The 72,089-nt window shown below is 37.4% G+C and overlaps 3 protein-coding genes and 1 pseudogene across 3 annotated transcripts; all 4 read left to right on the top strand.

Annotated features, from left to right (window-relative positions):
- Positions 1–21,356: 21,356 nt before the first annotated feature.
- Positions 21,357–44,917, top strand: LOC129268952 (cholinesterase 1-like; annotated as a pseudogene).
- Positions 44,918–48,772: 3,855 nt separating this feature from the next.
- On the top strand, positions 48,773–49,876 carry LOC129269597 (beta-1 adrenergic receptor-like). Its single transcript, XM_054907108.2, has one exon. It carries the CDS (start codon positions 48,773–48,775, stop codon positions 49,874–49,876), a length of 1,104 nt encoding a protein of 367 aa, XP_054763083.2.
- Positions 49,877–57,876: 8,000 nt separating this feature from the next.
- Positions 57,877–58,284, top strand: LOC135155726 (uncharacterized). The gene has a single exon (XM_064105787.1). The coding sequence runs from the start codon at positions 57,877–57,879 to the stop codon at positions 58,282–58,284; it is 408 nt and encodes a 135-aa protein (XP_063961857.1).
- Positions 58,285–70,118: 11,834 nt separating this feature from the next.
- Positions 70,119–71,204, top strand: LOC135155725 (QRFP-like peptide receptor). The gene has a single exon (XM_064105786.1). The coding sequence runs from the start codon at positions 70,119–70,121 to the stop codon at positions 71,202–71,204; it is 1,086 nt and encodes a 361-aa protein (XP_063961856.1).
- Positions 71,205–72,089: the final 885 nt, after the last annotated feature.

Below are 72,089 nucleotides of genomic sequence, written 5' to 3'. Positions count from 1 at the left end.
ACACTACATGTACATGGTGTATATGCGGGTACACAAGTTTAAAATTAACATAATAAATAAGTCATTGTAATCAGTTATGCATATTATAAAACCAACCAATGCCTCCGCGATCGAGCATTTCGATCAAGGATCATAATAGATAGAGATTGATCATGTATGTATACATGGTAGAGCCACACCCTCTCTGACCAGATACTTTGAGAACATACGTGTTTTCATATAAGAATTGAACGCAAAATATTTTTTCTTACAAAGTTTCCATCAGTTATCAATTAAATACCCTGCATACCGGATGAATCAGTAGAATACTAGGATACAGTGCCGGCCGCAGGAAACGTCACGCCCGAGCACGCAAACACCCTAGGGGGCTTTTGCGTCTAACCGAGGGTATTCAAGGGGAGCCCCCTAGGGTGTTTAGCCGCGCCCGCAGTTTCCTGCGTGCTATATAATATTGGCCGTGCCCGCACTTACACTTATCCTCGGGTACCCTAGGGTACGTACATTGCATTATGTTTACATGTGCATTGTACTTTGGTTATGTTGTGATAGACCATTATATTTTTAAACTAGCGTGATCAGAATCTATTCTAGATTTTTTTTTTTATGTTATTTGTTTTCTTTTCTTTCATTTTTTCATTTCTGTTTTCCCTTATTCCCTCTTTCCTTTCTTCCTTCCTTCATGTTTTCTTCTGTCTTTGTTTCTTTCAAATAATGAAGGAATTCTTTTTCTTTCTTTCTTTCTCTTTTCCTCCATTTTTCTTACTTTTCTCTTTTCTCTCCTTATGTTTTTTCTTTCACACATTTATTCATCTTCCCTTCCTTTATTTTAATTCTTTCTTTCTTTATTCATTTCAAGTAATGACGGAAACTGTTATCTGTCTTTTATTATTTCTTTCATCCTTTTATTCAAACTTTTTTCCTTTTAATTTTTCCTTATTTTTTTCTTTCCTCTTAATTCATTTCTTGTTTCCTCATTTTTTTTTCTTTTGTTTCTTCCGCTCACCCTCCCTTCCCCTTTCTTAATATATTTTGTTAACAAGTCTAACATTGTGTAGCCTTTTTGTTGATTTTTTGGCCTGGCTCGGTCGATCCGATGGTACATAGTGCTTTGTCGATTGTCCCGTATTTAATTTTGTGAAATCTGGTCACCCTTGCTGGAACATCGAATTTATTGTTTTTCATTTACCGCAATGAATCTAATCAATTAATCTAATTTGATGCATTAGGTAAACTTATTTTCCTTACGCCTTACGTGGGAGGCATACATGTATCATACAAACTTGTTAAAAAAATAGGACACAATTGTGATTTAATGTCATGGAGATCAATTCTTTATCTTTTGTGATAATTTTTTTTCTCTCCATACGTACCCATTCCTCTCCAGCGTGAACTTTACACCTAATCCCATCTCCTTATTATGAACAGTGTAAGAACTAGAAAACATTTGAAACATTCTTCCTTGAGTTTTAACGGGGTGCACAGGGTGGAATCAGGAAAGAAGAAAGAAAGGCATATCAACAACAAAAAATAATTAAAATAGACAAAAGACATTAATAAGCAGACTTGATTTTTTTTGTAAATCAAAATTGACAAGTTATTAACAGAGTGAATGTTAACAAACATTAATGACAAACTTAAAATAAAACAGAATTATGAATATCAAGGGCATTTGCGAATTCTCATTATGTTAAAACAAACATGCGGTCAATATTGGGATCGTCAATTCGTTGACATGGTTGATAAAACCCTAATAAAGGGAATGAAAGGTACGTGAAAACGAATACTAGTATGACCAAGATCATACAAAGTAGACGTGCAAAAAGCGAACACCAGCAAAACTGGTTGTGCTCATCGATTTGTTATTTGGGTCTTTTGTTATTGTCAACAGTCTGGTAGAGTCTTGCTCCCCGCCCACACCTTTGATCTCTTTTGATCACATCCGCTTCCCAATTTATGACAGGATGTTCATAGAAATGGGGGGGGGGGATTAATTTGTTGATGCGTTAACAACAATAAATGAGGATGTTCTTTTCATTTCGGTTCAAATCGAATCTCTAAAACCCTCGCCCTATAAAAAGTATACATTTACCTAAATGTAACAGACGGAACAGATTTATCTTTTTGCTAAAACATCTGATTACATTACCTGCACTCTATTGCGGTTTTTAAGTTACATTGGTAGATATTCGAATTGGGAAGAGATGAAAGTGGTGGAAATAAGAAATGAGAAGAAGGAAGAAATATACTTTGTTATATGAATTGGAATGATAAAACCAAGTCACAACTTGGTATAATACAGAATTCAGTGTAATATGGCAGCTAAAAATAATAATACATGGCATTTGTAAAGCGCACTTTCCATCTTGATTGGATGCTCAATGCGCTTCAGAGCAAAGCAACAAAAGCTATTTACATAATGTAACTATTTAAAAAATTTCTAGCGCATTTAGCTTCGATGTTTAAACACATACCCTAGTAAAAGTATGTTTTCGAAAGCTACTATGACGTAGTGTGTGGAATGGGTACTTAACGAATTGATTACCACTTGCCGACAAAGCAAGAATGGAGCAGCTATACAAACCATTCTTTTCTTTTGTTACGAGTTTTGGTGGGTGCTCACGCAAACGCTAACTATCAAACCTGACAATTCTTTTGGGGGAACAAAGGAGTCAGTCAAGCCAAGTTAAAGAATGAAAGCCCCGTCCCGGTTCACCTTTATATAGTCGAAAATCCTTTTAATCATCACGCGTGAGCATTACTGAGTAAAACAAGTTTCATAACTAAGTACTGCAGAACTATATGGTATCCATATTACCATGAAACAATAAGCCCCCTCTATTTTCTCTTTCTCCCCTTTCCCCTTCGTTTCTTCGCTCCCTTCTGCTTATCTCACTTTTTCTATTTCCTTCTCATTTTCCCTCCATCCCTTCCTTTCTGCCTTTTTCTTTCATTTTTCTTTCTTCTTTCTTGAATGACGGATGTTAATTCGGGACAAGTTTTTAATTGATGCAACGAGAGCAGGAAATTGTGAGCATGGTGAGAGAAAATAATTACAAGATTGAGCGCAAGAATGTTCAATACTTGTCATCAGCGTAAAAATGGGCAGATGCGAGTTACTAACGTATTTTCTGACATGAAAATCTGGACAAATTCCCAATTTTTTCTTCCTACTTTGTCTCTTTTCCTCTACTTTTTCTTAAGTCCCACTTCTATTGTCCCCTGTACTTCTTACCTTTTCCTGCGCCCTTCCTTCTCTTCCCTTTTTCGCTTTTTTACTCCATTTTATTATGTCTCCCTTCTTCATTTTATTTAATTTCCCCCTCCTTATCATTCTCTCTTTCTCATTCTGTCCTTCCTTTTCTTCCTTTGTCTCTTCTTCTCCCCTTCGATTTTCATTCTATTTTCCTTTTCTCCTTTTCCCTCTTTTCTTTCTGCCTCACCTTCCCTTTTTTATCCCCTCTGTTTTCTTCTCCATTTCACCTTTTCATTATTTATTTTCTTTACCCCCTCTCCCTCTTTCTCCTCTTCGCCCCCCCCCCCTCTATTTTCTCTTTCTCCCCTTTCCCCTATTCTCACTTTTTCTATTTTTCTTATCTCTTTCCTTCTCGTCTTCAATCCATCCCTTCATTTTCGCCTTTTCTTTCATTTTTGCTTTCTTCTTCTCCCTTTTATCTGCATCTCGTAGATCCGCGCCTGAAAGGCATGTCAGGGTATATAAAAAAGGATGACCATGTAGGGAAAGAATAGAGTAAATAGTTCTAGGACTAGGAATGTAGGGTCAACATCGACAAATACCTGCTCCTTCGTCAGAAACTCATTTATCACGACTAACCATGTCAGTGAATGAAATAACGGACACCACGGGAGAATATTCATATACATGTATAGGAAAGGACCCTTTACGCTGGTGCCAGTGTGTAATCGAACACAATAAGTAATTCGGTGAAAAGCCTAAAATCCCAGTTATCAACCCAAAACTTTGTAATTTTCATAACAGATTTTATCCACGATAAATTATCGAAAACTTATGCTTGATATGAGATAAAAATCACATGCAGTCTTGAACGAATGTGTCAAATCAGACCTCCTCTTTCGACCAAGAATGCACGGCCGAACATCCTAGGGAAACACCCTAAGATAGACGCGGGCACTATCCTCGGGCGCTCCCCTAGGGCACTCATGTCCTAGGGGAGCGGACGCGGGCGTCTTCCCTCGTCCGCTCCCCTCAAATGTCCGCAACGGGCTAACGCGTTCGCCCTAGGGGGCACTGTGACGTTTCCCGCGGCCGGCACTGTAGGTATGCGTCTTGTATAATTATCAAGGATAGGAATAGCCACTCCCTCTGATCAGATAGTACGTGTACATGATGTAGGCCAGTGCAGGCATACAAAGTGACAGGATGACTAAACGATACCAAGAAAATTTTGAGGATAAAGCGGTTTCCTAATGACTGAATGCATTCCGCATTATAATCAACATAATAGATCAGTGTGAATTGTGAGAAGTAGATGCATGCCTGTCCTAGCGAACATTTGAGTACGGCGTACACGCACGTGTAGCCACACCCTGTGCACTGCTCACTTACAAGACGTTTTGGCGCATGCGTGTTTTCAATTATAGAGTTTGTGGCAAGGCTCGTACCTATACCATTAAAACATAAATTGACGATAAGCCACACCCCAATCTGATCAGAGAGTGATGTATATGTACATGTAAAGCATGCAAGCGTAAGTTCATGCATGACCAACGGTATCCACAACAAGCATAGCCCAACAGTGATTTTACATTTCAAACGAACCGTTTAAAATACTTGTGTTAATTACAGTCTCATTCATTGCTCGATCAAGCAAATGGGATTACATTTCCAGCGAATTGGTTGAAATAGTTGAGATGGTGAACTATAAATAATGCAATTACCACAAGAATAGGATAATACCTCTGGTCTGCAGTACTAAGGTTTGTAAAGATTATAGAGGTACTTAATGCCTTGGTCACATTTGTTCTACGGCGAGTCGAAAACAGCCGTTTTATTCATTTAAATTCAAACCATGTATGTACTTTGAAAAAAAAAAGTTAAAACAGCTGTTTTCGACTCGCCGTACGGCCGCCGTAGAGCAAATGTGACCAAGGTATAACTGATGCAAAAGAAAACCCTGACAAATTAGAGATAAGTAGTAATCAATCGAGTGAAATTATTCAGCATTGAGAATATTTTTTAACCTAATTGTCATACGAGTCGCTTACACGCATGCGTAGCCACACCCTCACTGACAAGACCTTATGACGCATGCGTGTTTTCAATTATAGAGTTTATGGCAAAGCTCGTATACCATTCAAACATAAATTAGTGTAAGCCACATATCACTCTAAGCAGGCACGCGTCAGTTCACGCATGACCAACGGTATTAACACAACAATCATAGAACGACAATAGGGATTACATTTCAAACGAACCGTTTAAAATACTTGTGTTAATTACAATCTCATTCAATGCTCAATCAAGCAAATGGGATTACATTTAAAGTGAATTGGTTAAAATACCTCTAATTTTAGTATAAGGTTTGCAAAGATTCTAGAGGTATATGATACAAAAGAGACAAATTGAGATAAGTGGTAATCAATTGAGTAAATATATTCCGCATTGAGAATAATTTTTAACCAAATTGGCAAAGTACACGGTTAAATACAAATATACATAAATAGGATATTACTAAACTTCTCATTCAGTTATATTATTTAAGGGCAGGCACTTTATCAGCCTTCAGAATTGAAGTATGCCTAATGAAAACTATGAAGTGTAATTGATAAAAACATGCTTCATCATGTATGAGGATGGTTTGTTATATTAAAAACCCAGAGTCAAAATTTATGTTTTACTCCTCTATACATTTCCTTGTTTCCTTTTTTTCGAATGTATCTAATATGTCAAAAGATATACATGTATTCATTTTTTTTTTTTTTTACATTTGCGAGGAATATAATTTGACATTACAGCGATGCATGATCAGTCCAAGTACAGCTGTGGTTAGTATGGTGGAAAAAAAATCGGTGAATCAGAGAAAAGTAAATACAAATACTGTATGGGAAGCACTTTTGTGGCTTTTTATTTTCTCGTTTACATATACTGTACGTGACTTTTTACAAAGTTATGATCATATGTATCCAAAATATTGAATATCAGGTATTAAAAATGTGTGTTGTACACATTGCATAAATATTTCTTCTTTTTTCCAACATGTTTTGAAGAAAAATAATTATATTTTTCCGCAGGAAACTTCAATAGAAGCAGATTTTGTCAGTGCCGATAACTTTGAAATTACAGAAAGGACTAAAATGGAAAACAATATGATAATAATTTCAAATTTAAGCATAGTACATTTACAAATGGAGATCAGGGGTCGTTCTATCCGAAAGGCATTTGGTATGAACAAAAATAAAACGTCCGTTTTCGGAAAGGGAAAGGGAAAGGCGATGTATCATTCAGTCATTCAGTAAAGTATCGATACATTAGAAAAATGGGGAAGAAAGAGTCATATCACCTGTTGTAACGTTGATGTTGCTCAATCTCTGTAGGGGTTCCATGTAGTCGTACCTTTTTCCTTCCATTGGAGGACGATTTTAGCACCTTGTAACTTTATTCTTGTAGATTGGTTTTTTTCCTTTCGCAACTTGTAAGCAATTTCGGCAAGGTGGCCACGTTGAGCTTTCAGGGTGGGAGGGAGGTCTGTCCTGACCGTTATGCGAGGGGGAGGTGACCCTCTTCTACTATTATGACTAACGAGCCAATATGATTTTTTCATACCATAGGTCATCATTTACCAATTTGAAATCTACACAATCTAGTTTTAAAAAACCAGAACTTTCTCATTCCTTGTCCAATTTCTATTTGATCCTTCTATTTTGCCCAATTTTCCCCTGTCATACACACTATTTTATTATGACGTTTAGATTCCCCTTTTATCTTTTTTTTTAGAAATCAGTAAATATGGGAAGGTTTGAAGGAGAATGAAACCCATTGAACAAGTTAGCTTGTATGAAAACAGAAAAATCAGAGAGGAAGATCAACGAAAGTTGAGAACAATCGAACAAACAATTTTAAGGTTATGAGCATTAAAATGTCGAAATCACTAATGATATGGGAATTCTCCCATTGTAATGCAGCAAAGATTTGTGATGTCACAGAAGTACAAATCGCCCTTTCTTTTACACTGTACTAAAATATATATAATTTTCGCTCATTTTAATGATAGTACAAGCTCTTTGTCCATGAAATATGTTATGAAACATCTCGTAAGATAGTCCTCCCCTGAAAAAAAAAACACTGATATATGGATACTTTATAAAAGTGATAATTCCAGAAAATATTTAGAAAAATCATAGCAGAGTTGTACAAGAGTGACATCACACATTTCGAATGCGTTTTTATTGGGATGATCTCCTTACAATGAGTGATTTCGACATTCCCATTGTCATGTTATTGTCTTAATTTTTTCTCTAACTTTCATTGATTTGTTTCTTTTTTTTGTTTTTCATACAAGCCAATTTATTCCCAGGGTTTCTTTCTCCTATAAGTGTTTTCACCCTTCTGTTTAACATGTAGCTAGAATAACAAAAAATATCGTGAAACAAATTTCCGTTCTTTCCATTTATACGTGCCTCGCTTATCATTTTCAAATTCATAAAAGTAAAAACAAAAAATTATATGTCCTATGTGTATGAGCAATACAAAATATGGTTACTGTTTTTATTGTGTTAATCATCCACTGTCTGCGAAAAGGTTGAAAACGCCCTCGAAAATTAGAAAATAAATATGGTCGTTTAGCAACTACATGCTTCGAATCACAACCAAAACGAAATGAATGAATATTTAAAATGTCCATAAGATTTTTCCTCTTATATTTCTTATCACAAGGGATATCTTGTATAGCACTGTAACATTGATACCCGTGGAATTTTATTAAAAACAATCTTAAAATTTTATTTTAAAAAATCGAAGTGCGTTCACACCTGAGTGGACATTAAATGAATACAAATACCAACAACTATACAGTATCCCTATATCGGAAGTAACTATAAAAAGTTTTAGGTTTGGTCAGATAATTTGTCTCGAGTTCTCTTCGAATAGACGACTTATTGAATGAGCTTCTGAGCTACAAAATGCAAACTATTGTCGTCCTTTAAGTCATTGGCTTTTCCTGTGAGATTCAACCATTAGGTAAATTATTCATATATCAAAATCTACGTACTGATAATGATTATCGCCAGAAAAAATAAAAATGATGAATAAGCTTTTACAAGTTAAGGATTTTAAAAAGTGAACACAAATTTATTTTGTGACATACTCTTTTTTTATTTAATATGTCTTTCAGCTTGTATTTCAATCCTTAAAATGAGTGCTGACTTTATCATACGGAACGTTAAAGGTTCTTCGAAGGAGAAAAGGCTTCTAAACAATCCTTTAGAGTCGTTTTCGTTCTGGACAAGGAACCCTTTTATGTTCTTTATACAACCTATGGATTTATTGATTGTGTGATGAACCCTTCCAACTTTTGCATAAGGTTTTCCATGAATCATCAAGAATAGTGTGCAAAGTAAAGTGTGTGTAAAGTACAATATACTGGATTATAATTATGTACGACAAATATAAAGTTATCCAGAGTACAGGTTTATTTCACCGAGGCCGAAGGCCGAGTTAAAGTAAAATTGTATGAGAGAATGGTCACTATTTACTATAAAAATAGATCACTCGATGGTTGATCAATGATAAATTGACAGACAATGTGTCCAATATTCTCACACACAAAAGGTATCGGTAATCCAAATTTGTCGTCTGCAGCAAGGGTTAAACCACGCAAATTTGTTTTTCTATCTGCGATCGGAAATGAAAAAAAAAGACTACTGTTGGGAATTGATATACAAATATATCGATTAAAAATTAATCGATATTCTCACCATTCATTTAACACGGGGTTCACCCAAAAAAAATACTTTTGAAGGGAGGTCACGTGGTACCAATCAAGCCAATCACAGCTCGTAATTTACTACCACTATTTACTATATACATATATTTCTTCATTTATTGATTTCTCTGAAAATCTGGAGTGCGTGGTCCCTCGCAGCCCTTTGTTACCATTAGAAGATTCCCTGTAAACATGTTTTCCCTCTTTAAAATATCGGCGTGAGGTACGGTAAAGGTTAAGCCAAACAGGGTTTAGATCGGAAGAGGCCCATGGTGCTCTTCTCATGAGACCGATTTTCTCGTACTTTTTTTATCAAGATGTTGAACAGAGGATTAAATACCAACAATGTTTTCTAATTTACAAAATTTGGAATGATTCTGCACCAGAATACTTAAAACCAATATCTGTTATACGACCCAATGTTTATGATACTAGACATTCTGCCACAAATCGTCTACAAATACCATACCCTAAATCTGAATACAAAAAAAGATAATTGTCATTCACTGCAAATTTTCAATAAATTACCATTGTCTGTACAAATATATAACTTCAAAAAACTCTGCAAAACTTTCTTAAACATGCTCTAACTTTACAACCTGGCCCAGTTTGGGAGGAGGGGGGGGGGTATACCACGTGCAGCCACACTTAATTACGTTTATATTTGTGTTTTTGTTTATGTTTTCAATTTTGATTTATGCTTTGTTATCTGTTTCATTATATTAATTTTCTGTTGTTTATTCATTTACCATGTATTTGTTCTGCATTTGTTTTATCATGTTTATGTATCTTTTTATTCGTCGAGGGCTCCGTTGTAAAACAGTTTTTTTTTTTACTGAACCGGACCACCGTCCACTGTTTTTATCGATTATGTTAAATACGTCAGTTATCACTCTCAACTGAAATATACCTCAGACCATAAGAATGCTAAATCGTAACCAGTCATCTAACCAGTTGGTGAAATAAAAGAGCTCATGATCTTTGACGTTTAGTTGGTTTTAATTATATGAGGATCATTTCCAACATGCCATTTAAGTGCTTTTTATGATCCTCCCACCAAAGATTACCGTGATACATTGTTTGCATGGGCGGAAGTCCCATGGGAGACAGGGGGACGCGTACCCCCTACTCAAAATAGTAGAGGGGACACCGTTATCCAATGTCCCCCTACTATTTTCGATCTTTTGTGATGAAAGGAAATACATCATTCAAAATCGAAATAAAACATGGATCTTGGACGAGATGACCTTACTTTGTTTGGGGTGATAACTTTTTTTTTTTGCTTGTCAAATTGATTTTGGTCGAAATGAACTTACATTTTGGGTGATAACCTTTTTTTTTTGCTTGTCAATTTTTCCAGCCCCATGTCCCCCCTACCTTTTGGGAAAGATTTCCGCCCCTGCTTGTTTGTATAATTAGGACTGTTTTTTTAATGAAATAAATGAATTGGATGAATGAAATTGAAGTCGCGCTTAATAATAATCAATTATGAGGGAAAATATGAGAAAATCGACCTCGTGGGAACACCACATATCAAGAGCACCCTGGGCTTCTAAAACCTGTTTGGCTTAACCTTCACGGTCCATCAATCAAGCAAAAAGAAGGGAGACATGTTAACAGCGAATCTTTCAATGTAACAAAGGGTTTGCAATGGACCTATGCGCTCCAGATTCGCAGAGAAATCATGTACTGTGAAATGAAGAGGGGAAAAATATAGATACATATTATATGAACTTCAACACCATTGTTGCTTAAAGTATATTGCGTGTTATACATAACAACTACAAGCAATCATGGCGTCATGTCTGAAAATCGAATTCTTTACTGTTTTAAATTTGATCATACTGGTGGTATTGCCCGAGATACAAGCGCAGGAAACTTTAATAACAGTAGCAGAAGGGACCCTCGAAGGGAAAATAGTTGAGTTTAGCGAAAATCAATTTATCAACGTTAGTAAATACGTGAATGTATTTCTGGTAAGTAATTCCATTTTACACTTTCATAAATTAAACAATAGTTGGGCGGAGAGCAGTCAAACCAAATATACCATGCGGCCCGACAAGCAGGGAAGGCGGAGAAGGTGTGGGCCGTGGATGGACTCATCTACGCGGGGTTAAAGGACTCAGCTGGTGGCCTCAAGAAAAAGCTTATAACTAACACATTAGAGACATTGACAATCTAAAGCAGTGCAGCTCCTTTCCATCAGTGGAGTAAGGTTACCTTATTTTATGACTTTTGGCGATAATCTAATTCTTTTACCATTTGTTTTCATTTTAAATATTTTTCTCACCTCAGAATAGATGTATAGGTAGTATTTTGATATTTTCTATGTTATATTTAGTATGTTATGCTGTATCCTTTCTTTCCTTTCCTTCTTTTTTTCCCCATCTTTGTGAGCACGTCAACTGTTGTAAACGTTTTACCTTGTATGAGGAAGAGAACTATTTTGAAATGTGTATCACGTTTTGTTGACTGCATGGTCGCACATTACTTTGTACATTATTCCTATCAATGTAATGGCTGAAAATGAAGGAAACATAAGTGAATTTTTTGAGTCAAACACAAACACTTTCTTGCATTTTGATGATGAGCATAAAGAGGTATCTTCAAACTGCAAGTATTTTGCTGAAAATTAGTTTTTTACTAGTATCCAGGGTGAACCTGAAAATCAGACACTTACTGTTATCCACATGAATGTGCGTAGCATGTGCAGGAATTTTGATCTCTTTAGTGTCTTTGTCAATCAACTTAATACCTCCCATGTTATATTGAGACCTGGTTTTCTCCAGACACACTCACAAGTCTGTATAATATTCCTGGTTTTAGTTTAGTTACTAATAACAGGGATAAGAAAAGAGGTGGTGGTTTGGCTGTCTATGTCCCATCCAGATTTGATTTTAACATTTGTCCAGATATCACTATTATGAATGAGAGTTTAGAAACTTTATTTGTTGAGCTATTACTTCCAGGCAGGAAAAATGTTATTATAGGAGTTATTTATAGGCATCCTCATAGTAATCTGAAGTCATTTTCCGAACAGATGCAGACAATAATTACTAACAATTTACTGAACAATAAATGTGTGTTTTAATGGGTGATTTTAATATTAATTTGCTTATCTGCGATTCAGATGATAAGGCTAATGAAATTGTGAATATGTTTATTTCATCTTCTTTTGTTCCACTGATTACTAAACCAACAAGAATAACAAACACGTCTGCTACCCTTATCGATAACATTTTCTGCAATGTTCATCCTTTACCAGAATCTGGTATAGTCATTTCCGATCTTTCAGATCATTTTCCTGTATATTGCAGAATGGCCTTGCTCAGGCGTCCATTTATTGATACTACAAATAAACGGTCTCGGGTAAATAGCCCTGAAAACATTGCCAAGTTTAAGAATGCTTTAATGGCAACTACATGTGATGATGTCCTCTCAGATCATGATGTAGATAGTTTTAATACTTTTTTTTTATAAATTCATGCTTTTGTGTAATGATAATGTCCCATTTCGATCTGTGGACCGTCCTAGTCATAAGAAATTGCCTAAAATGCCATGGATTACGCATTCTTTACTGAGATCAATTAATAAGAAAAATAAGACTTTTTCACACATATAAAGTTAGTAAATGTGAAAATTCACGAGGAAAATATTCCAGTATAGAAATATCCTCACTTCGCTTTTGCGCACTGCTAAACGAGAATATTGTGCTAATCGATTGAAGGTTGCGTGTAATGACATTAATGCAACATGGAAGGTCATTAATAGCTTATTCAAAGGAAAGCAAAAAGTATCCAATATAAATGAGTTGGAGGTTGATGGCAACTTGATCAATGATCGAAAGATTATTGTGGAGAAATTTAATACTTATTTTTGTAATATTGACCCTAATTTGTCAAGGGAAATACCAGACTTTCAACAACAATTTCGTCATTATCTTAAGTCACCAAACGAGCAAAGTATTTTCCTCTCGCAGAGAAGGAACTTCTTGATTTAATAGGTGCCTTAAAGAAAGGGAAAAGCCCAGGGTTTGATAGTATTTGAATTAATTAAGGATGTTGTTGATGGTATATTGAAACCTCTTGCTCACATCTTTAACCTGTCTTTGTTAAATGGGGCTGTACCTTTGAGGATGAAAATTGCTAAAGTAGTGCCTGTATTTAAAAAAGGGAACGCAAAATTATTAACAAATTATCGTCCAATTTCTCTATTAACAACCTTTTCTAAGCTTTTAGAAAAGCTAGTATACGTACGAACTGTAAAGTTTTTGAATGAGAGTAATGTGTTCTCTCAATTCCAATTCGGTTTCAGAGAAAAACATACCACAAGCCATGCTGTTTTGCAATTTGTTAATAAGATTGCAAATGCCCTTGATAACCACACCCACACGATTGGAATTTTTCTGGACTACTCTAAGGCATTTGATACTGTAGATCATAATATTCTGTTGAGTTAAATGGAATATTATGGAATGAGAGGCACAGCCCTTCACTGGTTCAGAAGTTGTTTGGCAGAGAGGAAACAGTTTGTTTCTTTAAATGGTGTGGATTCGGAATTAAATAGTGTAACATGTGGTGTCCCACAGGGATCACTTTTAGGACCCCTCTTGTTTATATTGTACATTAATGACTTCCAGTATTCATCTAAACTGTTATATTTTTTACTTTTTGCAGATGATTCCAATATATTTTTTTCCCATAAAGATCCTCAATATCTCCTGAATACCGTCAATATTGAGTTGCAAAAAATAACAACCTGGATTCATGCAAACAAATTGTCCCTCAATCTCAAGAAGACTAATTACATGTTATTTAGCAACACAATCAAAACTCTGCCTGGTGATATCTCTTTCGATGGTGTATTACAACTAAATTTCTGGGTCTTCATATTGATGAGAATCTAAATTGGAAAACTCATATCAACATATTATGTAAGCTGTTGTCAAAGAATATAGGTGTTCTAAACAGGCTTAAATTGTATCTCCCAACACATATTCTGAAAATTCTATATTCAACTTTGATTCTTCCTTGCATAAATTATGGGATCCTTGCATAGGTAACTCTCTTAAGACACAGCTGAATAATTTTTTTCTGGTCCAAAAGAGAGCTATACGAGTGGTTAGTAATGCTGACTTTCTAGCTCACACTTCTCCTTTGTTTTATGAACATCATGTTTTGAAGTTGGAAGATGTTTATCTTCTGCAATTGGGGTCGCTCATGTATAATTTTCATAAAGGTGATTTGCCATTGACGTAAGCATATTTATTTCATAGGAACAACCAATTTCATAATTACCCAACAAGAAATGCTACTGCACTGCGTATTCCTCATGCAAGGACAATATTTGCTCAGAAAACACTGATCTGTACAGGGCCAAAGTTATGGAATTCTTTGAACTCCAAAATTACTGGGTCTGTTAGTATTTCTGTTTTTAAAAGAAAATTAAAACTTTCATTTTTGAATAAGTACATTTATGATGTATAATTGTTTTTCTTTTAAATACATGCAGAACTATGTGATTATCAATGTAAATTCTGTAAAATGTCTCGACCAACTGGTACATGTACATGTACTCCTGACATTAAGTACTAGTAGTCATTTCAATTATAGTTTTTGTTACAAATCTCTTATCTCATTCCATTTTCTATCTTGTAACATCGTGCTCCCCCGTTATTCTATCTATCTATTTGTCTATCTATCTATCTATCTATCTATTTTTTCTTATCTTTTTTATACCTACTTTTTTTTCTTCAACATATCCATTATTCTTCTGTAAATAGTTTTTAACCACATATGTATCCTTGTATAACCTTAGTACAACCTGTTTCTTTTTTTTTTAGTATTATCAACCAGTTTAGCTAGAATCAAGTTTTGCTTTAAACAAACAAATAACGTATTGTTTCAATACTGAGGGACCGTATAACAAGCCTGGCTTCCAAAGGTCTCCTCGTCTTCCTTGTCTTTTTATAACTTTCCTTTAATTATCGATATTTGTTGCTTTTAAACGTTTTCGACATATGCGTTAGCATATAATTGTACATGTATCTTGTTATATGTTACTTTTTCAAGGAGGATCAATAAAGTTCATTCAAGTTCATTCAAATATATTGCCAGCAACAGATCTGTAGACGAAGGCAATATGGTTCTTCATCAGGCAATATATTTGATATTTCATGTTCCTCGAAAGAGGAGCCAGTCAATATTATCATCAGAGGCAGCTGTATATTATTTTTGCTTGTTACTACTTCGGGTTTCAGCTTATTCATGAACTTGATGAGGTAATTGTGATGTAAATTGTTTAACGTGTGTAAATCTTTCCCATGGGATTGAGACATTGGTTTGAAAGATGCTTGAATTACTACATGTTTAGTCTTCAGATTGAGTTGCCTTAGAGTACCTTACTTGTATGATGAAATACATAATCATGGATTAATGTATAATACAAACCCCTCAAAAAAAGTTTGGCCATTATTCCTCCCAACTCCCAATTTTACACAATGCATATTTTATATCATTTAAAAGGTCATTTAATTCTCTTTTAAATGATACCATGCTTGTTATGATCATGCCTTCACGAAAAGAGCAGGATTCAAAAGTGTTGGATGAGGTTTGAACTTAAAAGCTGCAAAACGAGCAGAAATAGTCATGAATGGTCAATACAGAACATGATTCTTTTGTCTGTGTCAATACAGATGAAAATCCATTCAAATCAAGCCCCTGCTTCTGTAGTGATGGTTCTGTGAGATAACATGGTTTGAGTCGTGGTTTGAAATACCCATGCGAGTTTGTATGTTTGTTTGTTTGTTATGTGCTTGCTTGTGCAGAGGTGTGTTTGATTCCATGTTAATGTTGATGTTAAGGTGCATGGGAATAATTAAAAGAAACCGCTGAGAAACTCACTCATCACCACGGAAAACAGAACAGTGGCATTCAATATTGTGTCATTTTGCAACTTTTGAATTTTGACCTTGCCCCACATTTCAAGGCACTGCACCTCCATGTGAACAATAATCACATCATGCAGGGTATCATTTTAAAGAGAATTAAATACTCTATTTATTAATAATGATTACACATTGATATTTACTAAAACCGAGGAGGGATTATTGATCAAAGTCAGATTTCCAAACTTTTTTTGAGGAGTTTATATATATATATTTGTATGCACATATATATTTTTTCCCCCAAACTCACCCAAAATCACACTCCATCCTACAAGGGCTTGTCTCCCAAAGTAGGTAGGATTCAAAGGCGTCTTGTCTCCAGAAAAGTTCGAGTCTTCACTGACGTTGATGTTCACATCAACGGGATAGACGCATCCCAATATTCCGGTACGGGTGTAGGATTGGAGCTGTGATTTTCCTCATTCCTTTCTCTGTCATCTCCCTCCTAAGTTTACTAACATATTTCTAAGCATATTTCCAGTAAAAGCACCGGTTTTAATTTTTGAGACACACCTACTCGACTTTAAATCCAAGTACCTTAATCTAGAAAAAAATATTTGAATGAATACAATTATGTTTCTTTTGATCCGAAGACTCCTGGAGCTCTCAATAATGCACTGGTTAAACTCCAGAATTGTATATCAGATATAAGACAGTGGATGATAGTGAATAAGCTAAAACTAAATGACAAAAAACTGAATTTTTTGTTGCGGCCTCTACTTACAGCTTGCGCAATCTTCCAAATGTTCAACTTGAGGTTGATGGTACACTCATTAGACCATCAGAAAAAATACGAAACCTCGGTGTCATATTTGATTCCCGCATGTCAATGTCGTACCATTTCTCTCATATCTGTAGCACAGTCACTTTCTATTTTTTAAGGAACATTTCTAAAATCAGAAGGTTCATTGACCGGTCTGCCTGTCACAATGCTGTTCGTTCATTGGTTCTGTCTCGTATCGATTATTGCAATGGGCTCCTTTCTATGGTGGCCCTGAAGGGACATCGCAAATAGACCAAATTGCGAATATTCACGACGAAATTGGCTACGAAATTCACGACGTCGCCAATTTCATCGTGAATTTCGTCGCGAATTATTCACGACGAAATTCACGACGTTGTGAATTTCGTCGTGAATTTGTTTTGCTTGCCTGGGCGGTATGCGGGGTTGAAACCAATTCGTCTGCTGCTAATTCCTCCACTCCCAACAGGGTCTACATTCATTTAGTCTAATGCAATTCTGTCCATTAACTTTTCGCCTAACAACCATATGGTCCAATAACCATTTGGTCCAGTCATCACTTCGTCTAATCACCAGTTCGTCTATGACCATTTCGTCTCATAACTAGTAATTGGTCTAATATCAATTTTATTTTCCTTAATTTCGCCCAATTAACACTTAGTTCATTAAGACCAAATGGCATATGGAATAAATGGCAATTGGACCAACTTGGTTATTAGACGAAATGGCAGTTAGACTATGTGGATAGTGGACGAACTGATAGTAGACCAAAATGATAGCAGACGAGTTGGCATCAGACCAATTAAAAATAAACCATTGAAACGACAGAACGATGTCCACTGTTATCCATATGCATAGGAGGATCCAGGGGGAGGGGGGCCGAGGGGCCCGCCCCCCCCCCCCCCTATTGGCGGAGCAAAAAAAAGTAAAAACGGGAAGAAAGAAATAATCAAAAAGGAGGGAAAAGAGAGAAAAAAAAGAAGAGGAGGAAGACGAGTGAAAAAAATAAGATGAGGGGAAGACATGGAAATAAAAATAATCTTTCATGTCACTATATAAAATTTTCGCTCGCGCTTCGCGCTCGCATTGCCTGTTAGGTGTTCCAGGGGCGGATCCAGCCTTCGCCAATAGGGGGGGGGGCGGAATTATTTTTCAGCCATATTTTCCCCGATCGGCCGTTCGAAGAGGATTTTTGGTTTCTGTGAAGGGGTAGTCTTCTTAGCTTTATTCTTATAAATCAACAAAAATATATAATATCATAATCCTTATTTATATTATGTGAGCGCGAAGCGCGAGCTAAATTTTTTCGAAATCTTATGCATTTTTTTCTAAAATTTGAACATTCTGGGCAATGTTTGTTTTCCTAAAAAAGATGTGTATGCAAATAAATAATTACTACGAACGCGAAGCGCGAGCAGAAATAAATTGGTGGAAAAGGTTACTGTTAAAGACTGCATGCAGTTAGTCATGAAGACGTTATATATTTAAAAAATCAAATAATGCGAGCGCGATGCGCGAGCTGAATTTTTTTTACATTTTTACCTAAAGAATGGAAATTCTAAGGACTTTTTGTAACTTAAACAGAATAGGTATATAATGAACAATTGATGAAAGCGCGAAGCGCGAGCTGAAAATTTTTGACATTTCTACATAAAGAATGGAAAATTTTGATCAATTTTTGTAATCGTGAACAGGATAGCTATAAAACTAAACAATTGATGAGAGCGCGAAGCGCGAGCGGAAAAAATCGAGATTAAGACCGAAATACGGGACACTCTATTCTTGTTTTGTAAATTTTGAAAAGAATGAGTTATTCCTCCATTAATGATGCGAGCACAAAGCGCGAGCAGAAAATTGTTTATATTGTTATCTGAAACTGAATAATGATTTAAATAGAGAACAAGTTGAATATCTGAATAAACATGCGCGCGCGTGTTTCATATTTAGACCTAGAATTCTAAATACATCTTTTATCATGAAAATCAAAGCGAGCGCGAAGCGCGAGCTTAAACAATTTGATATTCCGATCTGAAAAAAAAAGAGTCAATTTTAGCTCTATATTTCAAGCACTTTGTAAGAAAATTTCAAGGTGGATAGGGATCGCACAGAGCTGATTTTTTCATACAATTACTATGAGTTTTGACATAGGACCGGTACATCCTTAGGACATGTAGGACATGTCATCATATGAAAATGATGACTGTCTTCCTATTCCTCTTGCTAACAATTAATGCGAGCGCAAATTGCGAGCCTAAATCTTTGTATGCATTTCATGAAAAGGGAATTGTATAATCAATATTGAGACATACAATCAAAATGCGGGCGTGCAGCGCTAGCTTATACGTTTTGACAATCAGACCTGAAAAGGGATATTTTGAAAACTTTATGGAATACACGGAAATAATAGGTACCTGATAAATCGAAATTTGCGAGCGCGCAGCGCGAGCGGAAAATGTTAATATTCAGACCATAAAACTGTCATATTTACAGAGCACTTTAAAAAAATCAATTTGTAAATCACGCAAAATAATGAAAGTTTGAATTTCGAGCTGAAATATGTTTTGTATATTGACTTCCAAACTTGATATTTTAAACACCATATTGAACAAGATATGAAAATCACCTAACAGGCAATTTGAGCGCGAAGCGCGAGCGAAAATTTTATATAGTGACATGAAAGATTCTTTTTATTTCCATGTCTTCCCCTCATCTTACTTTATTCACTCGTCTCCTCCTCTTCTTTTTTCTACTCTCTTTTCCCTCCTTTTTTTTCTTTCCTTTTTTCCTTTTTTTGCTCCGCCAATAGGGGGGGGGGGGCGGGCCCCTCAGCCCCCTCCCCCTGGATCCGCCTATGCATATGGATAGCAGTGGACATCGTTCTGTCGTTTCAATGGTTTATTTTCAAGTGGTCTAATGCCAACTCGTCTGCTATCATTTTGGTCTACTATCAGTTCGTCCACTATCCACATAGTCTAACTGCCATTTCGTCTAATAACCAAGTTGGTCCAATTGCCATTTATTCCATATGCCATTTGGTCTAATTGAACTAAGTATTAATTGGGCGAAATTAAGGAAAATAAAATTGATATTAGACCAATTACTAGTTATGAGACGAAATGGTCATAGACGAACTGGTGATTAGACGAAGTGATGACTGGATCGAATGGTTATTGGACCATATGATTGTTAGGCGAAAAGTTAATGGACAGAATTGCATTAGACTAAATTAATGTAGACCCTGTTGTGAGTGGAGGAATTAGCAGCAGACGAATTGGTTTCAACCCGCATACCGCCCAGGCAAGCAAAACAAATTCACGACGAAATTGGCGACGAAAGTGACGACGTCGTGAAATTTCGTCGTGAATAATTCGCAACGAAATTGGCGACGAAATTTACGATGTCGTGAATTACGTCGCCAATTTCGTCGTGAATATTCAAATTGACGACGAAATTGGCGACGTCGTAAATTTCGTCGCCAATTTCGTCGTGAATATTCGCGATTTGGCCTATTTGCGATGTCCCTTCAGGGCCACCATACCTTTCTACAATTCCCTCTAATCAATTAATCCGTATTCAACTACTACAAAATTGAGCAGCACGATTAATTTTACAGGTTTCCCGAGATCATCCTTCCCAACCACTCTTTAATTATCTTCACTGGCTTCCTTTTAAACAGAGAATTACGTTCAAATTACTCTTGATTGTCTACAAAACACTGAATAAACAGGCTCCACAGTATTTAAGTAACTGCTTGAATCTGTATACACCAACTAGAGCACTTAGGTCGGCCAGTGATCACCTTCGCCTCACATATTCATTAACTCGTACATTAGCTGGTGACAGAACTTTTACGGTGTCGGCTTCAAAATCCTGGAACGACCTAACACTAATAATTAGACAGTCTCCAACATTAGCAATTTTCAAAAAGTCGTTAAAATCTCATCTCTTTCGTACTTTGTAGTTTTTTAAATATTACATTTAATTAATTCATTGTAAGTGCTTTGGGCCCAATGGGAAAAGCGCAGTACAAATAATAAGTAATAATAATAATAATAATGTTCTTTACCCGGTTCTTTATATCAAGAAATAAAATGAAAAATCAGCCTATTGATCAGCATTTCATTTAACATGCAATGCGAGCGCAAAGCCCAAGCGAAAATTTTATATTTGTTTTAAAGCAGTATTTCTGCATTTATTAATAAATCAAAATTACAAATTTATAACAATGATATAAAATCAAACATACATACTGATCAAGTTACAAAGGTGACAATTGTATAGTAGTTAAGTAGATATATAGACATAATATTCATGTAAACAATAACAAATGAATTTAAATGCAGAGGCCAGCTATCGTAAGCTGAAAGCTTGAAATAATAGCAGCCATGAAAGATTTATTTTTAATTTTCAGTCTTCCTTCACCTTATTCTACTCTTCCTCCTCTTATTTTTCCTCTTTTCTTTGTTTTATCCTCTCTTTTCCCTTCTTCCCCCCCCCCCGCCTTTTTTTCTTTTTTTTTGTCCCGCTAATAGGGGGACCCCTGCCCCCTGGATCCGCCTATGCACACACCCTCACAGCCACACAAACACCCACACAGCTACCCAAAATGTTTATTGTGTGGGGCTTTACTGCTGCATTTTAAAAGAATTACTCGTGCCTTTTTCCAATCTTTCGCAAAACAACCTGAACGTAGAGACGTATCGAAAATATGAGCGATTGCATGACAAATAAAGTAAGCACTCTCTTTCAAAAAAAGAGGGACGGTGTAAAGAATCTAAGCATGATGCCTCGCTGTTGAAACAAAAAATAGAAAAACTCTGTTTGTTTTTTGGTTATGTGTAAGTTCCAATGGCATAACTTTGTTTGCCAGAGTATTTGCAAAAGTTTTATGCAACAGGCCCCTTGGGTGCTTTCTTTGTATCTAAATTATTTGGTTGTTTTGGTCAGCCGTGATGGCCTTAAACTTGATTACTTGAAATTTGATTACTTTAAACTTGATTAAAAATTGGAGGTAAATTGATCAACATCTGTATGTGTGTACGTGTCTATATTTTGATTGTTATACTAGTAGCAGTCTCGCGTGAAATGATTATTAAATAAGTTTGCAATTTTTAAAGGATCGTTTTCTAATTTGCCATTAATAGCATCAGGCTTTACAAGTTAATTGGTTTCAGTCAGCAGTAGGGGTGAGACTGAACGTTACATTAAAAGCGAATTTAAAATAAAAACAAAGTTATGGCGTTTCAACATTTGGCTTAATTTCTTGAAACATTTCCGGGACCGTATGCATTGTGGGAACCAGTGACGTCATCCATTCACTCACTATATCTTTTGTATTTTATCATATGAATAATTCAATTATCTCCTCAGTCGTAATAAAGAAGGAACACAGTTTGAGTCCCGGCTTATATGTTTTATGTGCCAAATTAAGTAGTGATCCATTTAATGCATCCTGAATCACTCTACTTAATTTGGTGCATATTCCATTTAATTGTATATTACATTCGTGTTTAGAAAATTAAAATTGTTGGTTTCATTTGTGACATTCACAGGGTGTTCCATATGCGAGCCCGCCAACTCGGTTTGCTGCCCCAGAGCCCATGACGCCATGGGAGGGCGTTAGGAATGCTCAGCAATATACCGCTGCCTGTCGGCAGGCCGGGCACCCCAGGGTCTCAGAAGATTGTTTGTATCTCAACGTTTACGCGCCAAGCCCAAAGGTAACACAAAATCACCAATTCCTAATTCATATTATTCCAAGGATATTTTACTCTTCTTGCGTATTAATAGAAAGCTTATCAACGACAAATCTCCTAGCAGAAATCCTACTACTATAACCTGTTTCAATAGATTAATAATCCCCTAACTTAATCGTGGAATGGACATCAGAATTGGATCTCTAGACTGCAATAATAACTGAATTATATAAATGGCGGCCATTTTTCGACGTTGTCTTGAAATGAACCAATTTCCCTGCCGCTGACTTCTGTAGATATTTAGTACGTTATTCCCGATGTCAAGTACTAGTAGTTCTTAAAAAAAACCGTCGAAAGATCTTGTGTTGCAGTTTCGGGGGTGGTGATATTATTTTTGATTGCATATATTATTGACCCGAATTTCATGAAAAGCCACCTGCGGAATTCCTGCAAGAAAGATGAGGCTTTGCTTTGACTTTTGCCAAGGTGCATGCCCAATGTCTTTCAGAAATTATACTAAATTTCCATTTACAGACTTTTCCATATAAAGCTTAAGATTGTTTCTATATCTATATAATAATAATGATGATAATAATGTTTTTATCTACCCATGGTAGCCACTCCCGTCAGAAAACAGGCTCTTCCAGCAGGCCCTGAATATAGCCTAATAAGTTATTATCCTTCTCTTATCTAAATGCTGACCGCCTATAGCAAGACGGCATGTAGAAGGTCCCATTTTTAGCAATCTAAAACCAACACCCTCAATGATGCATCATGGATCATCGCTGATCTCAGTCGGTGGTGATCCAGGGTACCAAATTGATATTTTCTAGCATTGCCGGAGTAAATACGAATTAAACTGGGTATTTACAGGGAAATGTACGGAAAAGTTGAAGGCTAGACAAGGCTATACTACAGGGATCTGCTTGATAAGATACCGAGAATCAACACAGAATGGATGGTCCTTACAGGTCAGGTGAATGGGTACCCAGTAGGAAGAAGCTTTGTGTCCCAGGCAAAAAAAAAAACGTTTCATAACTCCAGCTATCATTACTATCATAAAAGTGTAAAATTTGCATTTGTATGCGAATATGTCTGTGATGGGAATATGAAAAAAACTGCGATGACACTGTTGACAGTTCGTTTTCCCATGCAGCCAATTAGACATATTTCACCATCTTGTCAGTCTATCGACGCCTTAGAATGGAATAGGGGAATCCCAAAGGTATTTAGGGTCCGCTAGGAAGAAAGTCCATAGTGGAGTAGACTGTAGCTAAACCCTTGGTAAATGAAAATTATTATTATTATTTATTATTATCATTGTTCTTGTTGTTGAAATGAGGCACGAGAGATGGATATTCTGTTTTTATTCTAGAGATCTGGAGTTCCTGTCATGGTGTGGATACACGGTGGATTGTTTCGAACTGGATCGGCCATGAGCTATAATTCATATGGAGTACCTTTGGTTGCCGTCGGTGATGTCATTGTTGTAACTATCAACTTCCGTCTCGGGATTTTCGCTCAATTTTCAACCGGTTTGTTCAAGTAGAGGCATATAAAACAACATTCTATATCAACATCAAAGTCAAAATTAATCTTAAAACCCAAATCACAAACAGCATTGGTATCACTATATGATTTCACTATCATCAGCATTATCACTTATATCATTCAAATAGGACGGATGAGACCCCCCCCCCAAAAAAAAAAAAAATATATATATATATATAGGCGTAAATAAATCAAGCATTAACGCTAGACGTAGCTTCCAAGTATTTCTTTTATTGCGAGCTTTCGGCCAGTGGGGCCTTCATCAGGCCTATAATGCATTGAAACAAACAAAATAGAACAATGTAGTCATAAATTTATGTAGTCATGAATTTTATTCTATTTTGTTATATATATATATATATATAACAAAATAGAATAAAATTTATGACTACATAAATTATGGAGAAAAATTATGTTTCCATAATTGTTTGCAAAATATTTCTTCTTCTTCTTCTTCAAGCTACACTGCCTCCTTCAATCCTGAAGATTCTTGCAGTATTGTAGTACCGGGGACCGGCAGGTGCAATACACCGGGTGAACACCCTACTCTTTGACGAATAGTGTATTGGTTTTAACGTGCATAGGTTGTGACTCTCCTGTACACGGGACCAACATTTGCGTCCTTTCCGATGGACGGAGTGTTTTCCAACTGCATTCACACCCGCACTGAACACAGCGGTGAGGCACGTTAACACACAACGCTAGCATCAGTTTTTTTGTTAGACGTCTTCGGGCATGCTGCGGGACTCGAACCCACGCACGTTGAGATCTACGATCTTATCCGGAACAGGCGCTCTAACCGACTGACATGACTGAGCTACACTGCCCCCCTTTATTTATTAAACTAGACAGTGGTGGATCTATATCCCTTTGAGAGGCACACATATTTTTAGTGGAATATGTAGGCCAGTGAGGACCCTTTTTATCGTGGAACAAATGACCTCGAACTGGTAGTGAAGACGTTGTTTGTTTTTCATTTGGATTGTCAAAATTTTCCTTAAAACTGCCCCCCCCCCCTCCTTTGGAACATGCTGGATCCGCCCCTGAAACTAGATATGAACTATCGTAAAACAATTAATAAAAACGACATTTCTTTTGAACTTTCCAAAGTGAAAAATTAGACTGTCTTTAGGTACAGTCACACACATACGAATCCGGGGGGCGTTTCATGAAAGGACTTGTCGGACGTTTTATCCGACAAGTCCCATTTTATCCGACAGTTACCATAGTAACAGTGCTCCTCAGCCAATGAAAATCAAGGAAAGATGTCAGATCTGACAACTTGTCCGACAAAAATGTTGATGAAACGCCCCCCCAGATATCAAACCAACAGATGGTATGTCATTGGTGATAACGTAATAGCTTTGATCGGTCTGGAGGCGGTTACGTGTGTGTGTATGGAGCATAAGTCATTCTAATATTTCCAGGGGTCAGGTTCACAATAGTTTTGGGAAGGAATATTTTTTTTGTAGAATAGTGATTTAGATCCGCACAGTCACTCCGCATTGTTATATCATAACCTATGTATCATTGTTATCATTTAAATTTATCCACACTGTGCTGCACTCGACCCAGGTGAGGTGAATGGGTACCCGGCAGGAGTAATTCCTTGCATGCACTGAGCGCCGGTGATGGTAGCTCGAGCTAAAGCCGGGGTAATAGTAGCAGCGCTTTGTATCCTCAGGCAAAAAGCGCTTTATAAATCTAGCTATTATTATTATCATTATTATCATTATTATATTATTGGCAAAAAGAAGCTGCTGAAAACTGCTTATCTAATAAAAGAGAGCCAATGGAGTAAATTATAAAGTCAAAAAGGGGCCTAAGCTTTCGATCCTAGCAGAATCTTCGTCGGAGGCAAAATGACAAACATATAAAGTGGAACAACCATAATATAGACCACAAACAAGCTACAGCAACACTAGAAACAAGGAGACAAAAGGGGCATTAGTGAGTAGAGAAGACCAATCAGGTTAGTGAAGGGGATGAAAGAAAAGGAGTAGGCAGACACAAAGGGAAGTTAGTGTAAGTAAGGCCAAGAGGGATTAAGATAATGAGGCAGGCAACATCAAACAGGATCTGGAACAAAACAGTGATAGAGGGATGAATAACTAGAGAATTAGTGAGAGGTGGGTCAAACAGGTTACAAAGAAAGGCTTAATAAACTGGTGCATAAGAGTGGGGGGGAAAAAAGGAAGAAAAAGAATGGGGAACAACTGATAATGTGCAAAAGACATATAAGTATATATGATAAAGCATTAAACAAACTAAGAGAAGAAGGTAAGTGTAAATATGTATTTATAAGTGATATGTATATAAATATATCCAAAAAAGAAATGTATATGAAAAAATATATAAATATATACACATATGGTGTAACTGATATGGTAATCCGCTAGGTGTGACGGGAAAAAACATAAGACTATATAGCAGGAAAGAAAAAAAACCTGTATATGTGAAAAAGAGGAAGCAAATTGCCTAAAAAGGTAAAAGCAAATATAGAAGAGAGGGGGTGTATTATGAAGAAACCATACATGTAGTATACATGTAAATAAGCAAATGTGGTAAATCTAAAAGAGGTGAGTGGAGAAAAAACAAATATATATATATATATATATATATATATATAATAATTATTATATCGCCTGAATAAGGAAGGAAAAATTGGAGCTGAGCTTGTATGAGATATGGGAGGAAAGTAGAGTAAGAAACTATAATGTAACTATTCAAAAGAGCTGAGGGGAAAAATTATATGTATATATAAATTGAAAGTGGATAGGAAAGAAAAATCAGTCGTTCCCCTCTTGGATGTTCAGGCCATGAGGTTGGGTGGTGCGAAGTCGTCTCATCCAGAGCTTCTCCCTGCTAGTACGGACTGAGTCAGGACGGGTACCTAAAGATTCGATGCCCTGTAGCATCATGTCAGTGATGGAGTGGTTGGGGAGGTTAAAATGGCGGCCAACTGGAGTGTCCAGCTTTGCTGTGTTGACGGTGGATCTGTGCCCGTAGAATCGTTTCTTGAGTGTGGTCTTGGTTTCCCCTATGTATTGTACCCTACAAACTCTGCAAGTGATGAGATATACAACATTAGTGGTAGTGCATGTGATGTTGCCCTTGATTTGGTGAGACAGGCTGGTAGAGTTGCTGGTGAAAGTATCGCCCTCGTGAAGGTGTATTTCACATATGATGCACCTGTTGCTGGTGCATTTGAAGGTGCCATGCTGTATGGGAGAAGAATGGTTAGTGAGGGAGGGCACTTCAGCACGAACAATGAGGTCCCTGAGATTCGGTGGGCGTCGGTATGCTAGAAGGGGAGTATCGGGAACGGCCTGTTGGAGACGATCAGAAGTGTGTAAAATGTGGTGGTTATCAAACAGGATTTTGCGGAGAGGGGGTAGATTGGGATGGAAGGTGGTCACAAGCGGTATTCTGTCGGTGGTCTCCTTGTCACTTTTTGGTTTGAGAACTTCAGATCTGGGGAGAGAACGAACTTTGTTAATTGCCAGTTGGACTGCCCTGGCCCCGTGGCCCCTAGCACAGAGATGTTTCTGCAGATTCCTGGCATGGAAGGAAAAATCAGGGTCCTCGGAGCAGATACGGCGAAGTCTGAGGGCTTGACTGTAAGCGATGCCGGTTTTGCAGTGACGGGGGTGGCAGCTGGATGAGTGGAGGTACTGGTGGGTATCTGTGGGTTTAGAGTATAGGGTAGTGGTGATACCATTAGACTTTTTCTGGACTGTAACATCAAGGAAGTGGGTTTCCTGTTGGGAGAAATCAGAAGTGAATTGGATGGTCCTGTGGAAGGAATTGATGTGGTCAATGAATGTATGGAGGCTGTCTTCATCCCTGGTCCAGATGAAGAAAATGTCGTCTATGTAACGCCACCAAATCCATGGGCGACATGGGGCTGAATCTAACATCTGCTGTTCCAGCTTCGTCATGAAGAGACAGGCGAATGAAGGAGCCATCCGGGTGCCCATTGCTGTACCGAATATCTGTAGGTAGTGCTTGCCCATGAATGTGAAGTTGTTTTTTGTTAGTACATGAGACATCAGAGATTTGATATCGGATATGGGGGGACTGGAATGGCCACTAGCGGCCAAGGCTTCACATGATGCTTGGATACCTTCGTCGTGGGGAATGCTGGTGTACAGTGAAGAAACATCGAAAGTGCCGATGATCGCAGTCTCGGGTATCTGGTCCTTGATGTCATTTAGTTTCCTGAGAAAGTCTGGAGTGTCGTGGATGTAAGAGGGTGCACGTGAGACAAGTGGCTTAATGTGGTAATCAACAAAAAGGGAGATGTTCTCTGTTGAGGAACCATTTCCTGAGAGGATGGGTCGACCGGGGTTGCCAGGTTTGTGGATCTTCGGGAGGAGATAGAAGCGGGCAGGTTTAGCATTAGTAGGGGAGAGAAATTTGTGGGCCTTCTCAGAGAGATACTCGCGTTCTTTCATGTCATTCAGTGTCGATTGGATCTGTAGGGAGAAATTACAAGTAGGGTCAGAATCGAGGAGTGCATAGTGAGATCGATTATTGAGATGTTTCATGGCTTCATCGATGTACTGCTGGCGGTCCATAACAACGACGGCTGATCCTTTGTCTGCAGGCTTGATGATGATGTCGGACCTGTTTTTGAGTGATGAGAGAGCCTGGCGTTCTTCTCGAGGAAGGTTGTCATGTGCTCTGGTGTCGAGGGTATCTGTGGAGCGAACTTGGGATGAGACAGCTTGGATGTAAGTTTCAAGGGAAGGAACTCTATTCTTAGGTGGAATCCATGTGCTTTTCTTGTAGAAGGGCTCGGGATCAGAAGGGGGTGCATCTAAAAAGAACTCTTTGAGACGTATCCTGCGATAGAATGTAGAGAGGTCTTGGCTGAGAGCTATCTGTTCAACTTCTGGTGGCGTGGGGCAAAACTTGAGACCTTTAGAGAGAAGAGAGGTTTCTGCTTGGGAGAGAGGGGAGGATGAGAGATTAACAACCAAATGGGGGGATACATCATTGTTGTTGGTATGTCGTCTAAATCTGTTTGACCGTTGTCGCTTCTTTGTGAGGTTGCCTATTTTCTTGTTCCTGCGTTCAGTGAGGAGAGACCTGTGTTTAGAGAGATCAGATTCAATTTCATCATTATACTGAAGCCATTGGGTTTGGGTACAGCAAGAAATATTATATTATTATTAATATTATTATTAATATTATCATTGTTATTATCATTATCATCATCATCATCATTATTATTATTGTATTTCACTACATGGATGAACAGAGCTGTTCCTCCAACAGCTCTGAAATTGGCCTTTCAAAAGTATATTTTAATTGTTATGTATGACTTCTGTCTCACCTGCATAGCAGAGCGAAACAATAGGCGCCGCTTTTCAGACGGCAGTGGCGTCGGCGGCGTCGTCAACATTGAAATCGTAACCAAGGTCAAACTTTTGAAATGTCATCATAACTTAGAAAGTTACCTAGTTCATGAAACTTGAACATAAAGGTAATCAGGTATTTCAAGAATTTGAAATGTCATCATAACTTTAAAAATTTATGGATCTAGTTCAGGAAAGTTAGTTATGAGAGCAATCAAGTATCACTGAACATCATGTGCGAGTTTCAGGTCACACGGTCAAGGTCAAAGTTCATGTAAAGTCAACGAACTTTGAAAATGGTGTTATTTGTTGATTTGCGATCATAACTTTGAAAGTTAATGGATCTAGTTCATGAAACATAGACATGTGAGTAATCAATTATCACTAGTTCTTTTGCAAAAGTTTTAGGTCATATGACTGAGATCAAATGTCATTTAGGTTCAATGAACTTTTGCCATATTGTGGGTATTTGTTGAATTACCATCATAACTTTGAAAGCTTATGGATCCATTATTTTCATGAAACACAGACAAAAGAGTAATTAAGTATCACTGATTCTTTTGCACAAGCCTTAGGTCGCATTATTGAGGTCAAAGGTTATTTTGGGTCAATTAACATATTTTATTATCATATGAAAGTTTTATTTTGTGAATATTTTTTTAATATTGGTTTACAAAGTGAACACTGCTGCTGTATTGAATCGCGTACTGCAGGCGAGACTGACAGAGGCGATCCACTTGTTATTGTTTATGATATTTTTAATGAATTATGAGTATCACTACATAAAATTGAATATTTTTTCCATTACAAAGAGGACGAACATTCTCCAGGGAACTATGGTATGCTGGATCAAGTTGCTGCTCTTGAATGGGTGTATAACAACATAGAAGGTAAAGTTCTTATGATATTCATTTCAGACTAAACACATTGGCCCGTCTCCTGAACTCGGATTTAGTTTAAACTCTTGACGAAAGGAGTGGTTGGCTATGGATAGCTAATAGTGACACAAATCTTTATTGGTGCAGGTTCAATTTATCAGCTCATTTAACAATCAAATCATTCAATAAATCCTTTAAAATAATTCCAGTGTGTTAAAACAAGGAAATTAATTATTCATGGGGTATAATGACCCTAAAATACTTTTTTGAACATGTCTGCAGCTATATCACACTGTAATATTTTTTTTGCTATTGGGAGTATTTTAGATTGTAAGAACAACCAGAGATTGGACAAAATGAATATATTTATAAAATTTGATCGGTTATTCAATATCGAAGACAAATATTGAAGACCGTAAGCTTAAAGATGTTCAATGGGTTTAATCAAATAAAACCCTAAATATTCATAAATTAAAGTATGTGATTCCTGAAATTAAATTGAATCGACTAGGTGTACATACTTTTAAAGAGCGTTAGCATGAAATACATAAAACTTTACTCTTTAATCTATTCTCTATGATATAGTACATGTAATACTAATAAGTTTTATTTGTGTCAATATTATGTTTAGCTTTCGGTGGAGATAAGAATAAAATTACACTATTTGGACAAAGTGCAGGGGCAGCCAGCATTAGTTTTCATCTAATCTCAAAGCTAAGCAGACAGTACTTCAATCAAGCGATATTACAGGTTTGTAAATGGATTCATATCATTTATGATATAAAAAGGGGGATAGTCTTGCGGCATCATGTTTGACCATAAATTTATAAATTTGTTGTTACGCCAGATTTTTATGTAAGTACAATCGGCATTACAAATTATTTGCTAGATTTCATAAAAATTACCTTTTATATAATTCCTATAGTGTATTACAGATTACGTGCTCTGTTTGTAAATTTCAGTTGCAAATTAAAAATTGATTAATCAATTTAACTATCGAAAATCATTTTGAACTCCTTATTTTAAAAATCATACCATATTGGATGTGCAAATCGAATTTATTGCAAGACTTATGATTATTTCGGGGACCCCAAATTGATTTCAATTAATTGTGGATGTCATTTGTGTAATACATTTCTCCAACATTCCAATAAAGTGTATACTTTAATTATTATAACAAAACAACTTTACGCCCTGGGTGAATTCTTGCAGAGTGGAACTGCATTTAGTCCATAGGCCTTCATGTACGATCCAGGATTTGAACTTGAAAGAGCACAAGAAATTGGGAGAAAGATGGGTTGTGACGATGTCATCTCTTCCTCTGCTTTGGTATCATGCCTTCGTGATGTAGACGCTCGGGCACTGCGCATCGCAGGTGACGAGGTATTTATTATTCTATGCGTCAATGCTGTCTTATACATCATTCATGGTCACGGGCGTACAGATGGGGGTGGGGCGGTTGATGGGCTTGGGGCCATGCCCCTAAAAGTTTAATAACTAAGAAGACAAAAAGAGAAAAAGGGTAGAAAGGCAGAGAAAATCAAAGAAAAAAGATATATCTGTATTAGAAAGGTCCCAAATTTTGCTCGCTTGCAAATTTTTAGAATTTTTTCTCCGTCCTCCATATCTGCCCCCTTAAAAATGTTGGCTCATTACGCCACCGTTCATGGTAGTCGGATGGTTTTCGATTCGTAACAATCTTTTAATGATTAGATTGGTACAATCATTATGGTGATACAAAATTTTAAAGTCTAGATGATCCGAATGCCGAATACATATTAAAGCAAAATTGAAGCACCTTGGATTGGTTTTAAGAAAATTAAATTTCAGGAAATTGCGCGTGGATTTAAATGGAAATAATCTAATTTCATAATTGGGAGTACACTTTCCAATTAAGTTTGGTGGTCAAAACACAAGAAAAATCTAAGAAACTCGAAAACGAGGAGCGAAGCATCCGTGCTTGTCACGGGGACGCTTTTGCATTTTCTAAAGTGAAATAAAGATTTTGTGCACACTTTTGGTGGATTTTGTGAAGATATCTAATCAATAACAAAATTCAATTTTTCGTAATTTCTGGAGGGGAGGGGAGGGGGAACTGCCATCCTTTCCCGTTTGTATAAGAAAAACATTCTCAATGTTTCATCGTTATGACGAGGGCCATTTTTTGGGGTTCCTACAGGTTTATGACCAGAGGTATGCAATCACCTTAGACGGCATATTCTTAGACGACACCCCAACCAACCTCTACAAGAAGGGAGATTTTTCGAACGTAACACTGGTGGTTGGTTTCAACAAGGACGAGGGAACCCTGGTCCCCCTCGTTTTTTTTCCACAATACTATGGCAGCCCGACTCCACCACCAACAAATCGCGAATTATTTGAAAACGTGGTAAAGACCATATTGAATACTTACGACTGGGATGACGAGATCGCACACGATGCCGTGTTCCAGGAATACACCGACTGGACTATTGCCGATGACCCAGAAGGAGATTACTTTCAATCGTGGGTGAATTTCGGAACTGATTCTGACTTCGCCTGCCCATCTGACTTTCTGATCCGGAGACATGTCGAAGCTGGCGGTCAGGTCTACGAGTATTACATGACACATGCTCCGTACGGGTGAGTCAAGCGCTAGGAGAATGAAAACCGTGGAATAAGTTAACTTGTAAAAGCAGAAAAATGAAAGAATAATGTCAACGAAAGTTGGAGTAAAATTTGAAAGGCAATACGGATGTATTGAACATTCGAATATCAAGATCGTAAATACCATGGTGATCCTCGTATCGGCGATGCGAACCAGATCTGTGATATCACACAAGTACAACCCTTCAATATGGACACTAAAATGATACCCCCCCCCCTCCTTTTTGCTCAGTCTAATGAAAGAACAAGCAACCATTCATCCATTGTGAAACCTGTATTACGTGTTCTCTTATATAAAAAATGAATATCCGATCTTGCCACAAAGAAATATTAGGTGAAATATGAAAAATAATGGGAAAGTTGTACATATGTGACATCACAGATCTTGTTCGCATTGGCAAATGGATGATCTACAAAGCGTCAGTGATCCCACTATTCAATTGATTATTTCCTCATTATTCATTCAATCCTCAAATTTTCAGTGAACTATTCTTTGTTTGTTTTTTTTCTCTTTTATATGAATTCAACTGGTTTCAATAAAGGATTCATTTCCCCTTAACATGATTGAGACAGTCTTCAATTCCAATGTGCTGTATTTGGAAAGTAAAAGTGTAATGTTGCATGTACATATACTTACAATAAGTGATAATCTGGGTTTTAAGGAATGTTTGTATGTATACAGCCAAACAAAATTGACCAGGGAATATCTGCTAGGAATTTAATTTGCAATGATAATAATTGATACTTTGAAAAAAAAAAACATTAAAAACGACTTTCTAAAGCATTACGAAATTACCATGAACTCGGATAAGTCTATTCCCACTAGCGTACCTACGGGAGGGGGGCAGGGTGGGCAGTCTGCCCCCCCCCCCTGACGAGCAACAACCCATGCAAAGGATGCATCCCTGCCACCCCTGACGAGCTTGAAAGAACTTTTTTGCCCCCCCCCCCTGACGAGCTTGAAGACCTTTATTGCCCCCCCCCCCCCCCCCCTGACGAGCCTGAAGACCTTTTTTTTTTTTTTTTTGCTTGTCAATTTTTTTTCTGGTACGAAATCCTTTATTTTGTGTTTGAAGACCTTTTTTTTTTTTTTTTTTTGCTTGTCAAATTTTTTGGCGGGCGGATTTGATCCCCCGCTGTGGAAAATCCTAGGTACGCCACTGTCTATTCCACATTATGATTAAGAAGTGGAGTACAACCCATTATAGAACACCAAATCCTGCATCCCGAATTCAATTGTTCGTCTATGAAAAATTATTTTCCAATGGAATCAAATAGCATGGCAATAATTGCTTGAATTCTTTTTTTTTACAGGAGAATCTACACATGTATGATTTTTTTATTGTACCCACTACCCAGTCCTAGATTTTAAGTGTATGGAGAACCAAGGGGGATTTCAATTTTGAGCTGTAAAGTTCACCTTATATTCTTAACACTCGCAGTGTAGTAAAGAAGTTTTTTGCGCAATAATGGAATCATAGCATCGAGATATCGAAACTGATGTACTAGATATCATACGAAATTTAAGAAACACGAAATCAGTGGGACTGGATGACATTTCTGTATTCGTTTTGAAATTATGTGCTTACGAAATAACACCCAGCATCACCTATTTGATAAACTTCTCGTTGAAAACGGGCAAATTCCCCAAGCAATGGAAGATTGCAAAAATTATCCCAATTCATAAAAGTGGAGATAAAACCATTCCATCAAATTTTAGACCCATCTCCCTCCTTCCTTGTGTGTCAAAAATTTTAGAACGTATAGTTCAGAGGCAGGTCCTTTCGTACCTACATATTCACAATATTCTCTCGCCGGCACAATCCGGTTTCCGGGCAAGACATTCAACGATCACAACATTGATCAAAGTAACTGATGACTGGTACCATGCAATTGATAAGACAGAGTATACCGGTGCGGTGTTCGTCGATCTCAAAAAGGCTTTCGACACCGTAGACTGGGGGATTCTTCTAACGAAGCTTACTAATATCGGGATAAAGGGTACTCCATTGCTATGGATGGAAAGTTACTTGACCGACAGAATTTGTAGGACGCTTGTCAACTCTGAGCTTTCTGCAGAATCTAACATTACCTGCGGAGTCCCGCAAGGTTCACTGCTAGGACCACTATTTTTCATCATGTACATAAATGATTTAATGGACTGTGTGAAATCATGTCAGGTTCAATTGTACGCCGATGACACGGTTCTTTACTTTTCTCACCCATCTATCCAAAACGTAGAGTCAGCTCTTAACTCCGACCTGGAGAATGTTCATAAGTGGATGAATAATAATAAACTGAGTGTCAATTGTAATAAAACAGAATGCATCCTAATCGGAAGTAAACATATGCTTGCTAAATGCAATGTCTTGAATGTAACATTAAACAATTCCCGTATAAACCAAGTGCGTGAATTTAAGTACTTAGGACTGATCTTTGATGAAACTTTGACCTGGAATAAACATATTGAAAAACTAGTCCAGAAAGTAAGTAAGATGGTTGGTTTTCTAGGACGATTAAGACGCTCGTTGAATGAATCAGTTGTAAACTCGATTTATAAGTCTCTTATACTCCCATATTTTGATTATGGCGATGTAATATACAGCTCAGCATGTAATAAATATATCGAACAACTCCAGAAGGTACAGAACAGAGCAGCTCGTATCATATTAAGAGTAAAACCAGAGTCACACATATCTGTCGCTGAGTTGCATAATTCTCTGGGCTGGCAATTTCTTAACAAAAGGAGAAATCAGCATTGTATTGTTTTTATGTACAAGGTAATGCACGAACTAACTCCACAGTATTTACGTAATGAATTCACGGTCGCACCTCAATATTACTCTGCTCGTTATGGCGAAAAACTACTTTTACCTAAACCACGGACAGAATTCCTTAAGAAATCCTTTAAATATAGAGGTGCCAAGGTATATAATGCCCTACCTTTGGACTTAAAATTGTCTCCTACCATAAACAATTTCAAAACCAAATTATCATCTCACTTCGGTGACCTGCTTACCTTGTCATAAAGTCAATACTGTATATATATATATTTTTTTTTTCCCTTTTCCTTTTTTTCTTCCCATTTCCCCATTGTTCTTTGAACAAACTTTAAATTACTAACTGACTTTAAGCTTATTCCACTAAATAGTTCCACAAAGCGCATTCTCCTTTTCGGTCTTTTATTTCTTACTGGTCATATGAATCAAATTAGTGCATATACGTGTTTTTATATATTTATTCCGATGTTGTCTCAATGCAATCTGTACTTTTATCCTGAATTCCATTCAATATTTTTACGCTCTTACTGTTGCCCTCTTAAAATTGTATGCGTTAACCAGAATCAGTTCACAATGATTACATATTCATTTTTATACAATCTATATTCATATTATTCATTTTATTATTCCTTGCTCCTTGTGAAACCTTTTTCAATAACGTGATAGCAGCCTAATTCATTCAATTCTTTCATTTTAAAAATATTTAGTGTAAATTCTTGCCAAACTATTTAATTTTATGATCTTTTCTTATTAGTAACAACATATATCATGTCATTTTTGTTATTTTGTTTGATTTACCGTATACGTTATGCTTCTTTCATTTGTGTTTACTTTTTACTTTGTATTGTATATGGACCCCATGGAAGAACAGTATAGTCATGTCGACTAAACTGATAATGGGCTATCCATCCGTTTTGCTTTTTTGTGTTTTTATACGGAAAATAAATACTATAGGACTATACTATACTATACTATAGCAAAATGAGGAAACTAGCATATTTTTACATGACACTTCCATTAAATTTACCCATTTATTCATCTTCAGGAATCTGTGGTTTGGAGCAGGCCATGGAGATGAGCTAGCGTTTGTTTGGGGTCGTCCATTTATTGATGAGCTTAGTAACAGCAGTGGACACAACTTGGCAGATGAGGAAATCGCCCTGTCCGTGAAATTCATGCAGTTCTGGACAAACTTTGCAAAGTCAGGGTACGTTAAGGCTCCATTTAAGCATTGCCCATGGCCGAACCTTTTGCTCTTCAGGTTTGATTCAGAGTAACGCAGGTATAGGAATTTTCGAGAAGTAAGTAAAAAGAAAGCACCTTGATTTTATTTATGTGTCATTTCACGCAAATCTTCTTTTGGCAAGAGAAAGCATGAAACGGTAAGCGCAAAAATTAAGCATAGAGTTTACAATCTCGCCAACCTAATTGATCCAAGCTTGGGACCTCTCCCGTTAGATGCTTCATTCATCCAGGGTGCACTTTAAGTCGGCCTTACAATAGCTATTTTTAGGAACGGTAAGCCGGTCAAGCGGCCCGAGCAGACAGGTAGGCTTTCTAATAATGATTTTAAAATTGAAATCTGGTACATCCATGACATGATTTTGTGAATTTTGGTTGGAAAAAAAATTCCCATTTGCTTTCAAATCTGAGCATATTTATATTTAGGAATATCAAGAACCTCGATCCTTATTTGCATCTTCTTAGGGCATGCATAATACATTAGTTAAAATAATCCATTGTTGTCATTATTATTATTATTACAATTTAATGGTTAATCAATAGCCAAACCAACCAACCATATTAATGACAAATAATCGAGCCTAACCAACCAAACATGTGTATATCCAATAATCATGCCAAACTAGCAGAGCCCGTGGAAATTCCACTGGTTTTGGGGGTGTGATTAAGTTAAATAGAATTTGTTTTAGATTGACAGGTTTATTCAAGATAGGGAAAGAAATAAACATTTGATTTTTTTAAGATGACATTTTAGAAGGTTGTGGTTTGAAAGGAATGTGAAAGTTAGGTTTTTATTTGAAGTCGTAATTTGTTTTGGAAAATATATGATTGATTAAAGGTAATAGTGAGAAAGTAAAAAGTGATAAAGAGTTTAGGATTTTGGTTAATAAAAGAAATACAGATAAGAGAATTAAAATGCTATTGAAGTTGGACGAATATGATATTTAGTTAAAGTAGGGTTTAAAAATATTGCCCCTCATTTTAAGTATAAAAAGGGAAGTTTAAAAAGTATTTGGTTTTGGAGGATTTACATTAACCCTTTTATTTACTTGTTCAACGTATTTCATTGCATTAGCTGATATTCATTTTATCGCCCCCGCCTTTTATTTTAATTTTTTTACTGTTTTTTATTTCTATTGGTCCCAAAAATTAAAGAAGGAAGAAAACGTTTTAAAAAGACGCAAGTTTATTTTATTTATTTTTTTTCCCTTTATCACTAAAAAAAAAAGGATTAAAGAAAGAAAATAATAAGGAAACATAAAGGAGAGGAAGGACGAAAGAAAAGAAAGAAGAAGAAGTGAAAGGTAAAGAAAGGATAAATAAAAGGGGAAAAAGAAAGAACAAAGTGAAAGGAGTCAAAGGGAAAAATGTAAAAGAAAAAGAAAAAGAAAAAAGTATTCAGGTTAGGGATTGATTAGACATTTGGGAATAAATCTTGACAAAATTTGTGCGAAAACCAAAATTAATTGGCGAAAATTGCCCGGTGCGAAAGTGCATTTCAGTTGTGACACATGCCAAAATCTCATTTCACGTTCACTTTAAATTCTACACATGATTCAAATCAAAGATCTCGCCATGTTTTTTTTAGCGAGCGTACGTGTACGGAGTGGTAGATCTAACTTACACGTACCGCTCTCGTCAACTGTACATTTATGTGCAAATTCAATGAAGTTGACTTCTTTATAAATGCACATTGAATGATGCAGTCATGTGCGGTTGCCATATTTTCAATAAAATAAAATGCAATCTTACCTTACTTTTTACGTCTTCTTACTTCTTGCTTAGCAACCTCTCCGTAATTGTACACGTTACTTCTTGTTAAGCACTGTTCACATCAGTAAACACGTACATCAAACTCCTCCTTTTCACGATCGAAAGAGCCCCACGCCAATACCGAAATCATATCACGTACCCGGCCGTGCTGGCTGACCAATCAGAACGCGGCGTTCGGAGCGAGACGACCCACGTGACGCGTCTGTCGTATGTTATGGTTGAATGTCGGGCTACAACACCCGTGTCTACGGGGATTTTCGGTGAAAGAATCGGACGACGACTTCGTTGTGCGATGTCGTCATGGGCTGCGAGTGTGGCGAGTCCGTGAAGCGTGGAAGGCCCGACACGCGGTGCGGTTTTGAAGCCCGGGCGTGGCGGATCCTGGGAGGAGATACGGTTCAACCGATCACCCCCCTTCGGGCTTAGAGTATTCATGTATAAGAAGACTAACCAACTATGTCAATGAACGATAAACTAAGCCCAATGCATGTGAATGACCCTACCCATAAGCCGAAAAAAAATTATTACAATGCCCAACCAACGAACTTGTAAATAATCAATATTAATCTCATTTATTTTGATTAGAAATCTCAGTCTGCATAATGAATGAACCCCAGTTAGCATTGCGAACATAAGTGTGAAATACACTTATTAAAACCTGGCAACCAGGAAACTTACAACTCACACCCTTTTTTTCACGAAATTAAACTAAAAGCATTTCGGGTAGACCACACTTCGAAACTGAATACAGTACTCGTATAGTGTCCCATCTCCAATAACCTTCATGCCAAAGCTGCACGTTCGGTACGTAAATATACTGTAGGCCTATAGTCGATCTGTCCTCAATCAGTATATTTAACAATTTTTTTCCTGGAAAGATATTCAATAAAAATTGTATCATCTTCAAAATACTGTTTTGCTTATTGCAAATAAACGAGTAGTGAAAAGAGATGGTCTGTTAATGGCTTTCCTCCTATTCATTCTGCAATTCTTCCTCAGTGATCCCAGCAAGGCAAGTGTTGATGGAGAAGCCGGAGCAGGAGTTGATTCTTGGCCCTTGTACACCATCCCCGGGCTAAAATACAAGGAACTCTCTCTAGAACTGGGTGAAGGCAGGGCTGTCCTGGCAAGACAGTGTCATTTCTGGAACGAATACTTACCCGATTTGGAGGCATTTGCAAGTAAGAAGGTCGAACTGAACCCGGGGGGGGGGGGCTTACATTGACGAGTGGATACCATGCGCGACCAAAAAAAAAACACGTAAAAATTATGTCCTTTTCAAGATAGGGCACGTTACCAACGTAACGTAATAAGGGTTCAAAAACACTAAAATGATGAAAAAAGGGTATTTATTTTCGATAGGAAAGCTACGTGTTTAGGGTCAAATTTGCGAGGATATAGAAAATCAAGACTAAAATGTTTTATAAAGGATTAGATGTACGTTTTGCCCCAAGAGTCAACACTGCGTGTTTAGAGTACGATTTGCGCGAGATGTGGGAGGTGGGGCTGTACTAAACCCAATGATGTAGGTAAAAGGTAAAACCGACGACCTACGTCCGTGACATTACAATTGAAATATCGCTGTACTTGTTTAGGGGTTCAATTTAGGGAATACTTGCCAATAGTATCGTTTTGTTTCCAATACTTGTTAAGGGTAGGGTTTCACACGCCAATACACTTGTTAAGGGGTGCATTTTCAGAATATGGAAAATACATGTTTAGGGTGCTTGAGATCTCATGGTCGCGCATGGTATCCACTCGTCAATGGAAGTGCCCCCCCCCCCGGGAACTTTACACCTATGAAAGCATTAGTATGAATATATATGTATACATGATATATATTTGACAAAGTACAGCAGATTAGGTTGATTGACATCTACCAGGGGCGTCGATCCACTTTTCAGATTGGGGGGCAAAATCACTAATCAACGTTACAAAGGCGCTCGATCACACAAAACGAACAAACTCCCACACACGCATAGGCCTATATATATATATATATATATATGATTCATGAGAATGAGACACATATCTCACCAACCAATTAATGCGAGCTGACATTTTTTAGTATACTGACCTGGGCGCTGTAACACAAAGGTTAGCGATTAATCGCTAAATGAAATGACCAATCAAGATCATCGTTGCATGCGCATTTTGCTAAGTAGACTGACTATGAACCAATCAGAATTGTTCTTTGAAATTATCGATCAATCGCTAACCGTTGTGTTACGGGACCCTGGAAACAGTAAAAATGTACCTGTTTATGAGGAGGATACATGTATCTCACTAACAGATAATGCGAGTGCCAAGAGTAAGCTGATATTTCTTTATATTCTGACCTGAAAGCTTGATATTCTAAGCCGGCATTTTTTATACCAATGATTAAGATGGGTATGTGATGCGAGCGCGAAGCGCGAGCTGAAAATTTTGATATTTCGATCTGATAAAAAATTGACAGTTTAATGGACGTTTTTAATAAAGAACAAGATATATATCCTACAAAAGATTATTGCAAATCGAATCGGGAGTTTTTTTAGGTTTAGAACTGAACGGGACATTCTATTCACCTATTTAATCATGAAAAGTATTGGTTTTTGCTACAGAAATGATGCGAGCGCGAAGCGCGAGCTGAAAATTTGTTATACTCCAATCTGAAAAGCGGACATTTTGAGCACGATTTTAAATAAAGAACGAGTTGTGTATCTCAATCTCGCTTGCTGATTTCTGTGTAACATTACAATCTTATTTTATTTTTGCACATGCGGAATTATTGGGGGGGGGGGGCAAAATGATATGTTTGCCCCCCCCCCCCAATATTTTCATTGGCGATCGCCCCCCCCCCCCTGTCCCCCCAGGATCGACGCCTCTGACATCTACAGTAGATCCCCCGATATATATATTCATAATTATGTTGTAACATGTTTTTTATTTATCTCTTAGCTCTTAATGCGCCTTGAGCACTCTACATAGTGGATTTGGCGCTTTATAAGTCACATTATTATTATTATTATTAATTATCATAAAGAAACCATAAAGTAAATGTACTGTATAATTATTTATGTATACACTTTATGTTAATTTTGTTCTTTACCATCAGACACGATTGACGAAAATCAGAAAGAATGGCGAGAGGGCTATAATGACTGGCAAGATCAAATAGCCAAGTGGCAGAAGGATTTTGACGAATACAAAAAGCGACCAACGTGCAATTAAGCTTAACTTAAGAACGGAACAGAACATTATTCTCTTAATCATACAGTTAAAAAAAATCGATGATATAGAAAAAATCCCCCAGAGTATTTTATATTTTGCTGAAAGATATCTATGTTAGCAGTGGATGAATATCGTATCGCAAAATGCTATATACAATTTTATGCAGTCTGTATAGTTAATGTTTAGGCTTAAACATATCAAAGCATTAACTCTAAAATGGTGAAAATTACCTTATTAGGGTGAAACCGATCAAGATTATAGATTAAAGCTGACGAGAGTTAAGAAGCCAAGGATCACAGGAATATTTTAGTAAAATTGGCATACATAACGCCCGTTCTCATTCCTTTTAGAAATATCCACTATTTGGGGAGAAAAGTGTACACCAGTTTAATGGGTATCATAATTAAAGTAATTTAAGTAATCAAGTAATTTCGTTTTATATTATCATGTTCATTTTCCCTAAATAGATATAAGCCTATATCATTGCGATTTTTTGCAATGAACTTCTGTACTTAGGGAGAAAAGTCTATTAATTTTGGCGGCTTAGCTACAGCCTGGGTATTAATAATTATGATACCAAGTTATCAAAGCGCAGTTGAGTATATTATGCACATAGTAACTGCGCTATATAAATGGACATATTATTATTATTATCATAAGTGGAACTATTATGGAATCGATTTCTTTGATGATATTATTGGTGGTGGTGGTGGTGGTGATTTTTTTTTACCTGACTGCTATGAAAGCATGAATGCTTATAAGTAAGCAACTGGAGGGCCGAAGGCTTATGGTAAAATGTAAAAATGATTTTACTTCGAAGAAATTTAATTGTTAAAAAGCCGATATATAATTAAGAAGTAATGGTAGTCCTTGTTATCTAACAAACTTACGTCTCAAAAAATCTTTAGACGGAAAAATAATTAGTAATGTTGAATGAAATGACTCATTTTAATAATAAATCGAAATAAATATGGAATATTCACTATTAATAAAACATCGATTTCGTAGTTCTTGTAATTTTTCTGAAAATTCAGGTGCGGATCCATGAGGGGAAAAGGACACTTGCCCCCCCCCCCCCTCTGAAAAAATGGAGAAGGGAAAGGAAAGAAAGAAGAGAAAATGTGAAGCAAAAGAAGGATGGGACTGCCATCATGGGCGCACAGTGCCCGCCAACACGTTTTGAAGCACTACAATGTTTAACATTTACCAGATTAAAAAAAGGCTCTTTACCAACGTGTTCAGTGTCCCTTTGCGTTCTAATAAGTGTCGTCCATTCTCGTATCAGATAAGTTATCCTTAAAACCAATGTTTTCTTGCCCAGTCATATCAGCGCCCGTTTTCCTTATTTGGCGGTCTGTTTCTTTCTGCATGTGTGCCATTTAACTGAATAATCCCTTTAAAAATGTGTTTATTGCCCCCTCTAGTTCCCTTTTTTCACAGTGAAATTCCTCTTCTGCAGTGTACCCCTTTTCAACTCTGATCTAGTGATCCCTCATTTACCTTTGATGAATGCCCATTTTCCTTTTTCTCTTTCATTCAGTCTGATAGTTAATTGCATTTAGGGCTCTTTCCTCTCAGCAAGCGCAGCGGAATCGGATGCACTTGCCCCTGAAATTCGCATTGGAAAAACGAATGATCGTTGTGAAAAAAATGTAATGTGTCCTCGGAGGTTACACTTTCTTTCAATTTGCGCATTTTTGTCCTTAAGTGGATTCTTCTTTATTTGTTATGTACATCTAGCTCACTATGAAGAAATATGTTTATTCATTTAATTTTTCACCCCTGAAGGAGCACGTTTACAGTACAGAGAAGAAATGATTGGGTGAGTTTTATTCAACGAACCTGTAATGCCTAAAATTGATATTTTGCCTTTTACCTTACGATGTTCGTGGTATGCATGAGGGGGTAAAAAAAATGGCTCCTCTTATCCGATTCCGTGATAACATGGTCCTAAACATATATTATGTTCTCTTCAAGCATAAAACGTTAGCGAGGGAATATCCAGGTCGGGCGAGGATCCATGATTTTCTGAATGGGGCCATTTTGTCCCAAATATTTGTCAAGCCCTGACCCCAACCCCAAAAAGGGTAATCGTTCAAAAATAAAGGGTATTTGATCTCTAGAAAAAAAAGAATGACAAGCAAAAAGAAAAGAAAACGGGAAAAGGTATTCGATCCCATACGAAGGCATTTTGGGATCTTCTCTTTGAATCTATGCTCTTCTTTGTTGAGGTTTTACGGGGTGTGCCTCTAATTTTATTCCACCCCCCCCCCCCTCCTGCAGACAATCACTCTCTCTTCAACAAACAAAATTGTTTAAAGGTGAATAATTTTCTATACTTCTTTAACACACTACACATCAGAGTTTTAATAACCGGACTACAAAGCAAGTTTTACGACTCAAAATTTTAGGATTTCTCAAAATGCTTTTTTTTATGGTCCTAGCCATATTTTGTACTATTTATTGCATAATTATGTACACTGTATGATTTGTATATACATATTTTTATGGTTGAATAAATTGAATTGAATTGAAAGAGTCAAAACCGCTTGCCCTCTACGCTCTCTTGCGAATTACAAAGCTTAAAATGAATACTTCATAATGAGACATTTATTTAGAAAGCTTTTTGCTCAACTGATACTACCACGTAAGATACAGATACTTTTAATGCACAAAAATGCACAAACATAATCTGATGATGAAAATGTCCATTGATCCAATGCCCCTTTTGACATAAAAGTGTCTGTTTTGGCTTTGTCTCGAAAACGAAAATAGTTACATTCCGCTCCCCCTAATCGCACATGCTATATTTGGTCATTTGAAATAGGGATGGATATGCTATTTTTGCTAATTTTATTTGTTTTATTAAAATGCCCTTTTCAAAAGAGGAAATGTGGTTTTTTTTCATGTGGCCCTCCCCTCACTTTCAACTTCGCTCCGCCGCCCCTGAAAGAAGGGAAAGGGAGATTGGAGGGGAGAAGAAAAACGGGGTAGTTGGAAGTTTTAAAAATGGACTGCTCTTGACCAGGGACCTGGAAAAGAGTAGTAAAGAGAAGGGGTTTTTTTTATTAACAAGAGAAAATAAGGGTGTCACTCGAAAACGAAGGTGATTGTGGTTGGAAATTCTATTGAGAATAAAAAATAAAAAAAATGTTGACAAGCAAGAAAAAAAGGTCTTCACTCCCAATGAAGAAGAGTTGGCTCAAATGTACATTTTAGCGTACCAAACTAATTTCCAGGGGGTGCTGCTTATGATGTAACATCGGTCAAAGCAGTACCACTGCTTCCCAAGCGTTGCTCTTGACAGTAAGAGGATAAGGGCGGTGGTTCGCTGAGCTTTTTAAAAACACTTGTTTTAATTTGATGTCTCCTACTTGTTCCTCAAAGGAATGGAAGATAAAAACAAGAGGCGAAAAGGGAAGATTCCGGCATGCTCTGATCCGCTTGGTGCAAATTATACCGTATTTTTTTATAGCCATGCCAACATTACATTAGGAAGGAGTAAACATCAAAAGGAGTGGATAATGAGTGCAAATTAATATTTCCCTCTTTTTGAGTGAGCATTGTTATTCCTGACGTTGCAAAAAGAAATATTTTCAAATATACATTTGCATTATAACTTCTATATGTTTTACTACTTTAAACACATCATTCATAAAAGAGTACATATACTTGTAAAACGGATTGATCAAAATAACCCATCTGCTGGTGAGTTATGTATCCGACCGATAAAAATGCTCAATATCAACAAACATTCCATTAGTTTCTAACCAATATATTGATGATTTCGACCATTTTTATCCGTCAGATACGCATTCATCAACACTGAGGCCTACTACTCACAATTTTTTTAACAACTTTTCTAGGGTTTCTGTTTTGCTCGAATACATGCTATTTGTCATTTTTTTACATATCTTATAACATTTCTGTGCTGAGAAAATCAATAAATTGAACTAAAAATAAATGGAACTAAAATATATATTATTTTGACGGATTATTTTTCAGAATTCTTTTATAGATAATCAGGTTCACTTTTTGTATTACTTATGAAGTCGCTGGCTAATCATTTTTTTTTTTTTTATTATTCTCTATTTCTCAAAAAATTACATGAACCGCTTCTCTTTACTTAATGATTTGGGATTTTGATCCCAATGAATGTATAACAGAAAAATGTTTTCTTTGATTTTTTTAGAGGCCACATTATGGTCGTTGCATACACAAAATACATATGATATAGGCCTATAGCATACAATAATTCATAAAAATCATTATATCACGATTTTCAACATGACAATTTCTGTCACATTTCAAAGTCACATTTGCTTTAAAAAAAAACAAGAAACTCTGGACTAAATATCAAGAGATTTCTCGAGAAGTGAAGCGCATTTGTAAATATTCATGCAATGACTACGTACACAACCTTGCCATCAATGCCAACAATGATCCGAAACGGTTTTGGTCGTTCGATAAAGGAAACCAAAATCCAAAGAGAGAAGCAATCTTATTGGAAAGAGTTAAATAAGAGGAACAAATTAAAAGAAGTTTCATCAAAATCGGTTATGTAATAAGCAAGTTATGGACGTTTAAAAATCTTGTACTTTCTATGGGGATCCTCAAATTGGCAAACGTGCTTCAAAATGGCTGATTTTGTGGACAACTCTCCATTTGTTTAGTACACTGATTTTCAGATATACCCCTTTATTTTACATATTTCACATTATCTCCTGACCTTGACATATGTGATGTGAATTATATTTTCCCATTTCATATGTTGTGCTCAGAAGGAGGCAAGATGCAATTTGAAAGATAATGAGGAAAATCTGAAAATTTGTGTACAAAACAAATGGAGAGTTGTCCACAAAATAAGCCATTTGATTTTGAAGCACGTTTGCCAATTTGAGGATCCCCATAGAAAGTACAAAAGACTTTTTAAACGTCCATAACTTGCTTATTTCATAACCGATTTTGATGAAACTCTTTTTTCAATTGTTCCTTTAAGGCGAAACGTCGAACTTCTAATGTTAACAACTTTGTTTCTAATGGTAACTCGTATGATTCTGCTGATATGATCGCAAAGGCATTTAATGAGTTTTTCTGTAGCAAATTTTCTGATTGTACTGGACCTGTTTCCGATATTTATGACTTGTCCAATAATTGTAATGCCCAACATGTTGGTATAACTCCTTTCTCACAAATTAAGATTGAAAATGCAGATGTTCAAAAACAATTCAGTTGTCCCCATTCTAACTCGCATTTTTAATCTCAGTTTGAATCTAGGCACTGTACCGAATGATTGGAAAGCTGCTCATGTTATCCCTCTGCATAAGAGTGGCAAACGGTCTTCAATTAAAAATTACCGACCTATCTCACTCACATCTATATCATATATTAAAACTCCTCGAAAAGATTAAAGTGCGCAAACTAATTGAACCAATTGCACTTGAAATCAAAATTGAACCATACGGTGTAAAATGCAATTGTATTTCCATCGCGTGTAAACAGCGTACAGCGTGTCCCACAAAAATTTTAATGGCACTTTAAATGAGTATAATGTGAAAAAAATTACTAGATTCTATTGTACATAATTTTAGAATCGTAAACTGGCATGTGTTTTGTACAACTGGCTCATATTTTTATGCAATATGGTCCATTGAACACAGAAATATGTCTTCTTTTACCACTCGTCAGAAATCCTCTCCATTACGTTGAATAAAGCGCGTTTTCAAATTACGTCTTCATTCACTCTTATTTCATTTATTTCTTTTTTTTTATAGATTTTTGACCCACAACTTGGGGGCCCATACTTAAAAAAAAATGAAGATTTAAGAAATGTATACAAAAAAATAAATATATATATATATATATACACTAAACCTAAAAACCTTTACTACAAGGAAATGAATCAAAACATTTTTTTTTATCCATGATCTCATTTTAAAATATTCTGCATTTTTCTATATTTGTTGGGATGAAATTTTAGGTCTTTATGTGCAATTCGGTTGAATGTCGATTTAGATTTGTGGAACATTGTTTATCCTGCAACCTTGTTGGGGTTCTTGAAGGGGGCTTTGCCTCACCGTCACCGTGTCAATGTTTCCTTGTGTTCCAACTGTTACTCATCTCCCCAATTTGCCATTGTAAAAGTTTTTGCTTACACTATAGTACCCGCTTCCCTGTATTTTGAGCACATTTCTGAGTATCATCTTGCATGGATTTCTTTGATTGAATTTGCCTCGAACTCATGTTGTACCCAATTCACATTTCTATTTTTTTTCACTATATCGAACTTTCCTGTATGAAGGACTTTGTCTACCCACACGTTTTGATTGACGTCGAATTTATTTTCCAGTAAAAATACAATGATTGTTTGATGATGGTGACACGAACCACCATCAGTACACATATGATAAAAAAAATTAAGTGGCCTTCTTCTTTAAAAAAAAAGATCAAGATCGTGCGTGGTTTGAATGGAATCAATATCATTAACCGAAGTCAATCATCGATCAACGTCAACGTATAGTGCTCTTTCTTTAATTAAGTTGATCAACTGATATACCGAGCTTTCATTATATAACTGCGACGTCTGGATATCATACAAAATTATTTTCATTTATCATGTTACTTCTGCTTATATTTGGGGGCGAACTGCATGTCATTTTGAAATATTACGTAGAACAGTATCTTTGACGTGCATAGATTGTTATCTCCAAGTGTTAAAAAACATCGTACTCTGAAAGTCTATCTGTGGAATCTCTGAGTTGAAAAGAGAGTTTCCACAAAGCACAATCGAACTAATGGGTTCTGCCCTTCTATCGTGTTGCTTATATTGCTGTTGCCGAATCAGCCATGGTAATCCCCATGAAATCAAAAGGCTAATTGTACTACTTGAAAATACTAATACTTAAAACAGACGGTTCAGACTACCTGACAAGTAATCGGCCAGTAAGAGCACCGTCGATCATTTCCAAAATTGATCATTAAAATGACGCAATTGATGATGGATGAAAGTACTCTATATGATTCCATGATTGTCAATGGACTATCAAATGAAACGCAGGATGGACTTGATGAAAATTCGTCAATCCTTGCAAGTTTTTCTTGGAGTCCAATGGAATGGTCATGGTCTGTTATCCTGCAGCTTATCTCTGCAATCCTTGGCATTGTAGGAAATATTCTAGTGATTGTTGTTCTTTTTCATCGCAGGAAGAGGAACAGATCAACAGATTCCTTGATCAGTGGTCTTGCTGTTGCAGACTGCTTAACTTCAGTGATGCTCATACCAAACCCTTCGCCAACGTACATTCCAAACACCTGGTTAGGTGAGCTCTACTGCAGATTTGTTATCACACAAAGCCTTCTCTGGGCGTCCATTACAGCCTCGGCATATCTCCTGATATCTATATCTGTTGAAAGGTACATTGCTGTGGTATACCCTCTTCATTTCAAGCGCCTCATCACTCGGCGTCGTATCTCGAACTTAATCTGTCTTATCTGGATCCTGTCTGTCTTATCTGTACTCTTCGTCTTCTTTGTGCATTCGGTTGACGGCTTCACCAACAAGTGCAAAGAACAGTATCTAAACCGCTACACAAAACTTATTATAGCTTATTACTGGTTCTGTCTGCGTATCGTTGTGCCATGTTTCGCCATGCTAATCACACAGGTTCTAATTGCTCGCAAGCTAAGTCAACAATCTAACAACGCTCAGGGAATGACTACCCATCTCTCCAACAGAAACCCAATGCCATCATTCCACATTGTGGCCAGAGAACGTATCCTGAAGATGATGATCATAGTCATTCTAATCTACTTTATCTGCTGGATTCCGAACCAGATTGCTTACCTTGGTTATAATATCGGTTGGGTTCCTGAATCCTACATTAACAGTGATCTCCATTCAATGCTTACAGTTCTTGGATTCTATAACTCCTGCGCAAACCCGATCATCTATGCAGTAAGGTACCCTGAATTCAAGGAGGCTCTGAAAGACATGGTCACTCGAAACTCTGAAAGAAATAATGCACTTGGAAGAGGTGTCATAGAGATAAGAACAATTTGTGGCACCAAAATGGCGTCAAAACCCTAGGATCGCATCAGGTCTGTTAAAAATATGAGCCTCGCCACTGAAATGAAAACATGCCGCTTTTTTTATAGGGTGATAGCCATCTATAAACATAACTGGGCTATATATTTTTCACCTATATTATATATCCTTAACAACAATATTTAATTTATTTGAAATATTATGAAATCAGATAGAGCTATCTTAGTTTTGTGTTTATACCTTTCAACATATTCGTATTATAAGTCGGCCTCTTACCATTATTGGATATGTTTCTGTGTTATTCGTTATGTTTCATAGGCCAAAATACAGCACTTCTGTTCACGGTCAGTTGGCATTGTGAGACCAAATTATACAAGTAATACTTTCGCGACCGCTCTCCGCCTTAATTTCTACGTTCGAGAATAAACAGTAGCGGAAGTCTCTACATCTATTGAGATAAAATACAAACTTGTGTCTTAATATTAAAAGAAGTTTAAATAGGTGTGTGGCGAATGATAACAGAATTATTGCATATACAATCATGTTGATAAAACGAAGTTAATTGTAAATTATTTAAAAAGATAAATAATGATAATAATTGGATTCATACAGCGCGTCCTAAAAAATGTCCCTCTGACCTACGGCTTAATTAATTCCAAAATATAGTATCATATTCAATTAAATGTACAGAATTAGAAAGCTCATTTCATAAACTAACTTTTATGAAAATTTCATCGGTCTCGCTTCAGCGGTTTTGAATACACATTATGTTTTGTAACAATGGTGCATTTCAGCCCATTCCAAGTTTGCAGCACTGTATTTATGCACTGTCTCTAGCATGTTAACCCCCATTTAACATCAAGGATCTGAGCAGGGACATTTCTCTGATCTGACCAGGCTCATCAAATTACGAACATGAGCATGTTCAGAAGGGAAACAAATATCCATCATGAAGATTTTTTTTTATTGATAGGGGGGATCCATGTACCGACCTGAAAGAAAATGTGCGAGAACAATAACCTGAACAAAGAAGGACAAATCGCAAGTGTAACTTTGCGAAATCGAACATTACTAGTGGAAATTGAATTTTTTAATAAAATAGGTAAATTAACTTGACCTCAGTAAGCTAATAACAAATTATTAATGCAACAAGAATGCAGTACATGTAGTTGAAATAAGTGAAACATTGAACCAGGCATGAAACAGGCAAGGCCTATATATTGTCTCAATCATTGTGCATTTACCATTATCAATCTTGTAATGGACTCTCAAGCAATGGTGTAACATTTCTTAACCTACTGAACATGCTCAAGGTCGTGATTTGATGAGCTAGGTTTGATCATGGATATTTCCCTGATGAGATTAGGGAATTCCCTTGTCAGATTCTGGAGGTAGAGTTGATATGCTAGACAGTACAGAACATACAGCAGTGCTGCCTGCAAACGTGGAATGGGCTGAAAAGCACTACTGTTACATAATAGATTGTGTATTCAAAACCGCTGAAGCGAGACCAATGAAATTTTTATAGAAGTTAGAACATGAAGTGAACTTTTTAGTTCTGCACATATGATTCAGAATAACACGTGATTTTAGAATTAATTCAGCTGTTTGTCAGAGGGACATTCTTTTGGGGACGCGCTGTATAGCGCTTTTCCAGACGATACAAAGCGCTGTTAATGACATTAGACAGGTTAAGGTTTATAGTTATACCGGTGTATTTTAAGATGTTTTTGAAGAGGTCGAGAGAAGAGATGTTTCGGAGAGATGGTGGGAGTTTGTTCCAAGACGGGGGGCAAGAGATTAGAAAGAATTGAAGCCGACCTGTTTTCTAGATTTAGGAATGACATAGGAAGGAGCAGATGTAGAACGAAGAGAGTATGTTGACCTTTGTTGCTGGAATAGCGAAAAACATATTAAGGAAGTGTGGTTGACAGAGATTTGTAAGTTTGAACAAGAATTCTATAATGTATTCTCAGAAACAGGTAGCCAATGAAGTTTATTTCGAAGAGGGGTAGGATGACGCCACTTTGGTTTTTGACAGATTAAGCGTGCACGTTTGCTCTGAAGGCGTTGAAGTCTACCCAGATCTTATTTACTGATACCCCAAGCAAGCATCCACCATAGTCAAGCCTGGAGAGAACAAGTGCCCCACAACTTAATGGCATGTGTCCTTATCCAAGAAACGCCTTGCGACTGCGAATGAGATTGTAGAATTGCCAGTTGAGAATGCGACACCAGTATGTTATATGTTTAGTCATTTTCATTCCCCTATCAAAAACAACTCCCAAATCCTTTATTAATGACGGTATGGGAATATTTATGCAATCGAAAGAAAAAGAAAGGTCCAGGAACCGATTGAGGTGTGCAGGAGATGCAGCAACAAAGAACTCTGTTTTACAAGAATTAAATTTCAGTTTATTACCAATAAGCGTATTATGTTGGTATCGTTAGGTGATATCGTTACATTTGCGTAACAAGCACATAAATGATTAATGGTATAAAACTTTAAATAGATGTGCTACATGGTATATTTGATTTGATTCATTGTTTTCTTCTGCATTCATAACATTCGTATACAATACAATTTTCATTACGTAACAAACAAAATATAACGGTAACTAATTTTGGTATGAATCATAAAGAAAAAAACCAAATGAAAAATTAAAAAGTCATTCTAAACAAATATGATCTACTACCAAGAAAGAAAATTTAACATTACAGTTTGCAGGAGAAGGATCGTCATTATAAGCAGATTGCTTGAAAAAATGACAACCCCTGAATTAAACTTATTAAATTAATATACACATTTATAAAGCAGAATGGAAATGTTATTTTGTTCATAATGATGACGATGGTGGTGGTGGTCATGGGAGAGTATTTGGTGATGATTAAATCACAGGAAAAGTGATTTAATGATTAACTGAAATACTGACACAGAAAACTTACTTTAAATATTCTGATAATAACATGGATTTAAAATTTGCCTTGAATGAGTAAAGAGATTAACATTTTTTGATAGACTCTGGTAGAGAGTTCCATAAATCGGGACCGTGGTATCTTATGGATCTCTGTGCAATGAGCAATTTGGGGTTGATTAAGTGAAAATCTGAAGAGTTCCGTGTAGGTATGAATGCATAGATGTGTTCATTGTATAAAAATTGTGGAATGAAGGTGGAAGCATGTTATTTACGTACTTGAACATCAGCAGTTAACTTTGAAGTGAATATATGTCAAATAATGTTAGAGTCTTTAGTTTATGGAATAATGGTTTTGTGTGTGCTAAATACTGCGAATCAGTAAAATTCGAATAGCTTTTTTCTGTAATAAATATATTGAATTTATTTTAGTTTTTGCACAGGTTGCCCAAACTATATAGCAGTACGATGTATATGGTAAAATTAATGAATTGTATAGTGTAACAAGGGTAGTTTGTGGAATAATGTTTTTCATTTTGAAAAGTACACCGACGTTTCTCGAGATACTAGTAGATATGCAATGTACATGTATGTGTTCGTTCCAATATAAATCTTAATCTATTGTAACATCCTTTTTTCTTTTCAGAGGAGTATTGTCTATGATTATATTGTAAGGATATTCAGCAATATGTGAATTTGTATGTTTGAAATACATAAAGTTTGTTTTATCTATATTAAGTGAAAGCTTATTACACTTAAACCATATAGAAAGCTTTGGAAATTCACGATTTATTGTATCTACTAAAGTTTCTAAACTATTATGTGAGCAAACAATTTTTGTGTCATCTGCAAATAATACAAATGATAACAAAGGCGTTACATAAGTCAAATCATTAATATATGTTAAGAAAAGCAAGGGGCCCAATATGGATCCTTGTGAAACTCCACATTTTATTCATTGAAGGTTAGAAGAAATATTATTGTGAATTACATATTGTTTTCTATTTGATAAATAACTCTCAAACCATGATAATGCAATTCCTCTAACTGCATAATTTTCATTTTTTTAAAGTAAAATTTGGTGGTCGAGGGTATCAAAGGCTTTGCTTAGGTACATGAATACTCCTATCATATGTTCTTTTTGGCCATTGCATTTGGAATTTTATAGTATATATATATGTACTAAAGCCTGGTCTGTTGAATGTTCTTTCCTGAATCCATATTGGTTTGAATTTAGAAAATGAAAAGAATCTAGGAACGTGTAAAGTCTGCTGTAAATATTTTTTTTCCTAATATTTTGGATATGCTGGGAAGAATAGATATAGGCCTGTAATTAGTTATTTCATGTGGATTATCTTTTTTTTAAACAAGATTTACCTTAGCAATTTTTAGGGAATCAGGACATTGGCCGGTGCTGATCGATATATTAAAATGTGACTCAAAGGAGATGCAATATAATGTATGATGTGTTTAAGAAGGAAAGTGCTTATTCTATCGTGCCCTTGAGAGTTGCTAAATTTGAGATGTTTTGTTATTTCCATTGTTTCCTGAAAATTTGTGGGTTTAAAGAATAACGAAGAATCGGTGGGTGTGGGAAGAAACTTTGCATAATTTTGATTTGGTCTGTAAAGTTGGTTTGCCAATGAAGGTCCTATGTTTATAAAAAATGAATTAAAGGTATCAGCTACATCTTCCGAATTTATTGCAACATCATGAACCGTGAAATTATCTTTAGGTAATGTTTTTGATTATTTGCCTATTATTTGATTTAACTCTAATAAGTTTCTCGGAATAGAAAGATTTGCGAGCAGCTCGAATTATATTCGTTAGTCTATTTCTATAAGTTTGATATTTATTTTTATTTTCAATAGAAGGGTTCTTTGGGAATGCTTTGTATAGCTTATTTCGGGCATATATGGATTGTAGAATCGTATTCGTAATCCATGGCATTTTAGCTTTCCTTTTTTGACAGGTGATACCAGAGGGAAAAAAATCGTAATATGTCTGTAATTTTTTGTTACAATTTATGTATGCTGTATTTGAAGTAGACTCATGAAAAACGTCCAACCGTTCTTCACTTGCAAGATCACTTTTTAATGATTCAATATTATTAGGTGATTCTTTTCTATCTATACATTACCAAATTCGGTGTACTATCTTTTACAATATCGTTTTCGCATAATAGAAAAACCGGTAAATGATCAGATATAATATATTTGAAAAAATGTTGTCGATAAGTGTTAAGGAATGACTGTCAATTCTGGTCGGTTTATCTATATGGGTATAATATCCAAATGAATGCATAGTGTGTAGGAATATATCATGTTCATTAATTTGAGATAAAAGATCAATATTGAAATCAACCATTAAATATATTTGTTTCTCTTCTTTTGTGATAGTATGGAGACATGTTTCGAGGTCTTCACAAAACCCGAAGTACGCGCAGGCTGCATCTCCAGGCTTGATCGAAAAAGGTGAACTTCTGAATGTCATCAGCATAAACATGATATTGAATTTAGTGCTGACTGATGATGTTCCCGATATTCCTGATTTTAGTGTCTTGGAATTAGACTAGCGAGAATAGTGCCAAGGAGATTGTACGATGTTATATATTGCACATGAGAACAGAATATAGATGAACTGTGTGATCATGTAAAGAAGCCATCGGTCTGCAATGTCATTATTATTTTAGTCGTGTGATTGACTACGTGAATAGTGATCCTATTGAGATGCCAGATGTTACATCGGCGACCCTACGAATTACGGGAAAGATGTTGATTTGGTGTTTGGACTGATTTTGCCCGACGGAGTTTGGCCCGAACCTCGACGACGTGCACATTGTACCGCTCAGTTCCATCCAAGATGGCAGAACAAATTACGATTATTACAGAGACAAGATAAAGCTTCGCCAGTTGATTAGTATCTGATGTCATAGCGCCATCTGCGCTGGTTATGCGACAATACGTTTGTCCGACACTTGATATGGTTACGGTAATAAAAGTATTGATCTTAACTACAAAGTTGCATCTGAGTCTTATTATATTGTCGTGCTGGCCGCTTATGGGATTCACCCACGCCTGAAAGTTTATCTTAGGCCACATTTGAAGGACTTTGCTGAGAAGGAAAACAGCTGGTTGCACCGTAAAAGTAAGTTTACCGTGGACGAGTAGTTGGTTATATCTCGCCGTAATAAGTGTCGGTCCCACAGCCTCACAATGGAGTGCAGTGTGCCTAAAGTTCCAAAGGGAAGGTACTTAGGTAAAGTCTAATCAATAACATCATTTGAAGGATGGAGACAGAATATTTTGTACACCTTGAATCTTGATCCTAATTTCGCTTTCTTCCTTTCTGAGTCGGTAACATGGGGTAAAAAAAACAAAAGCTAACCCCACATGGGGTTTCTTAGATGATAATCCCTCTGTTCCTGCAGAGGTACGCAAGACTGCTCAACAGAAGTCAAACCTACTTGACCTCATGCTTGGCCAAATAGCTAATTTTTGTCCCGTCATTTCTAGAAATTCTATTGTTCGCAATTCAACGTCTTTTAATGACATATGGGCCACTATTAGGCTTCACTATGGGTTCCAGGCAACAGGGGCTCATTTTCTGGACTTTTGCGAGATCAAGCTGGAATCTGATGAGCGACCGGAAGATCTTTATCAAATATTACTTACTTTGTCGAGGATAATTTGTTGACGGCTGGTGGTGGTTTTACCCATCACGGTGATCCCATCCAGGATGATGAAGAGCTTTCGCCTACAATTGAGAATTTCATTGTTTTGCAGTGGCTTCGCCATTTGCACCCTGACCTTCCCCAGGTGGTGAAGCAGAGGTACGGCACAGAACTCCGTTCACGCACACTTGCATCCCTCAAACCTGAAATTTCTCAGGCCCTTACTAGTCTTTTGGAGTCAGTTGAATGTTCCAGGGCTATGCGTACAGCTGCCTTTCTGCCTCGTGGTCGTAGTCAGACTGCTCCCCGGCGTAGTCAATCTCGAACCCCAGCAAAGTTCCGTCCCAGGCCTTCCAAGTCTTGTCCCCTCTGCGTTTTGAGTGCCTGTCCTTACCTCCCAGACTCCGATCGGCAGTACATGACGAAGTCCAGGCAAGTTGCCAAGATTTTCGATGATGGTAGTTCTAACGATTTTGACGATGACGTTGACCCCCAGGATGACGAGTCTTGTTTGTCACCAGACCCTGACTGCGGGGGTATCTCTTACACACTGCGTGTCCAAGTTCGCCAGTCTCCTTATTTCGACGCATTTTATAACCATCATGCTGTTCGTATCACCCTTGACAGCGGTGCTACTGGAAACATGATGCGTGCTTCTACGGCTGTAACGTGTCCTCCACCACCCAGTCAGCTCATCAGGCTGACGGGTCCTCCCCGCTGCAGGTTTGTGGTGAAACTCATTTCACCGTTTGTCGTGGCAGTCATGTGTTCCACTTTGAAGGATTGGTCGTTGAGAACCTTGATGTTGACGTTTTGGCTGCTGCTCCATTTATGAAAAGGAATGATGTGGCCATCAGGCCAGCAAGGAGGGAGATTTCATTGGCTGGCGGTACCGTGTTTAGTCACGGTAGCTGTAGTAAGCCTAAAGCTGGTCAAGCTGGTCATGAAACTCGTTTCACCGTTTGTCGTGCCAGTCATGTGTTCAACTTTGAAGGATTGGTCGTTGAGAACCTTGATGTTGACGTTTTGGCTGGTGCTCCATTTATGAAAAGGAATGATGTGGCCATCAGGCCAGCAAGGAGGGAGATTTCATTGGCTGGCGGTACCGTGTTTAGTTACGGTAGCTGTAGTAAGCCTAAAGCTGGTCATGCAGTCCGTCGCGCATTTGTCCTTCGTGCCCCTTCTCAAACTACCACCCTGTGGCAAGGTGAATTCCTTGAGTTTTCCCTTCCTCCAGAGTTTTCTACTGACGAGACACTTGTCTTGGAGCCTCGCTCGGATTCCCCTCCTACCCTCTTGTCACAGCCTTTGCTGATGTTGGGCGCTACTCAAAGCCACAGCCCTCAGTTTTGCCTGATGTTGATTCCACTCTGAGAAAGATAGGTCAGTGGAAGTACATTATCGCATCTGACCTTGCAATTGCCTTTTATCAAATACCTCTCTCTCGTGATTCGATGAAGTATTGTGGTGTTGCTACCCCTTTCCGTGGCATCAGGGTTTACACCCGTTGTGCTATGGGTATGCCGGGATCAGAGACGGCATTGGAGGAGTTGATGTGTCGAGTACTTGGAGATCTATTGTTTGAAGGTGGTGTTGTCAAGCTTGCAGACGACTTGTACTGTGGTGCTGATACCTGGCAGGCCCTTTTGCATAACTGGTCCAGGGTGTTACATGCGCTAGCGTCCAATGGTCTTCACCTTTCTCCATCTAAGACTGCCGTCTGTCCTAAAACCACTACTATTTTAGGATGGGTTTGGTCTGAAGGGAGCCTAAAAGCAAGTCCTCACAGGGTAACGACTCTATCAACGTGCGCATGCCCTTCAACTGTGAAGGGAATGCGGTCTTTCATTGGTGCCTACTAGATGATTGCTCGCGTTCTTCCGAATTGCGCATCCTATCTGGGCCCCCTGGATGAATCAATTGCAGGTATGAAATCTCGAGACCGCATCTGCTAGACGGATGAGCTTCATGATGCCTTCAACAAAGCCCAGTCTGGAATCAAGTCTACTCGTACTGTTACTCTACCCCGTCCATCTGATCAGCTGTGGATTGTCACTAATGGATCCGTGAAGAACCATGGTCTCGGCGCAACCATGTATGTCACAAGGGACCGGACGTCTTTCATCGCAGGTTTCTTAAGCGGGAACCTCCGTGGTCGTCAATGGTTACCTGGTGAAGTAGAGACACTGTCCATTGCTGCTGCTACCAAGCATTGATAGTTTATTGCTTTCAGGGTCCACACCATTTCAAACGAATACCACCGCTCTCTCCAGCTAGTTCGCCTACTACCAATTGCTGCACATTATTTTTCGCTTGTGATAAATTATGCTGCGTATTTAATTTTTGGTTATTGTTTTTGGTTCTGGTTGACTTCCATTTAGTGGATATGTCTTCGCTTTAATGCTAGCGCATTTGTTTTGCAGTTGTTTGAAAGTTTACACCTTTATAATAACATAATACCTTCACTAAGCTTCTCGCCTTGGATCATTGCAAAATTCTTTTCATCTACATAAGGAAAAAGTGATTACGCCAGTTGATTAGTATCTGATGTTATAGCGCCATCTGCGCTGGTTATGCGACAATACGTTTTCCGACACTTGATATGGTTACGGTAATAAAAGTATTGATCTTAACTACAAAGTTGCATCCGAGTCTTAATATATCGTCGCTGATGCACTAGTGATTTACGGGGGCAAGGAAATTGCCAGATATAGAAGGTAGCGCTGAATTGATTGCTACAATAAGATCAAGAACAAGCTGGATGACTGCTATAAACCAAAAAGAACTAAGCACCATGCCATGTCTTTCTCAAAACAAGAATGGGTGAAGGGGAACCACAATTGCGTATGCTGGTAGAGTGCGAGAAGAAGCAGCAGATTGTGAATTTGGGGCAACAACTGATAAAAGAATAATGGAACACCTTTTCCAAACGATCAAAAATCCAGTACTCATTCAAAAAGCTATTGGGAAGCAGTGGACACTCTCACAATTGATTAATGAAGCATCATAACTGGAAGATGTCAAAATGCCAATTAATAAAATGAGAAATGAAACCCCAACTGACAAACATGCAGCAAAGCTACAAAAGAAAAGATGGATACCAGATAAATAGAACCAGAAACAAACGACATCAACCGACGATAGAAGCAGACGAGATGCGCATACTGTGAGCATAACAAACATGGCAAAGGTAAAAAAAATGCCCAGCCTATGGACAAAAGTGTAAAAAGTGTGGTAAATCAAACCATTTTTCTGCTGCATGTGTGCAAAACTGGACAGAGGCAGAACAAGAAATACCACACAGAGAAACACAGAGTGAGGAAGACTGAAACAAATGACAACTCAATTCGTATCACACATGAATAGAGTGAAGACTATCCTTAGAAAGGTGGGAGGTACAAACAGGAAAGCATACGTCAAAATCGCAGACCTAGATACACATGTTGAGCTTGACAGTGGAGCTGATGTAAACGTGATGGATGAACATCAATCTTCAAGCCCTTCTCCAAGAACAGACAAAGAGTTGCTGCTTGAACCGACCGACGTTAAAATCGGGTAAAAATATCAACACTCCAAACTGAACTGCAAGTAAAAGGGGAATCCAACACGATCATTCAAAATGAGACTAGAGGGATAGAAACTCAATTCTTCGTTGTAAAAGGCAAGATAAATTCTCTCCCGTTGCTTGCAGAATCTTATCTATTGCTCTAGGGATGATGGAAATACGACCAGATGCTAGGCTCTCTCAAGGAGGAGAATGAATTGAAAACTGAGAAGGTGCAGAAAATATTGACAAATCCATCGAGTGTAAAGGAAAAAGTGGATGAATACAAAGAGAGATTTGAAGGGATCGGCAAGATTTACGATTGTAGAAACGACAAGGAAATCTATGCTAAATTCATGCACATGCATCCTGATGCGGCTCCAGTGACACAAAAAGCCAGACCAGTACAGAAACCATTGAAGAAGTGGCTAGAACAGTGTGTGGAAGAGGAGATATTTGAAGAGATCCCAGAAGATGAACCGGTCACTTGGTGTTCACCATTGGTTGTCCAACCAAAACCTAGATTTGATGGTACACCGTAAGATGAACTGGAACCACGCATGATCAGAGCTAGCGTGAACTAGAGAGTTGTGAACAAACACATGGACAGTAGTCGAATCATGCAAACACCTATGGTGGAAGATTGCATGTACAAATCCCATGACTGCAGAATATTCTCTAAACTTAACATGAAACGGGGATACCATCAACTAATCTGGGATCCAGCATCAAGAACTGTTGCCACATTCAGTACACCATGGGGTAACATGAGACCGAGGAGACAAATTTTTAGGCAAAATCCTCACTATTCGATTAGGTAATCGAGAGGATCTTCGGCGATATTCCCTACTGCCTGAGGCAGAGAGATGACATACTGAAAGGTGGGAAGACGCTATCAGATCACAACCAGACACTCAACAAGTTCTACAAAGAGCAGCAGACTTCGATGTCACCTTAAACAATTATCCGTTAAAGAGATAGAGTTCTACGGGTACATGTTCACGAAGGATGGTCTAAAACCAACCGAAGACAAGATAATCCTAAAAGAGCAGGGTTATTTGGACCCATCTCACAGCCGGGGAGGGGCGGATTCCGCCCCCCCCCCCTGAGATCTCGGCCTTCGATGGCGCGAGCGCCGCGAAAATTTGCACAGTGGTAGTGTGCGATATAGTCTACAAGGCTGTATGATTATTTTTTTTATAATAAGATTTTTCATTTAATGAATTAATTATGCTAATTTATTCATGATATAAAACATTTGCTCTAACCAACTATTATACTGCCTCAAAACTGCTAATGTTGTATTCACAGACTCTTTGTAGGATGCCGATCAAATGTACTCCAAAAAAAATTTGGTATCGCCATTTCGTTCTTATGTATTTTATTGTTTTTTTTTAAATTTCTTAAGTATTTCTTTGTTTTTCAACTTTGTGTTTTTATTGGTTTTTTTTTATGGAAATTGTTGCAGACTCAATTTTGATCATAATCAAGAAAAAATAAACTAAATTAAATCAGTAAAAGTAGAAATAATGATACATTTATCAATTTTGGCTAAATACACAATTTGCATTGGATTTGTACATGAATTCACGTTTTTGAGCAGTTTTGGGTCCGACATGCAAATTTTTATTTATCAACAATTCTTTCGGGCACTAATCTCTTAGAAAATCGTGAATGTCAGAATAATGACCATCGGACATGTGATAGTCTGACTACTAGTATGTCTCTCCTCTTTCGTATGAATAGGATACTTTCGAATCTTTGTCTTCCTCCAAGTAGTTATACCAGCGATAATGATAGTGAATCTCACACAATCCCACAATTAGCTATTACTTGGTAAGGTAACATTAAAAGATTTTGAGGATAACACAGCCATGCCTACTCTTAATTAAGCTTGCCAATCAATCCTTTGTATTTCGGTGACGTAACTGTTGAATTTATCTGGGTTACCTTGCCACTTCACAAGATATTCTATCAATTTCCCACGTTTTCTCTTTCCTAGTACGCGTTCGATTCTGTACACATCGTCTCGAGGTGTCACAACCCTCTCGAAGTTCTTCGTTGTAGAAAGTTCCTCTGTAGAGAGAGGTATATTACCCCTCAGTATTTTGAGAGCATATTCACAAATACATTTGACCGAATCTGTGTTAGCACCCTTTAATTGTCCTTGTCTCTGAATATTGTTTCCACGAGCCAAGGCATGAAGATATGGTACATTATTCTTCAAATTCTGTGACATGATAAATGAGTCATCTTACCTTACTTTACCAACATTTATACTAGAATGATGTCCAGCACAATAGATCTCCATTCACTTTTATATCATCAATGAGAATGTGTTGTTTCATACTATAGACATATTGTCATTCCCCTGGCAAAATTTCCGTTCCTAGCCGTAGACGATCATGTGTATCAGGTTTCAGATCTATTAGAAGGCATCCATTTGGTTTGGAAGTGGCATCACCATATGCCTCTTGGAAGAATTTAACTTTATTTGGGTATATCTCTTTGTAGTGAGTGTACAAACTTTTTGTACGACTTTCCTTTCCTTGAAAAAATACATTTTGAAGTATGACGGAAATATTTCTATGATGACTATACCCTTTGTGACCAAATGTGTGATTATCTTATCTTTAATGGCTTCAGTCATTAAATCATCAAGGATGATCAGATTATTCTCTTTACGGTCAAACATCGGTTCAAGATTGGAAGGTATTCCTACATGAATTTGTATGTCAGGCACATCCCTCTCCATATCAACATAACCATCTTGATATTCCCCATAACACCAGACAGCGTGGTCAAAGATATGGTCCACAACATCTTTTTTTTTTTCAAGAGTGTCTTAACAAATGTTGGTTTGCCTGATCCGGTTGGTCCACCTATTAAGAGAGTGAAGGGAGTTTTCAATCTTGTGTCCATCATTAGAATGAGAATTAATTAGATACGACTGACACTTTTATGTGTACTGTTCCAACCGTTGCTACAGTCATCAAGCGTGATCACTATTCTTCTCATCAGATTCAACATATAATCGTTTCTCTCTTTCTAGACATGTAATTTTCTTTTGATAAATATCATTTCTCTCTGTGTATACTCTAATTTCGATATTGATCTTTCAATGGTTCTTTCACTTCTTTTCTCAAGCATTGAAATTTGTTTCTCAGTGTAGTGCATTTTTTCCTTGACTTTTTTTTACCTATCGTCTCTCCCATAAATACACCATCACATCTTTCTTCATGATTATCATCCTATGTCCTCGTTTTTTTTAGTCTCTCGTTATTTTCATTTTTATTATCCCTCATTTGTACACTGTAGAAAATATTGGGTAAAATTGTTACCAGCGAGAGGGAAATTATGTGTCCAACCAATTTGGGGCATTATTTTACCCAATGCGGGAGGCATATTGTCCAGTAAGATTAAAAAATAAGCAGCAATTACTGTAGAATGGGCAAATTTATAAAAGTCGATAAATGAAAGGATTCGTTTAGTGAGATGTACGCGTAAAAATCCTTTGTAGTGCTAATTTCGATTAAGAGTTGATAAATGAAATGATTCGATTTAATAGTTAGGTGTACATGTCAAATTCGTTGGTATTAATAAATGAGATTTAATTTTTTTATATATGTAGTTTAATGACCGGTTATCCTATTGACAGAAATGATTTCATTTAGGATGGTAGTAATACATTAAATTCGTTAAATAGTAGATTCCACTGTCTAAGGATGATGCCCAGAGCTCCATAACTTCCAATAACTGGGTTACACATGATCTACCAGGGAGCAGGGAGGAACCCATACGGGGCATGACATGAAGCCTCGGATTATAGATTCCAGAATCTTGCTGATAACAGACGTGAGACTGATCGGGCGATAATTTTCAACAGCATTGCACAGGAGTGATGTTTGCATCTTTCCAAGATTATGGGAGTGCTCCTTCTTTTACAGATTTCCTGAATATGATAGTCATGGGTACATATCGTGTCAGAACTGGAGGTGATGTCAATGTCAGAAGGATCGATTGAGGATGGTAGTAATATATCAAATTTTTCCAAGAGTAGATTCGATTTGAGATGAAATGATATTAATAGATTCGTTCATTCAGTGAGAGTAAAATTTAATGGAGTCGTTTTAGAGTAAAAGGTAATGGATTCGTTCAGAGATAAGGGGTGGAGAGTGAGATGGTAAACAATGGGTATAATAGATTCGTACGGTCTGTACAAAACTAATCGATTCGTTCATTCAGTCTGTACACAACCTAAACTACACAAAAGAGGTAGGCCTATGCAAATAGAGAGTTCGTAAGTACATAGTCTTTTATTCGAAAGAGCTCAAGAGAGAGAGGGAGACTGTGTACAATTGGTCTAATAGATTCGTTCATTCAGTCTGTATGGGTAAACTCATATGTTGACCCAGATAGAACTGCTCAGCTAGGGCTTCAACACAAGGAACTGAGCGGAAGTAAAGAAAGGAAGAGAGAACGGTGAGCAAAACCTAGTAATCAAACATGATAAGATTGTGCCACGACGAAGTACCACTTAGAAACACCAAAACATCTCTATCACTATGTTCTAGCTCCTTCTAAATCCATTGTAATAACTGCTTCTAATGCCTCAGGAATAAAAAAAATTCCTGATAGCACATATCACAGAGACAACCCAGAGAATCGGAAGCCTTGTGTCCCAGAACCAAAGACTGGGGACAGTTTTGAAGATAATAGTCCTGTTGGGAAGCAGGCTAATTCGATCATTCAAGACAATCATGGGGACAACAGCTCTTTGCATAGTCTTCTTACACCCATGTCCTATCTGTTCAGATAGCCAGACATCAACTAAAGATATACAAGTAGATGTTGCCACATATTATGAAAATACAAGGAGCACTGACCTTGACGATAGTAGTAAAAAGAAAGGAGATAATTCTTTACTTGGTACTTCAACCAGTGGCGGACCGTGACCCGGAGGAGACAAAGGATTGGAGGGACACAGCATTGTTTACAAAGAATACAGTGCCCCTCCAATGCTTTATCTCCTACGGGTCACGGTCCGCCACTGACTTCAACTAAAAGTAGCCCAAGCCATGCAGAGACTCCATCAAACATCTGACATCAGGCACCACCAATTGGACATGCATATTATGCATGTCCAATGTAAATAAATAGAGGGAGACATACATGAACATTGGACTTTGAAAATGGGACTCAAATTGAGCATGCCAATTAATACAGGGTTGGTTCATGCCCAGGAAGAGAACATTTCTTTGACTGATAATGCTTCTACTTGTTTTTAATCTGAAATTTCCATCTGTGAATCAGGTAATGACACAGAATATTCGTCTTCTATATCAGATGAAGAACATGAAGCTGATAGATGCAAGACTGGAGACAAAGTTTACTTTAGAAACATAAATAATGATGGGATGAGAGTCTTGTATACAAACAGTGACAGCTTACTCAACAAGCTGGATGAGTTAGCTTTACTATCTGTTAGTTAACAACCAGATGCCAAAAAACTTTAATGTAAAACCAATCGAGGAAAACTACAAAATAGATAGCTATATAACCTACACAAACATCGAGAAAAAGGGAGTACGAGGCGTAGTGGTATATGTACAAAAAGGGATGCATCCACTGTTAAGTCCATTTTGAAACTGATTTTGAGGAGAGTATATGGATAGGTATGCGTATATTAAGAACAATGACACACTGACAGTTGGTACTATATATCGTAGCCCCACTTTGAGGAAAGCAAACTCCAATACTGATAAATTATGCCAACTTTTCCATGAGGTTGTAAGCAGTAACCCATCACACTTGCTTGTCGTAGGAGATTTCAACTGCCCTACCATTTGTTGGAACCTATATGGGAGTCTCGTACATCAGATGAAAAGATATGTATTGACTGTCGAATATAATGTTTTTACATCAGCATATCACAGAGAGCACTCAGACTAGGGATGGGCAGCATATCCTACCATCCTTGATCTACTGATCACAAGGAGGAAATGATCAGTAATATGATATTTCCCAAATCTAGGATTAAGTGACCATGTGTGCTTGCTGTTTAATGTAGACCTATATCCCAACATCTCAACCAAAAAGCAAACTGGATATAGATATAATAGGTAGCACAGAGGACACTATGCAGCAATAAACATAGCTATTCTGGATGTAAACAGGGTGGAAAATCTTTAAAACTTGGATGTCCATCAAGCATGGGACCTCTTCTCATCCGAATTTGAGACTGAGATAGACATAAACATCTCTAAGGCTGACTCTAAAATGAGAAGAAAGAACAAGATTAGGATGACTAGAACTGCAATGAGGCAGCACAAACTAAAGTATAGGGCATGGAGATCATACAGGAAAAATCGTTCTAGGAGAAATTTTGAAAGGTTTAGGGCTGAAGCAAAGAAACTAAGGAAAATGCTCAGAAAATAAGACAAGACTTTGAGAGAGATGTTTAAAGAAATATTTTACATCAGTCTCGTAGAAGCTTGGGAGTGTTAAAGAATGTGCAGGGTGTTACAACTATCAACTATCAAGTTATCAACTATGTCCCTGATCTAAAGGAACGACATAATGGTATCACTCTTTCTGACATTGACATCACCTCCAGTTCTGACACGATATGTACCCATGACTATCATATTCAGGAAATCTGTAAAAGAAGGAGCACTCCCATAATCTTGGAAAGATGCAAACATCACTCCTGTGCAATGCTGTTGAAAATTATCGCCCGATCAGTCTCACGTCTGTTATCGGCAAGATTCTGGAATCTATAATCCGAGGCTTCATGTCATGCCCCGTATGGGTTCCTCCCTGCTCCCTGGTAGATCATGTGTAACCCAGTTATTGGAAGTTATGGAGCTCTGGGCATCATCCTTAGACAGTGGACATGACATTGACACAATATACCTTGACTTTCGTAAGCTTCCGATTTTGTACCCCATGAGCGTCTATTAAGCAAACTCAAAGGATATGGAATAACTTGCAATCTTTAGCAGTGGTTACATGCTTCCCTGACAGGACGTAGACAGAGAGTTGCTATCGATAGTCAGTTTTCAAGGTGGAGTGAGTAAAAGAGTTGAATACCGCAAGGCAGTGTCCTCGGTCCAACAGTATTTGTGATATTCATCAATGACCTGCCAGAAATAATGAGGAGCATTGTACGGATATATGCAGATGATACCAAGATCCTCAGAGAAAAAGTTACAAATACTTATTGTGAAATCCTGCAAGCTGATTTAGATATACTCATAAAATGGTCTAAGAAATGGCAGCTTCAGTTCAACATAGGAACATGTAAGTTTTTGTACAGTGGCGGACCGTGACCCAGATGAGACAATTTATTGGAGGGGCACTGTATTGTTTGTGAACAATGATGCGCCCCTCCAATGATTTGTCTCCTCCGGGTCACGGTCCGCCACTGTTCTTGTACATTGGCAGAAATTGTTTGCATTACAACTACAGCCTTGATGGAACCACTCTTGAGGAAGTGTCGGAAGAAAGAGACCTGGAAATTATAATGGATTCTGAACTGAAATTTCACACGCATGTTGCTTCAGCTGTCTTGAAAGCTAGCCGAGTACTCGAGAGAACCTTCCTCACCAGGTATAGGGATACAATTCCAAAACCCAAAACCAGTACGGCCAATCCTTGAATACAGGAAGGCACCCAAGATACAAGGATGACATGAAGGAGATTGAGAAGGTACAAAGAAAAGCAACAAAATTCATACCATCCTTGGCAATGCTAGACTATGGAGACAGGCTTCGAGCTCTAAAACTACCATCCCTCCAATACAGAATGAGAAGAGGTGACATGATCGAGACTTTAAAATAGTGCATGGAATAAACTGGCTTGAAAGGGATATGTTCTTCTCATCTTTTACTGTTGAGGCAATTCGAGGTCACCCTTTCAAACTCTTCCAGAAAAGAGGCAGATTGAATGTTAGAACAACTGACTTTGGAGCTAGAGTAGTTCATGCCTGCAACTCACTACCTAATGAAGTTGTCTCTGCTCCATCTGTAAACTCCTTCAAAACCAGACTTGATAAGCTTGATTGTGGAATGCACAGTGGTACCATCATCCTTGGGAATGAAACACATAGGATAAGCCGAGGTATAGTGATTCTGACTTTAGCCTTGTAAACAGAGGGTCGTGTGTTCGAATTCCACCACGGTCTGGCGTCCTTTGGCAAGGCGTTAATCCACACTTTGCCACTCTCGACCCAGGTGCTAAATGGGTACCCGGTAGGATGTGAAAGTCATTGCAGCTTGTCCAGTACTGTGTGCGCCCCACCGTCGACTGACTGGAATACTCCCCAGGGAGTGGAGGATGTGCACACATTGTGTGCCGGAATGAATGATTGAATCCGATAACCGAAGTATCTGTAAACGACTTAGACACGTCGTTCCGATGCATTAATCGCTATATAAGAGCGGATATATTAAGATATTTTAAGCAGCAATGCCCTTCATTCCCACTGGGCACTGACACTGTTATAGCAAACTTTGAGGGAGAATATTTGGATGAGAGAGAAACATTGAATCTCGACTGCAGACCTCTGCATTTTCCAGTACATCCTGTTATAGGTAATAGGTAATGAAAGCTAATCGATTCGTTCATTCATTCTGTACACAAACTTAACTACATTACATTGACAGTCGGTTGGAAAAAAATAAAAGTTTGAGCGATATTTCCTGTAGTTAAAAAAGGGATGTGTAATGAGGGAATGATCGAGGCGGGGGCGGGGGTGTGTGGACCAGGGAAGAATGTATAGCTTAAGACCATTGATAGAGAGTAGCAAATTAATGGGTCTAATGAATAGCGTGAGAGGAGCTAGTGCACAAAGTTATTCCAATGAATAGGGATGTGTAAAGAGGGAACGTTCGAAGCGGGGAATATGTGGACCAAATAATGTATAGATAAATATCTAAGTGTCTTTTATTCGAAAGAGTTATACAGAGAGAGGGAGATGATGATGTACAATGGGTATAATAAAGTCGTTCTTTCAGTCAAGGTGAAAAGGGATCGCATTGAGATGATAGTAATAGAACTGTTCATTTATTGAAAGTAAAATATTCGATTTGAGAAAAGTTCATTCGGTAAGAGAAAAAGAAATAGAAACGTTCATTTATTAAGAGTAGTAAGGTCGATCTGAGAGGTATTAATATCAGTAGGCCTCTATGCAAAGAGAAATAGGGAGAAAGAGAGTTCGTAATTACATAGTCTGTCATTTGTAAGAGCTTTAATTTCAGAGAGAGAGATGGAGTAGAAGATGGGTCTATTATATTCGTCCGGTCTATACAAAACTAGTCGATTCGTTCATTCAGTATATACACAACCTTAACTACTTTGCCCATGCAAAGAGAGTGAGTTCGTAAGTGGTCTTTTATTCGAAAGAGCATGGCAGGGAGGAGGAGACGGTGTACAATGGGTCTAATCGATTCGTTCATTCATTCTGTACACAATATTTATTAACAATCCGGTGGGCAAATAAATCAAAAGTTTAAGAGATAATTCCTCATATGCCTTGTATTCAAGCCCTCAAAACGTACACAAAGTCAATGCTAATTCTATGTAAACTACCGGTACTACTGATTCGAACGATATCAATATTATGAACCGAAGTCAATCATCGATCAGCGTCAACGTATATAGTGCTCTTTCTTTAATTAAACTGGTCCACTGATATATCGAGCTTTTATTATAACTTCGACGTCTGGATATCATAAAAAATATTTTCATTTATCATGTTACTTCTGTTTATATAAATATGGGGGCGAACTGCATGCCATTTGGAAAATATTTAGGAAAACAACTTTGACGTGCATAGATTTCATCTCCAAGTGATAGTAAATATCGTACTCTCATAGTATGTCTACTCTGAGTTGAAGAAAGAGTTTGCACAAAGCACAGTCGAACAACTGTGTTCAGCCCTTCCGTCGTCTTGTTGATATTGTTGTCACTGTTAAGATACTGTTGCCGAATCAGCCATGATAATGCCTATGAAATCAAAAGGGTAATTATTGTACTACGTGGTAATACTAATACTTAAACGGACAGTTCATACTAACAGACAAGCAATTGGCCACTAAGATCACCAGTCCATCATTTCTAGAACTGATCATGAAAACGACGAAACCGATGATGGATGAAAGTACTCAATATGATTCCACGATTGTCAATGGACTATCGAATGAAACGCAGGTCGGACTTGATGCAAATACGACAATCCTTGTAAATTTTTCCTGGAGTCCAATGGATTGGTCATGGTCAGTTATCCTGCAACTTATCTCTGCAATCCTTGGCATGTTAGGAAATCTCCTAGTGATTGTTGTTCTTTTTTATCGCAGGAAGAAAAACAGATCCACAGATACCTTGATCAGAGGTCTTGCTGTTGCAGACTTTTTAACTTCAGTGATGCTCATACCATATCCTTCGCCAACGTACATTCCAAAAACCTGGTTAGGTGAGCTCTACTGCAGATTTGTTATCACACAAAGCCTCCTCTGGGCGTCCATTACGGCCTCAGCATATCTTCTAATATCTATATCTGTTGAAAGGTACATTGCTGTGGTGTACCCTCTTCATGTCAAGCGCCTCATTACCCGGCGTCGTATCTCGAACTTAATCTGTCTTATCTGGATTCTATCTGTCTTATCTGTACTCTTCGCCTTCTTTGTGCATTCGGTAGACGGCTTCACCAACAAGTGCAAAGAACAGTATCTAAACCGCTACACAAAACTTATTATCGCTTATTACTGGTTGTGTCTGCGTCTCTTTGTGCCATGTTTCGCCATGCTAATTACACAGATTCTAATTGCTCGTAAGCTAAGTCAACAATCTAACAACGCTCAAGGAATGACTACCCATCTCTCCAACAGAAACCCAATGCCATCACTCCACATTGTGGCCAGAGAACGTATCCTGAAGATGATGATCATAGTCATTCTAGTCTACTTTATCTGCTGGACTCCGAACCAGATTGCTTACCTTGGTTATAACATCGGGTGGGTTCCTGAATCCTACCTTAACAGTGATCTCCATTCAATGCTTACCGTTCTTGGATTCTATAACTCCTGCGCAAACCCTATCATCTACGCTGTAAGGTACCCTGAATTTAAGGAGGCTCTGAAAGACATGGTCACTCGAAACTCTGAAAGAAATAATGCACTTGGAAGAGGTGTCATCGACATAAGTACCGTGGGTGGCACCATGGCAGCAAAACCTTAGGATCGCATCAGGTCTGTTAAAAAATGACCCTCGCCACTGAAATGAAAACATTATGCCAAGTTTGTTTTTGTTTTGTTTAAGGTTGATAGCTGTCTATAAACATAACTGGGCTATATATTTTTCACCTGTATTATATATCCTACACAACAATGTTTATTTGATGTATAATGTTATGAAATCAAATGAAACTACGTTTTGTGTTTTTACTTTTCAATATATTCGAGTTAAAAGTCAGAGTCTTATCATTAGTTGATATTTTTCTGTTTTATTGGTGTTATGTATTATTTTTCATAGGTCAAAATACAGCTTTTCTCTTCACGCTCAGTTGCGTGGTGAGGCCAAATTATACAAATAATGCTTTCGCGAACGCTCTCCGCCAGTAGTATAGGGATGTCTATAACGTCATAACTTTTTTAATTGTTTTATGAAGATGAATATAAATTCATACGTGTATGAAATATAGATATGGATATGACGTCATAATCATGCATACATTTAACCCAGGGAGCTCCGGCCCGCGCAGCGGGCCGGAGCCCAGGGGCTTACCGTGTATATGACCATACTCACGGGACTAGCGTGATTTATGGTCTAAATATTTCTCCAAATGAATTGTGAAAACAGAAATTATGCACTTACCACGATTATATGGATGAAGGTCTAACGAGTGGCAGTTCCCTGACATCGAGGCACAGACTGGAACTTCAAAAAAACGAAAAGTTCTCTCCTTATACCCCCGTCTCGATCGGCCATTTTTGTTATGAATCGTAACAAAATGGCCGATCGAGACTGGTGTAGAAGGAGAGAACTTTTCGTTTTTTGAAGTTCCAGTCTGTGCCTCGTTGTCAGGAAACTGCCACTCGTTAGACCTTCATCCATATAATCGTG

Source organism: Lytechinus pictus, chromosome 10, assembly GCF_037042905.1.
Source record: "Lytechinus pictus isolate F3 Inbred chromosome 10, Lp3.0, whole genome shotgun sequence".
NCBI classification, from domain to species: domain Eukaryota; kingdom Metazoa; phylum Echinodermata; class Echinoidea; order Temnopleuroida; family Toxopneustidae; genus Lytechinus; species Lytechinus pictus.
This window is presented reverse-complemented; position numbering and strand designations above follow the sequence as displayed.

Coding starts and splice junctions, on each gene's coding strand:
- LOC129269597 (XM_054907108.2), top strand. CDS start 48,773: ATGACGCAATTGATGATGGATGAAAGTACTCTATATGATTCCATGATT.
- LOC135155725 (XM_064105786.1), top strand. CDS start 70,119: ATGGATGAAAGTACTCAATATGATTCCACGATTGTCAATGGACTATCG.
- LOC135155726 (XM_064105787.1), top strand. CDS start 57,877: ATGAAGTATTGTGGTGTTGCTACCCCTTTCCGTGGCATCAGGGTTTAC.